The 58,477-nt window shown below is 43.6% G+C and overlaps 2 protein-coding genes across 2 annotated transcripts in view; both read left to right on the top strand.

Moving 5' to 3' along the window:
• PHLDA3 (pleckstrin homology like domain family A member 3) overlaps positions 1 to 776 on the top strand; it is a 4,277-nt gene extending 3,501 nt beyond the window's left edge. The window contains exon 2 of the mRNA XM_056845239.1: positions 535 to 776. Within this exon, the coding sequence (XP_056701217.1) occupies positions 535 to 683 (149 nt within the window). The 3' untranslated portion in view covers positions 684 to 776. The remainder of the gene's footprint in view (positions 1 to 534) is intronic.
• A 20,287-nt stretch (positions 777 to 21,063) lies between these two features.
• On the top strand, positions 21,064 to 53,735 carry TNNI1 (troponin I1, slow skeletal type). Its single transcript, XM_056844853.1, is given in 9 exon segments — positions 21,064 to 21,532; positions 36,187 to 36,339; positions 39,939 to 39,973; positions 44,133 to 44,174; positions 44,665 to 44,796; positions 45,252 to 45,341; positions 45,848 to 46,024; positions 52,939 to 53,049; positions 53,585 to 53,735. Coding segments are annotated over 8 exon segments (1,206 nt in total). The 3' UTR covers positions 53,047 to 53,049; positions 53,585 to 53,735.
• The last annotated feature ends 4,742 nt before the right edge of the window (positions 53,736 to 58,477 follow it).

Raw genomic sequence — 58,477 nt, 5'->3', positions numbered from 1 at the left:
TTCAGAAGAGCCAATCACAGATTTACCGTACAGTTCAGCCTTCAGCATTTTGCCAAGATGAAACAGGAACTTTACCAATATGCAATAGTAATTAAAACCCTCAACAGGAACCACAAAGCATGCAGATGTTCCTTAGGAGAGATTTTTTTTGCTGGCTGCATAAGTAGTCACCGCAATCATTGAGAATATGTGTGTGTTAAATTCAGTCTGTTTAAATTCCTCAGAATGAAAAAAAGAAATAGAACTATTTATAATATGTAAGTCAAGCTTTTACTTCATGGGGATTACAATAATATATTACTGTAATGATGATGATAATAGTAACAACAAGAACAGTAAGAATAATAATAGGCTTTCATTGAACAAAACCCCTTACAATAATTTATATTGCAAAACCTTGGGAGCATTGGGCAGTTTCACTCAGCTATGAATTCCTTTGGCTACCTCACCGTGGCTGTTCTGCATCTGCAAACTCCTGGTCCTTTGCTGGACTGTCTTGCAGTCTAACTGATAGGTTTCTTCTTCCTTCCCCAGCATTTCAACACGAAACAACCCCAGCTGGCCAGATTCTGGTGAACGGGCCAAAGGAGCCAGATCCACAGCTCGGTTTGGGAAGAGTGGAAGAGCTGATGGCTGTGAATTCACCTGCCAACGGACAGAAGGCAATTCCCAGCTGCCACTGACTGTAGACTGGTTAGATCTGTTCTGTGGCATCATTGCTGGGAAGTGAAGTGGTGCCTGAAGCAGCTAGTAAAACCTGGAGCACAAATATAACTAGAATGGGTTGTGCCTTTGCTAGCCTGGACCTCTTGGTAAAGCCCAGCTGCCAACTAGAATGGACTTCCCTGTGGTGGTACTCATCCATCTATGGATGTTTAGGCTACATTGGACATGGTTGCAGTGGGTGTGGGAAGAGAAAATCATTCCTCCTCAAGGTTTAGCAGGCGAGTTAAACCGAACCATGACGACTAAGGAGAAGGAACTCAGGTTATGGAAGCTGAGCCTTCCAGATACTAACTGATGCCTCCGTAGGCAAAAAGAGGACATCCCTTCTCAATACACCACGTGGCTGACCTGTGAGAAGCCACTATGAACCTGCCACTTTGGTCTGAGAGTTAACCAGAAAGATGTCTGCCACCTAGAAGTGGAGCATGAATATAACTGTAAGCACCTTAAGAAGAAGCCCATGTGAGATGTTTGGGTTCTGAGACTCCATAAATGACTTGCCTCTCTAGGCATCTTGGAACTTTCTGCTCACAACAAAAGAAGAGGGACATTGTTGGCCAAGCCGATGTCCTGATCTGACAACTCACAGCTCCAGCTCAGTGAATCATACTGATGTCCTATACCATGCAATGTTGAACCCATGTTGATCCATTATTTTAGAAAGTATCACATGTCCATTATGTATAATCTTTTATTAATAATGTTTCAGGACAGTAAACAATGCACACATTTGTGTGTTTTTAGAGACGTGTCATTTATCATTTGGACTCATCACTCTCATGTCTTACTTGACGTTTTGTATGTACCTGACTTTTGTGGAGAACATGGGAGTAAGGGCTGTAAAAACTATTGATGATGATGATGTATGAGATCGTACTTGCAGCAGACAGATTAGCTAAGAATCAGTATGAGGCTGGTGGGATGTGTATTGGTTGAAATGAATCATGCTGTGATGCTCTGGGTGTTACTGCATCACAGTAACAAGTGCCTGGTACATCCATCCAATCTACTTTGCATTGCTGGAGTAATCCATTGGAAGGAAGGAGAAGAGTGGTCGAGCGAAGGCCTTATGTTCTTGTTCTGTAGTACCGTGTTGTAGTGTGGTCTAGGGGTAGGCGACTATCGACATGCTGGCCAAACTATGGTCACTTTTCTTGGTATGCAAGGTTGGTTCTCTGGCCAAAGAACCAAGGAGAGCTTATGAGGTGCTGGCAGTCCTTCTGGGGCCAGCAGCATAGGAGAAGATGATAGGCATCATTAGCACCTTCTAGACCTCTGCAGTTGCCAGTTGGGTCCAAGATCTGAGCCACTGCCAGTGTTTCTGGGGTTTGGTTTGCTCCTAGTGACGTCACCCCTTGGGTCAGGAATGACCCAGTGCTTGCACAGGGGACCACCTTTACCTTCAGTGTGTATGGCCAAGTTTGGTCCCCCCAGCATCCTTTTGTTTGCTGGTATACTGACATTTTTATAGGCAGATACTGCATTTTTTCATTATTTGGGTCCCAAAGCAGCCTATTCCTAGTCTAGTTCCTTCTTAAAAGTGTAATGTAGACAACGAGAGCCAGAGTGGTGTAGTGGTTAAGAGGGGCAGACTCTAATCTGGAGAACCGGGTTCGATTCCCCCCACTCCTCCACATGAAGCCTGCTGGGTGACCTTGGGCCAGTGACAGTTCTCTTGGAACTCTCTCAGCCCACACAGAGGCAGGCAATGTCCAGAACCACCTCTGAATGTCTCTTGCTTTGAAAACCCTACAGGGTCGTCATAAATCAGCTGTGACTTGACGGCACTTTGTACACACACAGAGAGACAACTTGGACTCAGGTTCTTGGTCATTGTGTGATACTGAAGATGTTAGAGAAGTAGAGGGAGTGTAATGAAAAGCACACTTGAATATTGAAAGAATGGGGCCATGTGGAAAGTTGTGCAACTTCAATGGCCTAAACATTTTTCAGCAGGTAGTCTACAAGCTCATGCTTTCATAATAAGATAAGTCAGTCTTTAAGGTTCTTCAAATATTGTATTTTATTTTTAAATAAACAACCAAGATTAACACAGTTCCATACTTGTATTTTATAAATGGCCTACGCTTATGGTCTCTTATTTTCTACCTTCAAGGGACTTTTCTAGGTTTCCAAGGAGTCTCTGAGTACTACAAAGCCCCCGTGCATTGCAGAAGATTCTGGGGGTATGTTTTCACATGAAACTGCCTAATATTGAATCAGACCATTGGTCTATTAAGGTCAGTATTGTCTACTCACACTGGCAGCAGCTTTCCAGGGTCTCAGACAGAGGTCTTTCATATCACCTGGACCTTTTTTTAAACTGGAGGTTCTGGGAATTGAACCTGGGATCCTCTGCATGCAAAGCAGGTGCTCTACTGCTGAGCCACGGCCACTCCCTTGTTCTAAGTTGCACAGTTTCCAATTAGCGTTGGGCTGGTCTTTTGGCTGCATAGCTGTCTCATGTGAACTGAGAGTGTGTTCTAGAACACACCCAACATTCACCTGGGGCTACACATTACAGCAGAAGCTCATTAGTGGTGGATAAGCTGCCTTTCTGGAAAGCTTGGTCATCACAACGGCTCTTCTCATTGAAGATCCACTGATAAACCTGCAAGTAATCCAGGGTTCCCAGAAACTAGCTCAGCCTTCTGTCTCAAGATAAAAGATAACCAATAGCAGAATTCAGAAGATAAGGACACCATGCAGATGCTCATAAGAAGACAATGGCTGGTGTTTATACAGGTCCAAACGCTTCTGCTTTGTAAGCATTGGTGCATAATCATCTGGAAGTGGCTCTCTGCATAGGCATTTCCCCCCCAGGATAATACTATGCTTGGACAGAAGGCATTCTGCATGAAGTTACACAAATATGGTCAGATATGCAAATATGTGTTGGATTTTGTTTATTTGCATAGAAGGACCCAACTGCAATATGTGGATTGCACAGAATGCAAACTATGTTGATGAAGATTGGTGTGGAAAAGAGCAAGAAAGAAGAGACAGAATGAAACTGGTGTGGGGTGGAGTAAGGAGGAGGGATTGAGGATCTGGAGCTTCAGACTATGCAGCCAAGAAACAAAGGGCTGCATAGGGAGCAGGGTACCTAGCATTAGCAACCCTCTTTATGTTTCAACTGCATATTCGAAGAACATGTTGGAATTCGTTAGCCGGGCAGCCATCTCTGCGTTTGGAGCTGTTGGCTCTAGAGCTGCCAAATGCCCCTCGCTCTCCGCCTACACCCTGTTATTTCAGACAGAAACATTACACGCTTTGCTCTTTCAGTGTTCTTCATTCTCAGGGCTGCTCCCCAGATTAATTTAAGATACGAGGAAATGTAACATGGTAAGGTTAGCACATGCATCAGCTTCTGGGAGCTCAGGAGCTGCCTTTGAAGTTCAGCCCTTTGTAAGTCTTCCTTTGCAAGCAGAAGCATATATTATCTTTCTCGCATTACATTTTTCCTCAGCATCTTAAGTCAAGATTGTGCTGTCCTGAGGGCCTTTAGACAGGGGCATGCCTGAGTTTTCACACTTCCAGCTATTTCTGCGTAAGATTCCTGTTCTGAGCAGCTACCACCTTAATTCCCCCCAACCTGAAGCCACCCCTAACTGGAAACTGCATAGATTAATCCAAACACCTGGAGATATTGTAGTATTATGATCAGAACAAACATCTAAAGGTATTATATGTAACCAAGCCTCCAAGCTTATTTCTTTCTGGTTGGGTCTTATCCAGGGCGTGTGTGTATGTGTGTGTGTTAACCTCACCAACATTTTGTATAAACTGAAAGACTGGGTGGTGGAGGTGGTATCAATTTTCTCCCTCCCTTCAGGGATGAGTTTAAAATAAAGTGTCAAAGGGCAAAGTCATTGAGTCTTTCAGTAAAGGAAATAAAGAGGAGATGGGTGTGGTCTGCCACCACATGAACACAAACTGAATTTAGCTTTGCCTCGACATGTTCCTGGGGTCCTGTGCTCACAAATGGATGGGGGCCTCAGTGGGATCCACTGTGTGTATATGTAAACACCCACACTCCCAATAGAAGATCGTTTCTCCACTAACAAAATCCAAAAGCAAGCTTAGGTACAGAGATAAAAATGACAGAGCAGGAATCCAGTGGCCCCTTAATGACTAACAATTTATTCCACTTAAGCTTTTGGGAGCCAGAGCTCACTTCCTCAGATGCCCGGAGTGTACATCCACAGCAGTTATTGATGCTTAGGGTAACAAGCAACAGAAGGGTGGGAAATAAAAAGAGATGATGTTGCCTTCTATAGGGCCCGTTCTGAGTTGAAGAACGTGTAGGCTTTTGATGGCAGATATTTTCATCATACAGAAAAGACTCTGATGATGATGAAATGTATGGAACTCATGGGCTAGCAAACTCCATTATTTACAAATATTGATAACAAAAAAATTTCAGTGCATAACAGGGCACGGGTGTCTGTATAAGATCATTTCTAGATGAGTTGGATAGTCCCTTCCTTTTCCTTGTTTATCAATTTATTACTCCCAGTTCTTGATGTCCCCATAGCAAGGCCAGCCTGGTGTTACAGTTAGGCCATTTATGCTTGGTAATTAGCAGCGCTTTCCAGGCTGAAGTGCCCCGCAGCTTTTTTTTTTTTTTTTTAGTTTTTAACGCTGAACCGTCATTCAGGAAGTGACTGTGAAGCCGGCGCATACCTGCTTCGCATTTCTTAAGAGCCCCTTTAACGCGACCTTTTGTGTTTGCTCCGCTCGCTGCAAAGAATCCCCTCAAGGAACCATTCAAAATTAACAGCCACACGTTAGCTATGCAAACGGAGGTTGCTAATGGAAGGAGCAGGTGAGTTGGGGGTGGGGTGGAATTTCTCCTTTTGTGGCGGACCGTAAATAAGCATTTTAAAGGTCGCATTAAAAAAAAAACAGCTTTGAGTGAGCATCAAAATTGACCCAGCATAAATGGCCACTGAGTATTCAGCTAGGATCTGGGAGATCCAGGTTCAAATCCCTACTCTGCCATGGAAGCTTTCTGGGTGACCTTGGGCAATCATTGTCTTTCAGCCTAATCTACTTTACAGGGTTATTGTTGTGAGAATAAATGGGGTAGGAGAGAATGATGGGCTCCCTGTGGAGCCCATTTAGGGCTCCACAGGGAGGGAAATCAGGGTATGAACATATATAAATAAAGCCCCCCACCATTAAACTGCAATTTTTAGTGATTTTCTAAGAACACTTTCCTGGGATTAAGCACCCTTGAATAGACTTGAGTAGAATTTGGTGTGAGCCTGCTGAGAATGGCTGTCAGATGTCTTTTAATATTTATTGTGGAATATGATTCCATACACTGAACCTACTTTGCCAGATATACCCAATGAGGCAGGCTCTAGTACACCCAAGCCTGAATTTGTTAGTCTTTCCAGTGGCACAAGGAGATTATTTGCTGTCATGTATGAAGCTGACCTGAATGAGTAGTAATCTACTGAGCTGAAATGAGGCCACAGCCTCAATCCTGGAATTGGAGGAATAAAAGTATACAGTATACAGAACATTTTTATTGAATTTGTTTTGGGTTCCTTTTGTTGTTAAGAATGATTGGTGGGGAGTGATTACCTGTATTCATTTTCATTATTTGATATTTGCATTTCAACTGGAAACATTTGACTGGCTGTAATTTTTTTGGTCCTTGTCCAAAGGGAATGCACTGGACTGTACCTTTTCTTTATGGGATCCTGTCTGCCAAGCTTTAACCAGACAAGACACATCATCTTTATTTCATGAGCTATTAAACTTTTCATTTGCAGAGCAGGCATATGGAAGCATTTGATGGCCACAGAAGACATGCAGAAAGGCAGAGCAGGTAGAGGACGCTGTTTTGCACCCCAAGAAAGGCAGGCAGCATTGTAGAGTGAGTACAAAGGCTTTCGTTATTCAGACAGGGCAAATGCAAATATTACAAAGTCTAGGTGGCAGGCATGGACCAAGATGTGTGCTGGGAGTTCCATGCAGGAATTTAATTCCTAGTTGTGTGGGGCCCAATTTGGATTGGTACCACAGTGTGCAGGTAAAAGAGATTAAGCCTCCCCCCTCCCCCCTCCACACACACACACACACACACACACACACAATTCCCCCCAACTTAAAGCAGCCCCTGGGGACTGCTACCTATTTGCCTTGTTGGGTAAACTGACATGCACTGATGGCTATGTGTAACGTTCCTCAATGGGGCAAAGTGTGGCTCACTGGGGCCATTTTAGGTCAGGCAATTGGTGCAGGAAGGGAGGTTTAAGCCCATCTTCCCATGTGCTACAGGTCCAGTCTGAAATAAGCCCACTATGTGTCTGGGAAATAAGTCCCCAGCATGTACTTCCAAATGGCATCTGTTCATGGTCCATAGGTCCAGCCAGTGGACTTCGTAATGTGTGAATTGGCCCTCAGTGTGAGTGCTTGGTGGAAAACAAACACTGGGAAAATGGTCTTTGGTGGAAATCAATTTAAGTGAGTTTGCATTGTGGTAGAGACCTACAAATACCCACAGAAAACAGACTGTGGAAATGTCTTCACTTTGTGTCAGCAAAATACAAGATCTCTGTGCACTGCAAACACAGTTGACACTATCAGCCAACACACAGTGATTCTAACTAACACAAACGAAGCACACTAAGGTTATAAACAGAATAGGAGGGGAAACATATGTGGTATATCTAAACAGCAACATATTCATGGCCCAGAAAATCACACACAGTTTAGCAATTGCAAAGTACTAGTGAAGAAAGTGAGAACAAATTATTGAAAATGCAGTCTCTTAGGGCATAAATGGACAAGATGAAGAGACTTAATCTCCATTCATCTTTAAAAGGTAAAGAACAGGTACACACATCCCCAGTCTGGGTTGAGCCCGGTGGGGGGGATTTAACCTTTCACCCCTACATGGTTTTGCTGATCAAACCCAGCTTTTACCCCGTCATGACTAGAGCTTTCAAGGGAAAAAAAAGATTGGCCCTTTAAACACCCATCTCATGCCTGTTTACTCCCCAAATCTTTAAAAAGGAGATTTATGATCATCATATCTATTTTGACCTTCATATCTATTTTGACCTTCAGGAAAAATACTCAGCATGGGCAAGAAGATGGTGCCACTGCTACAGAATTAGAAAATCCTACCCCTGCCCAGTGAGAGAGTGTGATTTTGATGATGGAAACACTGTGCCCAGAAACAATCCTCTTTTGGTGATGAAATTGTGGTATACACTTCGCTGGTTGGACAACGAGCCTGTCACATTATCTGTTTACTAACTCTTTCCTCCCACTCCTGCTCACTGAGTTGAGACAGTGTCTGCAAGAAGAATAATCAGAATTAACAACCTTTTCCAAGCATTTCCAGAGGTTACTAATTGTTTAAATTTGGATTTGTGATTATAACGGTCTTCAAGAATGGAGTATGTTAAGTTTGGGTTTTGATTAGTTAATGCCTGTCTGCACTTCTCTAAGAAGCATTATTTATTAATCTTACTCAATATGTTTGCTGTAGGGCTTTTGGGATTGTGCCCAAGGAAAACAAGGATAAACTTTTGCCTTCCTAAAGGAATCTTTCCCTCCACAACACACACATAGACCCCCTCTTCTCCTTCCTTCTGGCTGGAGGAATAGGCTCCTGACTCAGCTGTTAGTCTGTAAATCTCCCACCCACGCAGACAGATGCACCAAATCTCTTGCTGCCAAGCCTTCCACTTTGTTCCAAGTGCTGTTCCAGAAGCAAAAATTGAATAGACCCTTCCTCCCTCTAACGGAATGGGATTTCTTTCTCACTGGATGTAACAGAATGGCCTTGTGCTAATTGGGGGGTGGGGAGAGGATATGCACACTGGAGCCCCTCCAGTTCCTGGATTTGAGCTGCTGCTGCCTTTTTGAAATGAGGAATTGGTGTTGTTGGGTCAGGAATGTTCAATATCATGTTTAGGTGCATGTGTGTAGTCCAAGGGCAACAAAATGTTGCTGTACCATTTGATCTGTCCTGGAGTCACAGCTGTCAAAATGGCAAGGTGTTTGGGAAAGAAAGACTCCTCTGTATTGGAAGGGGAGGATTCAGTGGCATTTCATTTTATTATTTTGAAAGCTAAATCCTTCTCAGTAACTGTTCAAACTGTTGTGCCTGCTAGCTGCCTAAAACTGTTCAAACAGAGATTGGGTAAAATCCATCACAGTGGTACACCAATCATTTGACTAACTAGAGGAAATGATTTAGCTAGGGCGACATATTGGAAAACTGTACTGATGTACATTAAAAAGAAGTTGGAAGTACTCTTAAAGCTGAAAAGATATACTTTTAGAGTATGAAAAGTAAGAATCACTTGCTCTCCAGTGAGGTCTCCCACATTTTATAGAAAGGTTTTCCATTCTGAGCATGCCTGCTGACTTGGAGAAGGTAAACCTGAAGAAGTGATTTTATGCAGAACGGCACTGAGCAACCTCCACTGAGGACAACTCATTCTGCTGCACAAGTACTGGAAAGAAATGCTCCAAGAACATCTGGCACAGAAACACAGAAAGATTACCTATTCCCGCTGACTAGGGTTGCCAGCTCCAGGTTGGGAAATACCTGGGGATTTGGGGGTGGAGCCTGACGAGGACGAGGTTTGGGGAGGGACTTCAGAGTTGAATAATACCATGTTCACTTTCCAAAGGGGCCATTTTCTCCAGGAAAACTGATCTCTGCAGCCCGAAGATCAGTTGTAATCCCAGGCGATCTCAGACACCACCTGGAGGTTGGCAACCTAACTGCTGACAGAAGCCTCCTTGAGCCAGACCATGGTTGGGAAAAGGCAAGGTATAAGTCAAATAAATAAATAAATAAATAAATGCAAAGCCAGGGCAGTTATTCATGCAAAAGTACAGTGGGCAGCATCCTCGAGACTGGGTGCTCAATCATGAATCATTAATTATTTAATACATTTCTCATAGTGCTCTTACAGCCCACTTATGTGCCCTGGTGGATAGTTCAGGAATTATTGGTGTCCAGGGAGGTTTCCTGTAGCTCCTTTGCATACACTTGTCATAGAAGGACTCTTAAAAGTGTGAACAATGTGGCACATGACTATCCCGTCATTCCTTCCATTGTATACACTATGTCATCTGCAATAACCATTGGATGCAGTGCAGATGAGTGGAGAAGCAACCCAGGGGTGCTCTGAGCTTATGGGCAACCAGGGCAGCTACCCTTGGTCCCATGCTGAGTGGGGGGCCCTAATGAGCCACAGCTAGTGTCTGGAGATTGGCAACCCTACTTGTGAGGGGCTTGGGCAGCTGGCTTCTGGTGGTGGTGGCTCCTGCCAGGACCCTACTTGTGAGGGGCTTGGGCAGCTGGCTTCTGGTAGTGGTAGCACCAGGCCAGGATCACCCCTTTCTTGGCTCCAGTGGGGAAGGATGGTGGGGGCAGTGATCCTAGGGCTCCATTCTGGGCATTTCCCTGGGGCCCCAGAATCACTGAGTCTACCCCTGAAGCAGCCAGTAGATTATGAAAATGTAAGTGAACTTCTGGACTCACCAGGACATACAATGTGTGTCTGTCCCCTTTAAAAACAGCCCAATGAGATTAGCCGTCAAAATACATTTGTACTGAAAACTACAAAGAAAAATTGTCTCACTTGATTAGAGTGTGGAGGACCTCTTGCTTAAGAATATAAAAAGAACCAATTTTTATGTAATTGGGTATTCTGTTTTGAGCTGTGATCACCCAGATGCCTCTGGGAAGCCCACAAGATTGGTACAAAGGCAAGACCATTCCACTATTGCCTATCCAAACATCTGGTCAAACTTGGGGTTGCCAGCTCCGGGTTGGGAAATACATTTTGGGGGTGCAGCCTGAGGAGAGTGTGGTCTGGGGGAGGAGAGGGACCTCAGCAGGGTATAATGTCATAGAGTCTACCTTCCAAAGCAGCCATTTTCTCCAGGTGAACTGATCTCTGTCACCTAGGGTTGCCAACTGCCAGGTAGTAGCAGGAGATCTCCTGCTAATTCATCTGATCTCCAGCCGATAGAGATCAGTTCACCTGGAGAAAAATGGCCACTTTGGCAATTAAACTCTATGGCATTGAAGTCCCTCCCCAAACCCCACCCTCTTCAGGATCTGCCCCCAAAATCTCCCGCTGGTTGAGAAGAGGGACCTGGCAACCCTACTGTCACCTGGAGATCAGTTGTAATAGCAGGAGATCACAAGCTACCACTTGGAGGTTGGCAACCCTAATCAAACTAGATGCTAGGAGACCTGTGACTGGATCTTCCCAGCGTTAAAAAGGTAATTTGCAGTCCTCAGTTTCAATAGGGGTCATGCAGGAAGGCAAGAGGGGACTTAATCTTTCCAAATTACTTTTGAAAAGGAAACAAAAAGGACAGGTGCTTGTGTTTTTCCCCCTTCCAAAGCTAATTACAATGTGGTGTGTATTTTAGTTTTGTTAAGTGAAGCCATGTGGGGGTGGAAGGATTAAATCCTCTCTCTCTCTTCCCCATATGGCCTTACTCCAAATCAGGGCGGTGCATGGTTGCAATTTACTTTTTTTAAACTAGTGGGTACAATCATAGATCCAATCACAGATTTTCTAGAATCTTGTCTAGTTTGAACTTCTGATATATCTGTCTCAGAACAAGGAACATGGGGTTCATTTAGGTACCATGGCTAATAGCTAGGATTGCCAACCTCCAGGAAGTGTGGAGAAAACAAAGGCTCAGTGCTGTAGAAGTATTGGAGAACTAAAACAGCACAGAAACAATATGTGCAATGCTTAATTTTATAAGTGAATAAAGTGCAAAAGTGACAATTGGACTTACATCTGAATGGACTTGAGATGTTTCCAAGTCCTGGATATGCTGGATTGAGATATATTACTTACCTGTATCTTGTTGTATTATATTGTATATTTATTGTATATAGTTATTGTCACTTTTGCACTTTATTCACTTATAAAATTAAGCATTGCATATATTGTTTCTGTGCTGTTTTGGTTCTCCAATACTTCTACAGCACTGAGCCTTTGTTTTCTCCACGGTTTACCGATATGGCTCACAAACTTGAGATGTTTACGTTTAGTAACACTGAGAAAAAAAATATTTTGAAAACTATGCCCTCATTATGTAATTTGACTTCTTATACCCATGATACTGATTTTTCGGCTCTCTGGAATCTTTCTAAGAAAAAAACAAGACTAGACCTACATGCTGCCTCCTTAGCAGATTACTGTAAAGCAGAAATTATTCCAAGAGGTCTGAGAATCCAAAAAGCGCCAGCTTTATTTCTTGACAGCCCTGCTTTTAAAGAACGATGGGCTGCTATTTTAAACAGATGCTCTATGGACCTAATGTTATTAATTATCCAACAAGCTTCTGTAGACTCTAGTATTGTGGAGGACGAAATTAAAAAAACAAGAGACGACTTACGTTCAAAAACTTCCCTAGAAGAGTATAAAAAAATCTAGAAAATCTGGAGAAGGATCTCCTGGAGTATACAAACAATATTAAATCTTTAAAAATGAAGAAATTCTCCAGAGATAGAAATGATTATACTCAAAAGAAAATATATCATTGGGAATATAAACAAACTAGTCCCTCGCGCTCTTTTCCTAGAGGAAGACCTTTCCAGCAACCTCCATCTAATTCAGAACGGGATTTTGATTCATATAGCTCATCCAGTGCGGGCTCAAACTTTTCCAATTCTTCTTACAATAGGAAGCCTTATTTTTTGCGGACCGATGGCCGTCCAAAAAATTACAGACCTCCAGGCTCCCGCCAACGAGGCGGGAGGAATCAAGACGGGAGAACCTAGTACTCAACCTATCAGATAGGATTTTGTCTGAGGCTGACCTTGAAGTACTCAATCTAGGTCTAGGCTTTGCCCCCACGCCGAAATATTCAGCTTTTCATACACGGGTTGACTTATTCAAACTTTTTCGGCAGATAAAATTAAAAGAATTCTTTCAGGGCTCCTCCTATGTTAGATCACCATTCCCGCTAACCCTACTCATCTGATTCAAACATTCCAACATCTAGTTCTGAGAGATGTTGCCATTATGGAAAAGAAACATATTCCTGCTCATGCTAATTTTACTGCAGAGCAACAATCAATATTAGATCAACTGAACAAGGACAGATCTATTATTATAAAAGAGGCGGACAAAGGCGGATCCATAGTGATTTTGAATTACACCGACTATGATAATGAGAACTTACGCCAACTTTCTGACTCTAACTTTTACCGTCCGCTTTCAACCAATCCCACTAAAGCAATTGATCTAATAATTAAGACATCTGTTTATGAGGCTCTCTCAGCTGGATATATTAATCAGCATACTGCAGAATTTTTGATTAATAAGTATCCCAGAACTCCCATTTTTTATACCCTCCCCAAAGTGCATAAACCTACCCGCCCCGCCCCCCATTGGACGTCCTATTATTTCAGGTTTGGGGTCTTTGCTTGAACCCATAGCACAATACTTAGATCATTACTTAAAACCATTTGCTTCAGTTACTCCCTCTTTCATTTTAGATTCGAGGGATTTTGTTTCTCAGGTAGAAGGCACTATAATTCCATCTAACAGCGTTTTTGCCACATTAGACGTGACCTCACTATACACTAATATACCTTTGAATGAGGCTCGTCACATTATCCAGGACTTACTAGATACCAGGACAGATCTTTTTCCCCCCACAGATTTTTTGTTACAGCTTTTGGATATTTTATTTGAGCACAACTTTTTTAGGTACAAAAATCAATTCTACTTACAAATAAATGGCGTTTCTATGGGGGTTGCCTGCGCCCCATCAATAGCTAATATATTTATGATTCACTTTGAAAATAATTTTTTTATTTCATAATAATCCTTTTTCTCAAGAAATCTTAATTTACAGGCGTTTTATGGATGATTTATTTTTTAATTTTAAAACTTTAAGCAATTCTATGAATGGATCAATACCCTCCATCCTCATCTTTCTTTTACAGGCAACTGTGGCGAAATCTCCATTCCATTTCTTGATTTGGAGGTTTTTGTTTCAATACATTCTACTTTAGCAGTAAGAGCTTATGCTAAACCTTTAACTAAACATGCAGGATTGGATTTTTCTTCCTTTCTCCCTCCCCATTTGATTAAGAATCTACCTTACAGCCATTTTTTGAGAGTTAAACGTAATTCAACCTTGCATTCTGACTATTCATATACTGCTTCCCAACTGAGTAGTGCTCTGGCTAATAAAGGATATCCATCCCAGGTTTTACAGGCAGCCAAACTCAGGGCTGATCATGCAGACAGACGAGATCTTCTCGTCTCAAAAAGTTCAACTCGATCCTTGAATTCTGTAACCTGGTCATTACAATACAGTCCCAAATCAAATATGATTAACAATATAGTAAAAAAACACTGGCACTTACTACAATCTATTGCGGGATGTCAAACTCCCCCGCTGTGCGGCTTACGCCGCCTCAGAGCTATCCGGGATCATTTAACACACACAGACATATTGACACCAACTGCTTCTACTTCTTCTTCTTCCGTTGCCTTACCTTCACCTGTTGGCCATTATAGATGTGGCTCATGTTCGGTTTGTAATTTATGCTTGCCAGTAAAAGAAATTACATCCACGACTACTGGATTTAAATATTCTTTGAGACATTTCTCAACATGTGCCTCTAAACAGGTTGTATACTGCGTCCTGTGTAAATGTCGTCTGATGTATATTGGTTCCACAATTAGATCAGTACGTACGAGAATTTCTGAACATAGGTCCAGAATACGTGCGAAGAATTTAGAAGCCCCACTCACTGCACACTTTTTGGAGAAGGGACATAGCGGCAGTGATATGTCCTTCTGTGTTCTATGGCAATACCGGGGGCGTCCTTTTGATATTCAAAACATTCAAAAACTCCTACACCAAATGGAAACCAGACTTATTTTTCTTCTGAGAACCCTGTCCCCAGATGGTCTGAATAATGAAATTGATTACTCCTGTTTCTTATGATTTGTTATCTTGTGTTTCAATAATTCAGTACTTTCCCTTTAAGAATCCTGTTTGACTAGACAGTGATCTGTTCAGCTGCAGCTAATTAAGGGTCTTTACAATCCTTTTAGTTACGTTCTAGCCTTATTCAACTTTATTCTGTCCTAATGGAGACCTGAGTAGACATTGCTGCTGGTCCCTAATGAGATGCTACCTACTAAGGTGTTTTGAAGTTATACTTTTGGGTAAGATATATTTATTTAATAAAATATTTATATATTTATATAACCTTTTAGGCTTTTTACAGTATGAATTTTATAAACAATGGATAATTGAGGGCTTAGCTTTTTATTTGAACGATTGTACTAAAAATATTGTAATAAATATGTTATTATATGGATTTTATTGTACACAGATACATGTAGCTGACGAAGCCATATGCGAAACGTGATTGATTATGATCTAGACAACACGTCCTGTCATCCTTTATTGTGGCTGTTGCTTGACTTCCAGCATACTGAAATATCTGTCATCCTTCATTGTGGCTGTTGCTTGACTTTTAACATACTGAAATATAGTCTGAAAAGACATACAACTGATTCCCGCAAAGGAAATATTCTTCCTATATAACTACTGGACATATTGGACTTACATCTGAATGGACTTGAGAGGTGTCCAGGTCCTGGATATGCTGGATTGAGATATATTACTTACCTGTATCTTGTTGTATTATATTGTATATATTTATTGTCACTTTTGCACTTTATTCACTTATAAAACCTCCAGGAAGTAGCTGGAGATCTCTTGCTATTACAACTGATCTCCAGCCAATACAGATCAGTTCACCTGGAGAAAACGGCCGGCTTGGCAATTGGACTCTATGACACTGAAGTCCCTCCCTTCCCCATATCCCGCCTTCCTCAGGCTCCGCCACCAAAATCTCCAGGTATTTCCTAACCCACAGCTGTCAACCTTACTAATATCCATAGACAAAGCTCCATGAATTTGGCTATAATTTTAAAGCCATCTAAAATCAAAGGCCAGTCCAAGATGTTGCAGTAATGCATTCCACAAGTTGATGGTGCATTGTGCGAAAAAGTAATTCTTTTTGTCTGACCTGAAATGACTGCTAGATTGTCAATTGACTCCATGGAGTGATCCCAAATTCCAGATCTGCCAGAGAGAAGGGAAAAGCTTTGTCTTGTCTCGTTATTGTCAACTATCAGGGCTCAAACCAGCAGGTGAACTTTTAAACTTGAAAGTCTCCAAGTAAAGCCCCAAGCAAAAAGGCACTGGGGAAATGTTAAAACTTGCCTGTGATTATGCAACCATCAATAAATCCACTAAAGGTTTCCTCTTAATAACATTTGGGGCCAGGAAAAACCTTCAGAACAAAGGATGTTAATGTTATTTTGAAACATCAAAGAGAGAGAGAGAGAGCCATTTGCAATAGTTGGCGGTGACTTCTGCTTTTTAAATCATAACAGATAAGGGTGGAGGAAGCAGTCAATGCCAAGCTGTGAGAGAAGGAAGCTGGCTTTGCTTCTGGAATGGTGTGTCGTTTTAAGAACAGTCACCATCAAGGAGCCTACTGAGTTGTAAAAAACACTCCTTATAAATGGTAGAGCAGGGGTATCAAACATACGGCCCAAGGGCCAGATCCAGCCTCTTGAGAGCTCATCCGGCCTGCGAGCCAGCTGAGGCAGCCCCATTCCCAATCTGGGCTGGCAAGTAGGGTTGCCAGGTCCCTCTTTACCATCGGCAGGAGATTTTTGGGGTGGAGTCTGAAGAGGGCAGGTTTGGGGGAAGGGAGGGACTAGAATGCCATAGAGTCCAGTTGCCAAAGCAGCCATTTTCTCCAGGTGAACTGCTGGGGATCAATTGAAATAGCAGGAGATCTCCAGCTAGTACCTGGAGGTTGGCAACCCTACTGGCGAGGCATGGCCCAGCTCAACCTGACCAAGTTACATTTATGTCATATCCGGCCCTCATAACAACAGACTTTGACACCCCTAAGGTAGAGGCTTGATGAAAGCATTCAGCAGCCTCTGCTGTGATTCATTTGGGAACATCTTTTGCTGGTAGACCAACAAAAACAGCCAGATTAGGTTACATCCAGCTGTAAATTGTGCAAGGCCAAGGTCTTTCACCTCCTGAAACAGCTTGGGCCCATCATGGTGAAGACTGTTCTTCCCTGATGTGCTGTCATGATAGCAACATTTTCCCTGGCTTTGAGCTACATAGCCCCAAAGAAGATTTCAGCAATTTAACAAAGCACATACCAACAGGCCAATAGTTGACAAGCAAAGGCAAAGAGAATCCACATTACACTTCCTTTCGTGGTGTTTTGCCGGTGCATTATCCACATGTGGGTCTCTCTTATTTCCCTATTTTCAGTGAATAGAACTAGTGCGGTTGACTTTTTTTTGTTGGCCATCAAATCACATCTGACTTATAGCAACCCCTGATAGGGTTTTCAAGGCAAGAGACATCCAGAGGTGGTTTGCCATTGCCTGCCTCCGCAGCAGGACTTGCCTGTGATTATGAAACTGGTATTCCTTGGAGGTATTCCCTGGTATTCCTTGGAGGTCTCCCATCCAAATACTAAGCAGGGTAGACCCTTCTTAGCTTCCAAGATCTGATGAGATCAGGCTAGCCTGGGCTACCCACGTTTGGGCTAATGCAGTTGACTATCTCAGGGTTGCTAGGTCCCTTTTTGCCACCGGTGGGAGGTTTTTGGGGCAGAGCCTGAGGAGGATGTGGTTTGGGGAGGGGAGGGACTTCAATGCCATAGAGTCCAATTGCCAAAGCGGCCATTTTCTCCAGGTGAACTGATCTCTATTGGCTGGAGATCACTTGTAATAGCAGGAGATCTGCAGCTAGTACCTGGAGGTGGCAACTCTAATCTCAGTGCCAGTGTATTCTTTGATGCTTTGTCAGATACTCATTGGGAGAATCATGTGATTGATCTCACACACACACAGTAAGATGTGATACATTTTTACAGCTTCCTGTAAAAATTCCTTGGGGCACTTCCTGATCCTCCTTAACCAAACAGAGCAGCATGCACATTGTCTCACCCATTGCAGTAAATCCTGAAAAATAGTGGAAAGAGGGAAAAAGTAGGAAGAGAAGCCAGACACAATGTAGTGATGTGCCCACAAAGCAGCATCCCCACCTGTCAGGTATCCTGTAAACCCCCTCTGAGGCTTTTTATTTGTGCTGGCTTTGGGGAGTCAGATTGGCTAGAATTTTTTTTAAAGCATTTGCCAAGAATAGATGCCTGTTTTTATTTGTTTGCTTCCATTTGTTTCCTGTGCTTGGCCTTTGAAACAGGGCATCGTACACTTTTGAAACACGGAATAATAAATCGGCGTAGGGTGCTGGCTGCTGAAACAGGTGAAGAAGGTTAGCAGAACACCCTCGCTTGGTTCCCTGCATCTGGGAGCAATTTCAGAAAAGGAGGCTGCAAGGGCAAAAAAGTAGTGGAAAAGGCAGGTGTTTGGCACAAGTTTTGGGGGAAAGGAGTGTGGCTTGAGAAGCCACTTGGCTAGAAGAACCAGTTCTGTTCTGATTACTGAAACTTTCTTAAGCAAGAACGGGCCTGGGGCACCATTCTCAGGAAAGCTGGAGTTTTCCTGTAATGGAGTAAACTTCTTGGTCCCATTCCTCCTGGGGTGGGGATGTTTGGCTCAGTGGTAGAACATCTGCTTGACATGCAGAGGGTCCCAGGTTCAATCCCTGGCATCTCCAGTTAAAGGGACTAGGCAAGTAGGTGATGTGAAAGACCTCTGACTGAGACCCTGGAGAACTGCTGCCGGTCGGAGTAGACAATACTGACTTTGATGGATCAAGGGTCTGATTCAGTATGAGGCAGCTTCATGTGTTCCTTTGTTCTGAACAGCATGTGGTGGGCAATTGCAGCCAATGGGCATCTTTCTTCCTTGTTTGGGAGCTGGGCTTGGAAAACAGACTTGACTATAATTACATGCATATGAATCCTTATCTTTCAGGAACAAAGTTTGCTAGATTTCAAAATGCCTGTTTGTGTTATTGTTAGTTTGCTAAGTGACATGGATTCTCTAAAAAACATTATCTATTTCACAGCGTTGCTGTGGCATTGATTTAAGCCTTGTATACCTGCCCATGCTCAAATGCTCTGTTGCAGTGAGCAAACAGCACATTGAGAGCCACTGTGTAACATTTAGAGTTTTAGACTAGAACTGGGGAGACGGGCTTAAATCCCCACTCTGTCATGAAACTCACTGGCAGCACAATTCGAAGAACACTTTCCTGGGAGTGAACCTCATTGAGTAGACCTGCTTAGGATAGCATTGTGAGTGACTCTGGGCCAATCTCTCTCTCTCTCTCTCTCTCTCTCTCTCTCTCTCTCTCTCTCTCTCAACCTAACCTGCCTCACAAGGTTGTTGTGCAGATCATTGGGAAGGAGAACCCTGTACATTGCCTTCAGCTTCCTGGAGGAAGGTCAGGATAAAACTGTAATAGATAGATAGATAGATGCCTGAGTTTTGTATAATAATAGAGGCACCACCAAGTACTTCAATAAAATATTATTATTATAATAAAAAAATATGAATTGTGCCCATTTGGAATTGTAGCAAGTAGTTAGTATTTATTTGGTCATCTTTTAAAAATGTTTTAGGGGAAGTTGTTGCAGCAATAAGCCAAGGAGACAAGGGGATAATACCCCTGCTTGGCTAGATACTATGAGAGTACAGATAGACACAACCTAACTACACAACCTCTGAAGAAGTGAGCTGTGATTCATGAAAGCTTATACCCTGCAGGATTTTTGTTAGTCTTTAAGGTGCTACTGGACTCCTGCTCTTTTCTACAACCCGTGTTGCATAGCCCAACATAACATGTGAAAATCAAATGTTCTACAGATGGTACATAATGCCTAGTGACATCCAAAATATGAATAAATTATCGTCAGGGTTATGTTGGAAATGTCAGCAATCCAGAGGCACCTTTTACCACTGCTGGTGGTCATGTGAAAAGGTTCAAAAATTTTGGGGAAAATTCATAAAAACATCAAAAAAATCCTGCAGCAACATATAGATTATGATCCCAAACTATTTCTTCTAAATAAAGTCTCGGATAATGTGATTAAGGATCAACAAGATATGATAAAGTATCTGATAACTGCAGCAAGGATGACATTGGCTATATGGACAACAAAAAACGTACCAGATATTCAAATATGGATTGGAAAATCTTTGGAATATATAACGATGGCTCAACTAACAGAATATCTGAAGGATAAAACACAAGAGTATCACCAAGAGAAATGGAAGCCCTTTTATGTTTATTAACAGAAGCTGAATTACAAGACAGGTCGTGTTACATATATATATAATTACAAATACAAAACAAATAGAATAATTTGGAATATTGTATTAATGTACTAAATACAAACAGATTTAGACAGTAATAAATAAATATTTTATTTTAGGAATAATGTAAGTTCAACTAAGATTAAAAAGTAATATCTCATAACTGATAGAGGGGGTAGAAATGTATTAGAACGATATTGTCATACATAATTTTCTTTTTATTATTTCCCTTTCCTTTTTCTTTCTGTACCCTTATATATGAAATATAATAAAAATTATTATGAAAAAGAAAAGAAAATCAACCACAAAATTAAATGTGTTCTGTACAAGCCCCACTGCAGTGATTGGGAAGAGTACAGTAGATTCTGTTGATTGCATTCCGTATGGTTGACAGGTTGTATGGGAAGAGATATTTTTGGTCATAAGAGCGTAAGCCCTGCAGGATCAGACCAGTGATCCATCTAGCCAGGCATCCTATATCTCACACAGTGGCCATCAACAGGGCACAGAGGCTGAGGCCTTCCCCTGATGTTGCTTCCTGGCACTTCCACATTCAGAGACTGACTGCCTCTGAATGTGGAAGTTCCCTTTAGTCACCATTGCTAGTAGCCACTGATAGATGTTCTCCCTGAATCTGTCTAATCCCCTTTTAAAGCCATCGATGCCTGAGATAGGGTTGCCAACCTCCAGGAACTTAAATCATGTAATAAAATTAAATTTAACACAAATTGGTTACTTCACCAACAAAACTCTTTTCTGGTGTTCATAGAAGTCCAAAGCCAATCAGGTGAGTGGCATACGGTTCCAACGAAAATACAAAACTGTAATCCAGTATATAATTGTGGTCCAAGTCCAAAGACTTTCCTCACTGCCAAGTCCAGAGACTTTCCAATAAGTTAGACAAGTCAGATCTATCCTGGTTTGAAACCCCGAATACCGGGGTGTAGGAACATAACCCAGGCCCAGATTCAATACCCGGGTTTCTTCCGGCGTAAAGGACCGGGAGGAAAGATTAACTATGAAACTGGTGGTTTCTGGGGCCTCTGCCGAGGAGCCCGTTGAGCTCTCGGGGCATACGGAAAATCCCGTCTGCCAGAACGGAGATAATAAGACGACCCATCTACGGCTTAACCTTCCTTTCAGCCAATTTCTCAGATTAAAACGCAATTCCACCCATGATCGAGATTTCGTTAGCAGCAGGTTTTACACCAGAGGATTTCACCCCCTGGTGATCCAGAACGCTCTGACCCGAGCAGCCACTACCCCCAGGGATAAACTGCTGCAACCATTGACACGCAGTCGGTCTAGTAAGACTAGAATTTTTGCTTCCTTGGAATACAACCATCTCTCCTATGACATCCAGAAGATCGTGCGCAAACATTGGCACGTATTATATAATGTGCCTGGATGTGGTGAATTTCCTTTGTTTGGGCTGAGAAAGACCAAGTCCTTGCGTAATTATTTGGTTAAAACGGACCGTTTAGACAGTAAGGAAGAATCGAAACCGAAAGGTCACTTTAAATGCGGCTCTTGTGCCATGTGCGCGTATTGCTTGCCGGTTAAGGAAGTAAGTTCCTCTAATACTAATTTTACATTCACACTTAATCAATTTACTAATTGTAGTTCTTCCAACGTGGTGTACGGAATTTTTTGTCCATGTTTTTTATTATACATCGGTTCGACCACGAGACAATTAAAAATCCGTATTGGTGAGCATCGGGCAAGGATATGCTCCCACACACGTGAGGCTCCGTTAACCAATCATTATTTAAAGAAAGGCCACACAGACAAGGATCTTTTATTTTTTGCCTTATGGCAATACAAACCTCGCCCTTACAACCAAGAAGATGTTGCTAAGTTACTACACAGACATGAAATGAGATTTATCCATCTTTTAAAATCTATGACACCATTAGGTCTGAACAATGAATTTGAATTGTCTTGCTATCTTTAAATGAAGGCATCCAACCACGCCCACAGGTGTAGGCTATCTGGGAATAGGGATTTATTCTGTGCGGGTTTTGCACTCGGTACCAGCCAAGGCAAAGCCTGTGGAACCGTGAGAGACGGCTGGTCCGATGCTGGTAAGCTGAAACTCATGATCTTGTACTTTTTGAACATTTGGGATGGTTTTTTATAGGCATGTTATAGCTCACTGTATGATGTTGTTTTTCAGAGGCCTTTGTGCCCTATAAATAAGCTTTTCGTTATCTATAAGGATTAAGGATTAAAAGTATCAAGGCAATATTAATCAACTGAAGAAGCAATTTCATATTGTGAAACGATCACCTATCCGGAGGTGCCGTTTTGGATTGGACCTGTTTGGATTGGACTTGTCTAACTTATTGGAAAGTCTCTGGACTTGGCAGTGAGGAAAGTCTTTGGACTTGGACCACAATTATATACTGGATTACAGTTTTGTATTTTCGTTGGAACCGTATGCCACTCACCTGATTGGCTTTGGACTTCTATGAACACCAGAAAAGAGTTTTGTTGGTGAAGTAACCAATTTGTGTTAAATTTAATTTTATTACATGATTTATGTTTGTACTGTGAAGGTAAATCATTCTTTACTACATATCCTTGAGCTGGTGCTGTTATTCTTTTAAACTTCGTTGTATCAGCACACGTCTCTTTTCATTAGTTAACCTCCAGGAACTAGCTGGAGATCTCCTGCTATTACAACTGATATCCAACCGATAGAGAACAGTTCACCTGGAGAAAATGGCCGCTTTGGCTATTGGACTCTATGGTATTGAAGTCCCTCCCCTTCCCAAACCCTGTCCTCCTCAGGCTCCACCCCCAAAACCTCCCACAGGTAGCAAAGAGGGATCTGGCAACCCTAGGTCCCACAGGGCCCTGGTCTCACTAGAGAGGCTATTCTACCAGGCAGGGGGCAGGGCGGAAAAATCCCAGGTCGAGGCCAGCCAGACACTTCTCAGGCTGGGGACCACCAAAAGGTTGGTATTAGCTGAACGGAGAGTCCTCCGGGGAACATACCAGGAGAGGTAAAGGAGATTAGTGATAAAGGAGATTAGTATTGCCTCAAGTGGAGAAACAACTAATGAACGATCCCTAGTTCGATGATCACAGCTGCCTCACAGGCACATATATACCATTCAGTAGTGGATTCGTGTACTCTGTTTTTATAAAGCTGGAACCAGGATTCTTGAAGGACCATCTCTTCCCATACCAACCTTTCCAAGCGGATTCCTTCATCAAACCACTGCAGTGGGACATTAGTGAAAGCAGTTATATTTCACATGTTTCAAAATGTTTCTAGGGAATTCAGAAAAGTTATTCTGTTGGATTATCTTCTTTGTCACAATACATTGGAATTCTTTTTCAGTATTGTTAACAGGCTTCCAGATCTTTGGGATGAACACCAATGGTGACCTCTTGTGGTCAGTCTCAAAGCTACATTCAGTAAAAAAAGATGATTTAAGATTATTACTGCTGTGACCCTGCTTGCTCAGGATACGCTGCATATTGACCAGTTAGGGTGGAAATAAATTTATTTGCATCAAACTCCCTTATATTGGTCTACTGTAGTTAGTATTGTCTGCTCTGACTGATAGAAGCTCTCTAGGTACCAGATAGAGGTTCACATCACTTAGTACCTAAGTAAAAACAAAAACAAACGGTTAATTTCAGGTTCTGGTTTATTGGGCCAGATTTCTTTTTGGTAAACCTGGAAGAGGTTAATACCCATACTGATGAATGTGTATTTCGGCTTTATTTCCGGGTTTACCGAAAAATTCCGATCCATTATATTCTATGGGGATTTTTTCTGAAGCTCCTATGGGGGCATTTTTGGAGGTAGAGTTCCCAAATTTTCAGGGTAGCTTCACGATACTCTCCTTGCATGAACCCCAAGGTTTGGTAAAGATTGGGTCAGGGGGTCCGATTTTATGGGGTCCAGAAGGGGTCGCCCCCTCCTCCATAGAGAAGTATGGTAAAGTTTACAATGACAGCAATGCATTAACTGCCATAGTGTCCCAGCTTGGATCTACCTCGAAAAATGCCCCCCTCGGGATAATTTGAAAAAGACTTACTTTTCACAGTTTGTAATGGCTGCTTCCTCTCCAACGAGTCCTGGGAAAACTCATAACTCATTTCCCATGAATGCTTGCAATGAGTCACAGTGGTGATTGAGGGAGTGGTGGGAAGGCCTTGTCCACTGATGCTGCCCTGCAGAGGGGTGATGCTGCCCTGCAGAGACCTCAGCAACCAGTGGGTTTATCTACCTCTCTTTTAGCTGGTAAGCAAACATGTGCTTCCCAGGATACCATTTGCCACCAGTCAATGATGGGGGCCTCATGACACGATTCCAACATGGACAAATATACATATTCTTACTGTCCCTGATTTTTCATGAAACCAGTCTAGACAAGATGCTGTTAATTCCATGTCTGGAGGTCCCAAGCATTTCTTCTTTGTAAATAGCAGCCACATTATAGCCAAATTTGACTCAGAACCATGACATGGGTGTTCATCATTTTGCCTTCACAGTGTTTTTCTGGCATGAAATGCCCCCATAGAGCTGCTCTTTGCTGCATTGGGGGCAGATATAAGGCAATCTGTATATTACCTATGTTTTTTGATCTAACAGGTACAAATAGCAGTTGTGTGTGTGTGTGTGTGTGTGTGTAAAGTGCTGTCAAGTCGCAGCCGACTTATGGCGACCCCTTTTGGGGTTTTCATGGCAAGAGACTAACAAAGGTGGTTTGCCAGTGCCTTCCTCTGCATAGCAACCCTGGTATTCCTTGGTGGTCTCCCATCCAAATACTAACCAGGGCTGACCCTACTTAGCTTCTGAGATCTGACGAGATCAGGCTAGCTTGGGCCATCCAGGTCAGTTACAAGGAACCATTTCAAGTTGGGAAAATTGTGTGTCTGTGTGCATGGGCGGGGTGGGGGGAGGATTAACCTCTTTTACCTTGTAACATGATCCAAGCTGGAACACTATGGCCATTAATGCATTGCTGTCTTCACCTTTGTTTCTTTTCTAACTCACTTTTTTTGATCCCGCAATGCGAATCTTGAATGCATGGTGCGATGGCACGATGGAGTGCCTGTAGCAGCTGCCACTGCTCTGCGCTCCTCCACCCTGCTGTTCCCCAGGTGGAGGGGAGGCCGGCGTTGGGTGGAGGTGGCAATGACTGGAAAGAACCGCCTCTGCCAGGAGGAGGAGGGAGAGGGGAAGGGCGTCCTGCTGCTGCTGCTGCCATCAGGCTGGCTAGGCTTCTTCCGGTGGGGGAGTCGTGCTGGGGAGGTGCCGGTTTTTCATGGGCCGGCATTGGCACCAACAGCCCCAATGCTTTTTGACATGGTGGCCATGAGCAGATCATTAATTGAGGCCTCCAAGCTGATGTGCAAGACCCCAGACAGTTGTTCCTGGGTCCCAATGCGCCTTCTGTCCCCTCCAGCGAAAAACCAGCACTTCTCTGCACATACAGCTTCGGATAATACCAACCCTTTGCAGCCCGCTGCTCCAAGGTGCTCAGACATATGACAGAGAGGGGTGCGGAGTCTGGGGAATGCTGCTGCTGCTGCTGCCATTGGGCCAGCTAGGCTTCTTCCGGTGGGGAAGTCAACCCGGATGCTAAAATCCACTGGGAAGCTCGTGCGGTTGCGGCAGAAATAAAATTAAAGTTGAGATAAACCAGCACTTCGAAGAACTGGGGAAGTTATGGAATTAGGTGAGTTGATCACGCAGGCTGGAGATGGCCATGCATGTTGACTTAGGCGATTCACAACATGCCAGGGAGATTAGGTGGAGAAAACGGCTGCTTTGGCAATTGGACTCTATGGCATCGAAGTTCTTCCCTTCTCCAAACCATGACCTCCTCAGGCTCTGCCCCAAAAACCTTCCGCCGGTGGTGAAGAGGGACCGGGCAACTCTAGACCCAGGCCCTATAGGACTTGGCTTAGTTCCGCAGTGGCTGCAGGACTGATACATGCCGCCAGGCCTGTGGTTGAGAACAGCGATGGTTTCACACTAGTTGGCCTCCCTGCCCTGCCCTTTCCCTTTCCCAGTATTCCCTCCCTTTCCCATTCCTTTTCTCTCCCTCCTCTTGCTTGTTGTTGTTCTCCCATTACTAGCAGGGGTGCCACTTGAATTTTTTAATGTACCATTGGAAATTATTTTGAATTTTGATTTTATGCTGTTAATGTATTTATTAAATTGTATTTATTGGTTGTTATTGCCTGACCTTGACTGGGAAAGGCAGGCTAGAAGTCTAAATAATAACAATAATAATATCTCTATGGAAGTTAAGCTTAGAAATCAAGGTAACTGACACTATTGGGACTTTGCTTCCAAAAATGGTACTAGGCAGAAAACCTGTTACTATAACCTCTTTGCAAGACCACCCTTAGTTATTTTGCTGCTAGTGGTGGAAAAACTCAATCACTGACCCATAACTGACTTTCCCTCTCAGCCCCTCTCCAATCATGGGAGCACAGGAAGTGCCTCTAAGATGGTAGAGACCACACCTCCAAGTCTTCCAGGGGTAACGTCTCTAGGAAATCTGTGTACATCGAGCATGCTTTGTGCTGCATGGAAGGTCCCAGTTTGGGGATCTGCTGGGAGCTTGATCCTTAAACTGAGACATTTTGAGCAAAAAAATTGTCCAGAATTGTGCTTCTCCCGCCACATATGCCACAGTTGGTGGCTCCTTCTGTTCACTACATGATTAGACCAACTGAGCAAGCTTGTGTGTTAAAACATTATTTAGACTAGAACATAAAAACATGGCATTTATTCAATGGCCAGATGTTTTGTACTGCCTGTGCTGTATTTGTGTACAAGTATACTCAAAAGCCAGTGTGAGAGCCAGCGTGGTGTAATGGTTAAGAGCGGTGGTTTGGAGCGGTGGACTCTGATCTGGAGAACTGGGTTTGATTCCCCACTCCTCCACATGAGCGGCTGAGGCTAATCTGGTGAACTGGATTTGTTTCCCCACTCCTACACATGAAGCCAGCTGGGTGGCAATGGGCAAGTCACTCTCTCAGCCCCTCCTACCTCACAGGGTATCTGTTGTGGGGAGGGAAAGGGAAGGTGATTGTAAGCCGGTTTGAGTCTCCCTTAAGTGGTAGAGAAAGGCGGCATATAAAAACCAACTCTTCTTCTACTACTACTACTCAAAAGCCAAATGTTTGATTGCACTTTTTCTGACAAGTTGTCCTGCATAGCTGTTGATATCCTCTCTAGCTAAGCCCCACATATACCAGCCATGGCTGCCAGGAAAAAGGAGCGATAACCTAGCCAAAAAATAACACCACACCAATTAACATCTCAGGGGGTGGGATTTCCCGTCGTCTGCAAGGTGCTCAAGCTTCCAGGACTATCCCTTGTGGGAATGGATGAAGCTGGAGAGAGCTGTGACATGAGAAAACAAAGCCTGTTCCCTCTACGTGGCTAGCAGCCAAGAACACTGCAGCTGTCTCTATGCTTCTTGGATCAGAACACGATGTGCCCAGCTGAGGGACGTTGGCTGGGCAATGTCCCAAGCGGTTCATTGTCTGGATGCTTCATTAGCTGCTCTGCAGTGTCCTCTAGAGGCAGCCTGGCGCGTTCCTTTCGTTTCACTAATGTTCAGTACAATGGTAAGCAGCCCTGTGTATTCCTCTCTGATTCTCCAGTTAGGAGCGTGGCGCACCAGCAGCAGTTCACTGGCCTTGGACCTTAGACTGCTAGGTGGGTGAAACTGAGAGGATTCATACTTCTCGCTAGTTAGTGGTAGAAGAAATTCAATGCAGTAAGGGAGAGCTCCAAGGAAGGTTCGGCAGAGGAAGGCGATGGCAAACCACCTCTACTTCTCACTTGCCCTGCAAGCCCCCTTGCTGGAGTCACCATAAACCAGCTGCAACTTGATGGGACTTTACACACATACATTAAATCTGCTCCTGCACACAAGCCTCTATACTGAGTCCCCCTACCCATGATTTACATCTTAAAATTTACCCCCAGACCTACAGTTCACTAGTCAGTTCTTATCAGGGGCCTCTGGGCAGTGCTCCTTGTACAAATTACAGCAACAGCCCCCAGTCATGGGAAAGTTCTGGAGAAACCGGATGGGGAGAGGAGGGACTGGCAAATCTATGGTTCAATCCTAAAAACACTTTTCTGGGAGTAAGCCCCATTGAATAAACCTTAATAGCATTCTGTGTAGAGCTGTTTAGGATTACTCACAAAGTTCTCAATTAGAAGATACATTTTTGCATGTACTTGTCATTGTTACTCATGCTTTGATAACATCCAAGATGGATGAATGTGGGGATGCCTTTGAAAAGCACCCATCACTTTCAAATGGTTCAGAATATGACCTTCAGCTTGTTAACTTGAACCCACTATATTGAAGAAGAAGAAGAAGAGTTGGTTTTTATATGCTGATTTCTTCTAACTTTTAAGGAGAATCAAACTGGCTTACAATCGCCTTCCCTTCCTTTCCCCACAACAGACACCGTGTGAGGTAGGTGGGGCTGAGAGAGTTCAAAGAGAACTGTGACTAGCCCAAGGTCACCCAGCTGGCTTCATGTGTAGGAGTGGGGAAACCAACCTGGCTCACCAGATTAAAGTCTGCTGCTCTTAACCACTACACCATGCTGGCTCTCTTGTGCTGGTGCTTAAAGTTCTTCGCTGGTTTCCATTATTTTTGGATGTAGTTCAATGTTTTGACTTGCAGAGCCTTAAATGGCCTCCAGCCAGGATATCCAAAGGGCTTTCTTTCATTGTGCACTCCATGGTCATTTTAGGTACTCCATCTTCAGCAGCTAAATGGCAGGCCATTGTAAACAGGCTTTCCAATAGTGGTGCCTCCATTCTGAAATAACCTACCCAATGATACTCATGGGGGTATATATCATCCTAGTGCCAAATTAAAACCGTTTTCTCTTCTCCAGATCCTGTGAAATGATAACACATTTTGTTGCTGTTTCATTCCCAAGTTATTTTGCTGCCGCTCTTTCTGATGCTGGCGTGTGTGAGTTGTGTTGTTTTAACTGATGTGGATTTTATCTGACCTTATTTTATTTTTGGCTTGTAAGCCACATTGAAGAAGAGTATGCACTGGGAGAGACAGGGTAGAACTGTTTCAAAGAAACAAAGAAACAAGACCACTTCTGGACAAGTAAAATGACATCTGCTTAAGATAAAGGCTGGCAATATCCTCTCTTTGTTCAGAAGCTTACCTAGGAAATTTGTCTTCCTCCAGCACAAGAGAGTTTTCTGGCAGCTGCTGCGGTTGTCTGAGAGGAATTCCAGCCTCTCTTGACATTTGGGAGCTGGCTGGGTAAATAACGGCAGCAGCAGCAGCCTATGGTAGGGGAAATCGAGAGACAGAGTAGGATGGACATACTTGTGGACTTATCTCCAGAAAGCTATCTTTAAAAGCAACAAAAGCCCAGCTGTTGTTTCTAAAGCTGTCCTACGCAGTACTGGCTTTGGAAGCTATTACCTTTGTAAAGGTCAGTGGGGTTGGCTAAACAATCCCTCCTTTTGTTCCCAGAAGGAATGAAGGGGCTGCTTTTGACATTGCTTTTTAAAGGCATCTTAAGATCAGTGTGATGCAATGGCAGAATGACACCCATGTCTAAGGACTAAACGAAATGTGATGCTGGAGATCCACAACATGAATTCCAGATGTGCAATTTCACCCAGAAAAGTAGCTGCAAAGGAGAGGAATATGGATCAGGGCTCTTGTACTGGGTTTAACTCTTGCTCCTGAGCCATCCCCCCCCCCCAATCAAAATGTCACCACTCCAATAGAGGGAAAAGACTGTTGCCCGTATCATGACTATTTTTTTCTATGGAGGCAATTTCAATCAGGAAATGGTGCAGTGGGGAAGAATTATTCTCCCCTGAATCATGCCCATCATGTAAATGACTGCATTTGGAAGCTCAGTTTTGCGTAGTTTGACTCTACTTCACAGAAAAGGCATTTAAAAAGGTAAAGGTAGTCCCCTGTGCAAGCACCGGGTCATTACTGACCAATGAGATGATGTCACATCATGATGTTTACTAGACAGACTAGTTTGCCATTGACTTCCCCAGTTATCTACAAGCTGGGTATTCATTTTACTGACCTCAGAAAGATGGAAGACTGAGTCAACCTTGAGCCAGTTACTTGAACCCGACTTCCGTCAGGATCGAACTCAGGTCATGAGCAGATCTTCGACTGCAGTACTGCAGCTTACCACTCTGTGCCACGGGGCTCTTAGCAAAGGCATACTGATCAAGAAAATGTACATCTTCAGTGTGAAAATGTGTCTTCATCCTCATCTTTGCAAACATATTTTGAAAGACATATATCAAAAACTAATATCAGAAAAATACTTCTCATATTTCATGTTTTCACACGGTGTCTGAAGCAACTCAATGGCCTTAAGACAGAATATACAGCATCTTTATAGTTACTCAACCAAAAGTCCTGGTATGTCTGGGATTTTATAGCCTTTTAATTTTATTTATTCAGACTGTATTCTGACTGAGGATTCAAGGCAACTTGAAAAAAACACAAATATTTAGATAGTTTCAATTATATGTTTTTTTTTAAAAAAACACAACCTTGTGGCACTTGCCAATGATTTATAAAATCATGAATAGTGTGACAAGTGTGTATTGGGAAAAAATAGTCACTTTCTCTCAAGCAAGAACTCAGAATTATCCAGTGAAATTGATGGCAGCAGGTTTAAGAGAAATAACCACATAAAAAAGTGAAATCAGTGCATCAGTTACTTATACCTTACATTAGGGTGAATCTAATGATAGAATGAGGCAGCCATCTCTGCTGAAAACAGAACATTGGTGAACTGTTGGTCTGACATAAGTTTTATAGCCTTAAGCACCAAGAGTCTGAAACATTTCACTAAAAAGGAAGCACGTATTAAGCCACACTCTTCAGAAAAACCAACCTCAGCATTGTTTAGACAGCATATTCAGTGTGACTTCTATTGACTTCTGGGCCATAATGAAAAGATAGTCTGACAAAATATAACGTGCATTTTAGTCTTTTCCCCCTGCTTCTATTCAGTATTGTAGAATAGCATCTAGTTGAGTTCAATGAAATGCATATTTGCACACACACACCCATCCCAAACAGATGCAGTTCTCTGGTATCGCTTTTGAATTGTGGAAGATATAAGCCCTGTATTCATGACATATACTGAGACAAGCCAATGTGCACGGAGGGTAAGCAGTAGTGTTTTAACTGTGGTTATTTTGTGAAACTAAGAGTAGAGTCTACATCAGTAAATCTGTCAGGTGATCATAGGGGATGAAGAAGCTGTGTTTATGAATTAAGGCTGTTTTAATGATCTCCTATTATTTGAATCAATTTCCATGACTACATGAACACACCACACCAAGTTCCTTGTGAAAAGCGGATTCCCATGTCAGAGAGAAAAAGTTAATAATTGATCAGCTAATATTTTTATGCATGTTTCAATTAGTGCTTTTTTAAAAAAATGCAGATGAGAATTCAAACACACACCTCAGGCTTGTTCCAGAATATTCTCATTGAATGGAGTTTTCTATGATCCCTTTTTGACAAAGCACATTCCCTTCCTTCCATGACGTAAAGTAACACCTCCAAGCCACTCTTAATTTAGCTGATATAACCATAGAAAAGGAAGGAAGGTGGTCAACTTCCTGAACTCAGCCCTAAAAGCTTCCCGTCAGTCCCTTTGGGCACCCTTTTATTTCATTTTAATGTTCAGCCTGAATCTGTTTTCTTGAGTTTTGGGACCAAAAACTGTGTCCTTGGCTCCTGTCTCAGAATATCTAAGCTGCCTTGGGGCAGAAGGGACTGGAAACTTTAGCAGGTTTGTTCCCATAAGTTAGTGCCCCAGAGCTGGTTCAAGCAGTTCTGTTGGAATGTTACCAAGCAGAATCCCAAACAGCTACACAAAAACACACAACACACAACAGCAATAGCTTTTCCCAGCACTGAACTGCAGCACCAGAAAAGCCACACCTTTTGAATTTCTACCCACCACACCACAGTTAGAAGCCTGTCAGACAAAAGGTGGCAGCCTGACCTCAGTCACTTCACTGGTAGGTTTCAGGGTTCACACACACAAATAGGAGGAGTTCTTTTCTAAAGCCCTTTCCACTAGGTTTCCAACCTCCAGGTGGTGGCTGGAGATCTCCTGCTATTACAACTGATCTCCAGCCGATCGAGATCAGTTCACCTGGCGAAAATGGCCGCTTTGGCAAATGGACTCTATGGCATTGAAGCACCTCCCTTCCCCAAACCCCGCCCTCCTCAGGCTCCAGCCCAAAAATCTCCAGGTATTTCCCAAGCCGGAGCTGGCAACCCTACTTTCTATTCTAGTCCCTCTTCCACCTCCACACCTCCCCCCACTTAGTCTCAGTCCCCAGGTCATTTCATGCAGCAGACAGTCTGACACTGGGCTCAAAAGGAAGTTCAGAAACCCACCTTCTTCTCCACATTCAAAAGTATGAGAAACTTGGCTCTAATGCTGTTCCTTTCCCCCTCAATGTCCTTCCCTCATTCCTCCCCCTGGCACTTGGATGCTCAACAAAAGAAGAAATCTAACACTAGAACATGGCACACCAATGGGATGAGGCGGCCTTTTGTCTGCCTGGCCCTGTCCCCCCCCACTCTAGTGACATAGTGGCTTGACAAAGAGCAAGAAGAGCTGCCTGTGTGTGCGCTACCTCTGGCACCCACCTCTGGGCAGGCTTCAGTCCCTGTCACCTGGCCAAATTCTGTATGCACAGCTCACTCTCGCCTTATAAAGATTTCAGCCGAGCTCATGAAAGTTTAATGGCCCAACTGGGCCAGGGATGAAGCGACGGAATGAATTCTACTTGCCCTGGCATGTTAATAAGGGGCGTTTGGTATTTTTTTAAGGGCAACTATAAAGCTAGAAATACTTTGTTAGCACTTGAACAAATTGGTTGTTGGTTTTTACGGAATTAGGTACGTGTACAACACACGCACATACATAAGCCCTTTACGGGTGTTATGTTTCTGGCACTCCTCTCTCATGCACCAGTACAGCATGTTAGGCAATCCTCTCGGTATGCACAGCCGCCATTTTATATGAGAAGGGCTGAGCAGCTTCAGTACATATGAATGCATACTCTCAAAAATATAGGATTCAGATGGCAAATACTGTGGCTGGAAAACGCATTCAGGATGGCAGTTGCTTGTACCGACAGGATCCCATGTAGGGTGCTCTCCTGGTATATGATGTAAGAGTGTTCGAAATATAATGGCTGAAAGTTGCTACACCCCCCTTGTAACCATTTTAATGAAAGAATGGCTATTAATGCATCCTGCCAGTATTACATTTGTTCTCTTCCATAGCTGGTGCCACTTTCTTTTCTGGCTCTGCTCCTCCTGTGCCTTTCACAGCAGGAGAAATACAGCAGGTAAAGCTTTCTTGGGCACTGAGAGGAAGTGATAAGGAAAGCTTATACCTTCCTCAGTTTTCGGGCATTGGGCAGCTGTTAAAGTCGGTAGAGAAAGATGCTCATCCCAGGTGGGGAGAGAATTGCAAAAAGATGCATTTTGGTGGTAAAACTAGATACTTGACATGCCAAGCTGTGTGAATTCACCCACAGATTTCTTGCAAAGGCAGCCCAGGAGGTTGTCATTTTATATCTTGTTTGAATAACACATTATCCATCTTCTCATTAAAGAACTTGGGTTCTGAATCTGTATTTCCACCAGTCTGGTTTCCATAAGTAAGAAACAGAAGGATGAAGGGTCATTTTCTCACATGGAACCTCGTAGGAATACACCACAGTGACCCAGAAGAAGAGTTTGAGGTGGGTGGAAGGAAGAAGCTTTGACAAATCGTGCTCCCCACTGCCATAGGAAAGTATTTCCAAGTATTAAGAAGAGAGAGTTCTAGAAGAATATGGCACTGGTGGTGAGGACTGCCTACGAAGCTACATAATGAGTAGTGGTTGAGTCCACTATCCATCTTCAGGCATCTACATCTAGCATAGGATCAGGCTGGTAACATTCCTGGATGTTGGTCAGAAGATGAAAAAAACAGTTCACCGTGCCCAGCACTCTAGTTGCTGCCACTGAATCTTCTCCCTGTATACTCTGTCTGCACCATAATAGCAGCAGGGATTAAAATGCCAGGCATTGTCTTCGTTGGACTATCGTCTGTGAATTGTGTGCTCATAAGATCTGCTCTAAAAATACACGCAAGGAAACAGGTGTTCACTGGGCCTCCCCAAGGGGCCCCATTATCACTTATTTCAAAGAGTGCAGCCCCATAGAAGGGGCTGAGGCTATGCTTAACCAAGATTGCCTCAATCAATCAATACTGGTGTCATTCATTTTTGTATGGATTGACAATGAAGAAAGTTGTGTGAACCATCCACTTCTGAGCTCCTCTCTCCCCAGACTCTGAATTCCAGGTTCCAGCCATGGATATCTAGCCTGTGGCTTCACCCACAGCCATCCTGGATGTGATCTTGACCCACCAGATCTTTCACACAACTAGCCAGTTTCTGCCTCAGCTCTCCTTGTCCTGGCTCTGCCCTCTGGCTCCACCCAGGGAGCGGCTGTGGCTCAGTGGGGGAGCCTTCGCTTTGCATGCAGAAAGTCCCAGGTTCAATCCCTGGCATCTCCAGTTAAAAGGACTAGGCAGTCGGTGATGTGAAAGATCTCTGTCTGAAACCTTGGAAAGCTTCTGAAGTCTAAGAAGACATACTGACCCCGATGGACCAATGGTCTGATTCACTATAAGGCAGCTACTTGTGTTCATGTCTGTTCAAGGGTCCCATATTTCTATAATCAGAATTTGGCAGCTTGAGATGAGGTCAGATAATTAGGATCCCCAGGGAGTTTGCAGGGGAGCAAATGGAAGCAGGATAAGTGTGCATACATGCACAGGCTGTTACTGTAGAGGTTGTGTTGGCAAGCAAATAAACGAATGCCTCACAGTTTTCCACAGTGCCCTAACCTGCAACAATCAATACGATTGCTGCCCCAGATAACTGAGCCTAATAGTTTGAGTCTCAGCAAGAAAAACGGGTTACAGCTAAAGTAAAGTATATAACATATCACTCTGGAGATGCTTAAAGTTTGGCACCAGGAGCTCATCGCAACATAAGATCATAGCTTTTTGCCAGTTGTGGATCTTGTACAACCCCCTCAACACCTTGCTAGTGCACACATTGTTACTTCTCCTGGGCTAATCACTGTCCCTTGTACTGGAAGAGCCCCCAGCCCCAAGAAGTGCCAGTGCCCCCTTGTTTGCCATCCTGTGAGTATTTTTGCTTTGTAGAAATCAGGTTGCTTTTTTACAGTGAAAGTCTGTGGGCTGGGCTATGTGTCTTCTAATTATTATTGTATGTACTTTGTGACTTCTAGGTGCTTTGAGAGCCAGAGTGGTCTCATGGTTAAGAACGGTGGTTTGGAGCGATGGACTCTGACCTGGAGAACAGGGTTTGATTCCCCACTCCTCCACATGAGCGGTGGAGGCTAATCTGGTGAACTGGATTTGTTTCCCCACTCCTACACACAAAGCCAGCTGGGTGACCTTGGGCTAGTCACACTCTCTCAGCCTCACCTACCTCACAGGGTGTCTGTTGTGGGGAGGGGAAGGGAAGGTGATTGTAAGCCAGTTTGCTTCTTCCTTAATTGGTAGAGAAAGTCGGCATATAAAAACCAACTCTTCTCCTTCTCCTTCTTCTTCTTCTTTCTAAATAACACATGCTTGAGATGACTGTACAAACACACAGTGGCAAAATGCAGAAGTAACTGAAAGGGTTAATAGTTTCCAGGTGAGATGCTGGATCACTTTTATTTGCAGCAACAGAAGCCATAAATTTTCTGCTGCATCTAAAGCTGATCCATATGCTCCAGTCCATCCAGAAAACACAACGAACGGTTTGACTGTGTGTATATAGAGGATACATAGGAGCCAGCAACTTTAATATTGTGTAATCCGCCTTGAGTCTCAGTGAGAAAGGGCAGAGTTGAAATAATGTAAATAAATATATGTCTTGTGGTTTAATATGTGTGTGATGAATGAGGCTGGAGCATACAGGCAATGGAAAGTGAGAACGTTTCATGTGTACCAAGTGTGCAAAGTGTGGGTGTGCGGTATGGATGGGGACATAATTCCTTTTCACTGTGAATAGGGCCGCACCAGAGGGGTATCTGTGTCTGTTCTATTTTTATCAACCAGTTGCAGTCTGGCTTCAGCTTAAGACTCCCATCCTTTCCCTATCCCCTCGCAGTCTGGAAGCCTCCATCCTCCAGCCACCAACTTCCTTCTGCCAAGACTGCACTAGGTAAGGTACTTTGTCAATGGGTTAGCTTCAGAGAACTCATGAGCGAAAGGAAATCAGTGGGATAGCTCCAGAGAGATCATGTACCTATTGATTTATAAGTTGGAGCAGGGAGGAGAGAATTGTCACTTTATTCTGTTCAAGGTAGTTGAGAAGATTGGCTGGTAGAGCAGGCATTTGTGGTGGAAACAGCCTGGGCAACTGCCACTCAGACTAATTATATTTGTAATATCAATGCCGTATGACCTAATGCAGGAATAGGCACCCCCCCCATTCTGAGCATCTTAGCACCATTGTTCCAGATAGACGAGAGAGGTGCTTAAGGACAAGTTTCAGCTGTAAATTTAATAACTCATTAGGTCTGTAGAAAAACGAACAAGAAAATTCCCTGGAGCAGATGGTATTAATCGAAGCCGTAGTGAAAAGGAAAATGCATGAGAGGGCTGAGCACATAACAAGATGAAATAACCTCCTGGGGGAAAGCATCCTTAGGAAACAAATTGGTTTCTTCCATCAGCACAGAGCAGCTCCCATTTAGCTGAGAGAGGCTGAAATTTATTTTTGTGCCTCTGTTTCATGTGAGCACATCTCCGTAGAACTGTGTATTCTGTGGTAAACCAGCAGTCTCTGTGTCTTTGTGAATGGTGACATTTTGTTAACTTTGCAAAGTGGTGAAGCCAAATAAATCATCTCTCCCCCATTTACTCAAGGGTAATTCACCTTCCAGAAACAGAATTGCAGGGATTCTTTCTGAATGCTTGTCAGTGAACATCAAGATAATTCAATGGGAAGAGTAAAGGACCCAGCCCAGAATTTTTCTAGGACAGATCCTGTATCTACTCTAGAGATTGTTATGTTATTTGTAAAAAAACAAGGTTAACACTTCAGCACAATTGCTAATACAGTTCCAGTGGAGGACATAAAAGTCTAACAGTGTAATCTTAAATCAACTGATTTAGAACGATGCTACTTAGCTTGGATTTGCACTGTTAAGTACTGAACAAAAATAATCCATTACACTAAACCCCAAGTAGAGGAGTTCAGTTATTAGGAAGTTGGGAGGAATTCAAGAATTATGGATGCCAGCTCACAGCGTCACAGTTCTTACAGCTATGCTGGATACATCAGAATATTTGAACTTACTTGAAATCCCTGCTTCTACCTGTCATGGAAATGCAAGAGAATCATGGCTTGCAATGAAACAACAGCTAACTTTTCCAAGACCAATATAAGCCCATGGCTGAGCTAAGACTTGAACCCAGGTCTCCTGGGAAAAAGTCTGTTATGCTACCTATAAAGATTTTCAACTTGTTTGTGTGCAGAGGAAATCTTCAAAGCATGGCTTGAGTGTAAAAAAAGAGATAAAGGATTGCAAGTACAAAGGAAAACATGCAAACAAAAAACCTAAGTTTGTTACATGTTTTAATTACTTTTAATTACTTCTATGCAAATGTAATGTTTGAAATTTCATACTGTAAAATGGAATCCCACCAAGTCAGTTACATGTTTTAATCATTCTTAATTACTTCTGCACAAATTTAATGTTACAGATTATAAATTGTTAAACTGAGCAGCTGTAGGGATTTGTAGACAAACTGTATTTGGGAAGAGCAGCCAAGCCTCTGAACCACCTGATAAGGATGGAATTGTTCACCCAGCTGTCCACATTCTGTTCCGTTTCTTGCTTCCTTGATATAAGCTGGATTTCTGTACATCACAGCCTTGCTAGTGCCCCTCTATGGAAGCAGCAGTTCACAAATGCTGACAGTGTGCTGCTGATTGCCTATTAGAGACATGCCAGGATCCATCTGGAGCTGAAGTCTGTCATTCACCCAGATGCTCGATTGCCCTGTGCCTATTTGCTTCTCCCTGTTTCCTATGGATTTGGAAAATTCAGCTGATCAGTCAAGGTGCGAAAAATCCATCATGGCTACCCAGGATATTGTATTTCACATGGGCACCAAGAATCTTATGGGTTTTTACTCATCAGTACAGATCATGCGACTAAGTCAAGAGTTCATGGAATCAGGCCTTCCATGCAGGACATGGTGCTCCATGGATTCAAATTGTTCAGGGTTGGCTGTTTAAAAGGTAAAAGCAAATAGATGCAATTAGTCCGTATCATATGTGCCAGAAAACTCTGCAAAACCACAGCTCCCAAATCTAATAGCGAGAGGCAGATCAAACTAGACCGATCTAAAGATGAAAGTTACATAAGCAGAGCAGGACACTTAGAGGATACTTTTGATTGCTGGTATCAGCTACTTGGAGAAGCTGTAGAGTCATGAACATGAGGACTGTTCACAACATACAGCAGGAGGATGGATGACAATGGTTTACTCACATAATTTTAACTTGTTAACAATCTCCTTTTGGCTGTTGGAGAGTCACATTTAGAACACTCACTGTTACAATAATCATCAGAAACTCGAGAACAGCATCTTCAGTGGCATTTTTACAATAGCAGGACTGACTATTTTGGTTTCCAAAAATTCTGGCATGTTCAGAATTTCTCTCCCATAGGAAAAATGAAAAAATATTTACAAAGTGTTTTTGGGCAGAGTACCTGAGTGCTCCTTCACCTTTAGAGACTCCTGCCTGGTATCTTTTTATTTCTTCTTCACATTTGTACCCTCCTTCTAAGAAACGTCTAAGCATAGATAAGGGTTACTGTATTTAACCTCACCAATATCCAGGCCCAAGATCATAAAACAAGCGTGAGAAGTGGAGATTCAAACCTTTGCCTCCACCACTGCACCAGACTATGCTGTACTGGCTTTCTGTGAGCTGCAGGGCCCTCTATTCTTCCACTTGCCTTCCTAGTAGGGTTGCAAACCTCCAGCTGGTGCTTGGAGACCGCCCGCTATTACAACAGAAATCAGTTCCCCTGGAGAAAATGGCCACTTTGGCAATTGGACTCTATGGCATTGAAGTCCCTCCCCTCTCCAAACCCCACCCTCCTCAGGATCCACCCCCAAAATCTCCAGGCATTTCCCAACCCAGAGCTGGCATCCCTGCTTCCTAGAGTTATGGTGGCCTGAGAGGTGCTGATAGGTGTTGAGAGGTGGCCTAGGACAAAGTGGCAATCAGTCACTTGATTGAGGGAGACAAAGTCAGGCTTCTGGGCCAGGACTGTGCAGAGGAATGAACTTATCAGGAATTGAACCCATCCTTGCATATAGTTTATATAACTAATCTAAACATATCAATTTCTGGGATCACATCTGAATGCTGTTTTAGCACCTCACTGTCCAGTTGCAGTTTCCTAGGCAGTGGGAGGGGCAATATGAGGAAAGAGTGACAAAAACATCATCCAGCTAGACCATCATCTCCAATGGGTTTCCATGCACCACTTGCCATTCAGCCACTGTCTCAGTGGCTTTGGGAAGGCGTTCTGATGCTATATGGAGATAGGTTTGTGTGTATGAGCCTGTTGTGGGGCTCCCCACCCCAGCAATATCCAGCATTCCTACTCTGTGAGAGCTGGCAGAGGCAAATGTTTGCTTGCACTGGTAGGCAAGGTTGTTCAGACTAGAGGGGGAGATTGAGGCAGAGACTTTGGCCCCTTTCTTTGTGCTGATTATTTTTCTTTTGACTTATAGGCACCCACATTGTTTCCACAATGCCCGAACCGTAAGTAGGAAAGTCATATCCCCTTTTTCTTTTGCTGAGTTGTCCTCCATTCATATCTTGTTCTGCTCATATATCTTAAATTCAGCTTCTGATTTTGGTTCAAAATCTCAGATTGGAAATAGGCTGATTTAGACAGGACTTTTATTATGACCCTGATGCTGGAAACTGAAGCTTCCCTCTTGAATTTCCCTTCCTCATGGCATCATCAAGGTATGCATTTTTTTCATCCTTGCTTGATGTCATTGGATTCTTCTGGAAGGGTGGGAAAATACAGGGAAATAACCCGCATAAGTTTGAGTAAATGGTAACAGTCAGAAAGGACAAACTGAACCCAGGGCTACCATTTTCAGTGGCAGCTCCATGCAGAACATCATGTCTAATTTTATCCTAAGTGACTTTCCAAAAATTCAAGGACAAACTATATGTGGTAAAGCTGAAATAAATACTCACAAATATTCAACATTTATGAATTTTCCAATCTTATCATTTACATTTTTAATGTGAACTCCCCTCCCCTCAGATTTTGAAAGCTGAATGTTTTAGTCTACATGAAGTGATCCATTGAGTGTTTTGACTTTGGCAGGTTTCAATTCTCAGAAGCTACTGCCTAACACTAATTATCATTATATGTTATGGATTATCTCTTTAATGAAAAGACCAGAATGAGGAACAGTTTAAGAAAACTCTTCTATGAACAGTGACTAATACATCTTGCACAGCAGTCTGTAAGCCCGGGCTTTCCCTAAGATTACACCACCTCCATTTGTTGTTGACCAGAAAATTAAAGGCCATGTAATCTTCAAAGTCCAGAAATTACCAAACCTTAACACTATAAAAATATATGGCAGTATCTCTAAATTGTAAATTTTATAACCCCAATAGTACTCGAGCTTCCCTAAAAGACAGCTTGGCCACTACAAGTGGTCTTCCTCACCAAGGATCAGCCAATAGGAATGCTGCACAAGTTCTAAGAAACCTCTCAATTGGTGATGGAGAATGGTGAGGGCGCAAAGTGGCCAGTGTAAACTGAACATTCCTCAAAACCCTCTTTCACATTCAGGGGTATTGTTGCAGGCAAAGCAAAAGTGAATATGAATCAATATTCACAATACAGAGATTTGAGGAGAATTTTTCTTCTTCTTTTTTTCTTCTTTTTCTCCCCCCCCCCCCATCAGATCTTTTACAGAGGGCCCAAGGCTGGTTCTTGGACCTGTGTGCACCGATTGTGTCTTAAATTTTGCAATTAGTAATTTTCCTGTATATTTATTGTATATATTGTTTTGTTTGATGTGAACTGCTCTGAGCCTGGCCTTGGCTGGGGATGGAGGGTGGGCTACAAATCAATCAATCAATCAATCAATCAATCAATCAATCAATCAATCAAACATTAGTTTCAGTTGTCAACGGTGATAGTGTAGTTCTAAACACATTTGCATCCTTCTAAGCCTATTGAGGGGTGGTACTCAGGGGTGTCAAACATCAGGCCCGAGGGCCGGATCCAGCTTCTTGAGAGTTCTTATCTGGCCCGCGAGCCAGCTGAGGCAGCTACACACACCCCCTCTCAACCTGGGCTGGTGAGGCATGACCTGGCCTGAAGTGGCATTTATGCCATATCTGGCCCTCGTAACAATTGAGTTTGACTCCCCTGGTGTAACTGTTTTGGGTTGCACTGTAAGCTCCTATTCCACTTCTACAAAACAGTCACTAGAGGGCAGAGAAGCACCTACACTTTCTGAGCGTGGAGAGGCATGGGTCTCCACATTTATCTTGGGGTGGCTGGCTTTTGCTGAAAATCATATGTTTTTGCTGCTTCCACATGTGGGGATAGGAAGTCCTTTTCACCCTTTTGTTTACACGGATGCCATAAGCCAGTGCAGGCAGACTCATTCACAGACTATTCACCCTACATCCCACTCACATATGTGCTTAGATACTGGGAACGAGCTGGACTGAGAACGGCTGTAAAAATCCACATCAAAATTCACACTTGGTTTTTACTATATAGATATTCTTGTTTTATGGCAAGTCCTATGAGAATGTATGAGGTTTTAGATCAGAGAGCAACAGAGTTGTGCAAAAAGCCCAGAACATTTCAAATCACATTTTAATTATTTCTAAATGTAAGCAAGTATCTACATTCCCATGTTTGTGGGCAGTTTTGGCATGAATAGAGAGTTTCAGTTGCATCCTTGAAAAATGTTTTCTATTTTAAATCCTTAGCAATTTGGCACCTGTCCGCTCTTGTTCACTGCCCTCTGCAACTTTGGTAGAGTCCAGGAACTAGCTGGAGATCTCCTGCTATTACAACTGACCTCCAGCTGATAGAGATCAGTTCCCCTGGAGAAAATGGCTGCTTTGGCAGTTGGACTCTATGGCATTGAAGTCCCTCCCCTCCCCAAACCCCACCCTCCTCAGGCTCTGCCCCAAAAACCTCCCACGGGTGGAGAAGAGGGACCTGGCAACCCTAAACTTTGGTGAGGGTTCTTCTGGTTGCCTAGGTGACCCAGCTGATCAGGGACCACAATGATGCCATTACCTCAGATAACCAATCCTATTTGTATATGTCAGTGGTCCCCAACCTTTTTGAGACTGAGAGTACCTTTGAAATTCTGATACAGGGGGGTGGGTGCAACCACAAAATGGCTGCCGCAGGAGGTAAGCCAGCTAAAAAATGTCAAGGAGTGAAGCAGGGCTACCAGCTCCAGGTTGGGAAATCCCTGGAGATTTGAGGGGAGGGACCTCAGCTGGGTATAATGCCATATAATGCCATAGAGTTAACTCTCCATAGCAGCCATTTTCTCCTGAAGAACTGGTCTCTGTAGTCTGGAGGTCAATTGTAATTCTGGGCGATCTCCAGGTCCCACCTTGAGGTTGGCAACCCTAGAGTGAGGTTATACGTAACTCTAAAGCAACTCTTCAACATTTCAGGCAGAAACTGTTTAGCAGGACGTTTTTTAAAATGAGCATATTTTTAAAAAAATCTTGCATACATACTGTTTACCTGAATTCCTTGTGCTGTGATGGCAGCTTCTGCCAAAGCAACTTTTACAAAATCGGCATAGCCAATCAGAAATCTTGCTGGGCGAAAGCCCCACCTGGCCCTACCCACTTTCTAATAACACTTTGGGCCCCACATTGGGGAGCCTTGGTGTATGTGTTGATACAAAGTCAGAACAGAGTAATGTCAATGGTCGCTTCCTTCAGGGACCACATAGACAACATGATGGCATCACAAAGTTCTACATAGCCAATCAGGTTTGGCCAGATGGACTTGTCTCAAACCTAAATCAGAAATAATTCAATTTTTACTGTTGGTGGATAAACATTTTGCTCCTGTTTCACAAGTCCTTCAAGCTAGTACTGGGAGGTTGGCAACCCTAATGCTATAAGTAGGGTTCCCAACTTCCAGGTACTAGCTGGAGATCTCCTGCTATTACAACTGATCTCCAGCTGATAGAGATCAGTTCCTCTGGAGAAAATGGCCACATTGGCAATTGGACTCTATGGCAGTGAAGTCCCTCCCCTCTCCAAACCCCACCCTCCTCAGGCTCCACCCCAAAAACCTCCCGCTGGTGGCAAAGAGGGACCTGGCAACCCTAGCCATAAATCCTGGGCCAGGTGTGAGACGTGTGGTAAGCAGTAGTAATCCACCAAGACTAAGGGTTCATTGAGAACTAAAAGAAGAAGGGATCCAGAGATTCATTCCTCCCTTTTGGAATGCAGGAAGAAGGGGATGGAGTAGGTTCACTGGGGCCCACCCAGCACATGGCCAAATAGGAGGCTGAGTACGGGGTGCTATATCAAGAAGTCTTACAGTGCAATCCTAAACTGAGCTTTCAGAATCAACAGTGTAACTTTACTTAGGACTGCATTTTGAGGATGAGTGTGGAGAAGTGGGAGTGTGGAGAAGTGGTGGTGTGGATTGTGGCCACTGTTTTGTGAAGTGTCAGTTAATTCCATGTTAACAATTGGGTGGAATTTCTCTTCATATTCATTCTGTTCCTTTTTTTCTCCCATCTGTTCCTTTTTCTTCTCTCAAATGAACTCCTGAAGGGAGGTAAGAGCTGCTTCTGGGATACCTTTTCTAAGAATTTTCAACATGGCTATGTATTTAATTAGAGGTGTGTTTGTAAAATGACTGTCTGCTTATTTTTGCTCCTTAGAGAAAATCCAAGATTTCAGCCTCGCGCAAACTCCTTTTGAAGGTGAGTCATGATACAACTCCACCTTTTCTTAGACATGTCTAAACAGAGGAAATGAATCAGTTATCCTGTTATAGCCATCATGAATGTTTTCTGCACTCACACACACTTCCACACAGACTATGGGGATTATGTATGATTTTTGCATCATGTTTTAAGGAGAGGCCCGAGTTCCTTCCATGAAACTCTGGCTAGGGTTGCCAACTCTGGGTTGGGAAATTCCTGGAGATTTGGAGATGGAGCTTAGGGAGGGTGGGGTTTGGGAAGGAGAGTAACCTCAGTGGGATATAATGCTATAGAGGCTACCCTCCAACACAACCATTTTCTCCAGGGGAACTGATCTCTGGAGTAATGGTGATCAGTTGTAATTTTGAGAGATTTCCAGGCCCCACTGAGAGGCTGGCAACTCTTCTTCTGAAAACGCACAACAAATATTACAGAAACGGGTGGCTAAATTCCATTCCTTTAAAACACTTTGGTTTCTTTGTTTCAGAGTTTGATGCTGGCTAAGGCCAAGGAACAGTGGGAACAAGAACAAGTGGACAAACAAGGAGAGAAGGAGAGATATTTGTCAGAGAGGGTTGCACCTCTGCGGACCAGTGGACTTTCCTCAAGCCAACTTCAGGTAGAAGGAAAGAGGAAATAGTGTGGGGAGGAGGATACAGTGGAAAGTGAGGTGCCCCCCACTAGTCCTTGAGGGTTCCCTACCATGCAAGTAGGTCTCACCCAGTGGCTAACACCACACAACTGAGCCATAGTTTTCCTAGGTAGAGGATGCTGGAGGAGGGGAGAGGGAAACATGAAGGCAAAAGGGCAGATAAAGGTAGGTTGGCTGTTAGGTGGAAAGGGGAGAAGGAAACAGGAAAAAGGGAGAGGCTGTGGGGGCTTTCAGGGAAGGGAGAGAGGAAATAGTGGGGGAGGGGAAATGAGATGCCTCCTTGTGGGTTCCCACTTGTTTTCTTCTGTTTTCCACGGGAAAAGGTATAGAAATGGCATTTTTTTTATTAGTGTTAATCTAGCAAAGCAGTGCACAATGTTTGAGAAAACATCCTCTGACCACTTTTCCTTTAAACTATACAGGATCTGTGCAGGGAGCTCCATGAGAAAATAGATGTTGTGGATGAGGAACGCTATGACATTGAAGCAAAATGTAACCATAACACACGGGAGGTATGAAGGCAAAATGATCCTGCTGAAATTGTTCTGAGAAATACAGTTGGGTTTGGGACCAGGTATTTATGGCAGTCAGCTCAGAGGTAACTGGAGGGGACCTACCTCTTGAATGGGAATTTGATGAGAAGATTTTTGGAACAATATTTTAAAAGGTAGTTTTCAGACTGCTCTTCCATTCCATTTGTGAGTTCTTCAGCATTAAGAAGACAATTCTTTACTATTCTTTCTGAACTTTGATGTGTATGTGGATTTTCCTGCTGTATTCCCAGGCACCACTTATTTTGCTGCTAGTGGTACAAGTAAAGTGTGTATGTGAAAAAGAGATTACTTGTAAAAGTGCTGCTTGGGATTCCTCTCCTTACCCAGAATATCAAGGCAGATATTACTTCCTGTGGTGGAGGAAGACAGTCAGATTCATTCTAACTGCTTCCTGTCTAGGAATGAATCTTATGTATGGATTATAACCGTGTGTGGCTTCCTACCGACCTTCTCTTCCTCTGCAGATTAAAGACCTAAAATTGAAAGTGCTTGACCTTCGGGGAAAATTCAAACGACCTCCACTGCGGCGTGTCCGGGTTTCTGCTGATGCCATGTTGAGGGCTCTGCTTGGGTCTAAACACAAAGTCTCCATGGACCTGAGAGCCAATCTCAAGTCTGTCAAGAAGGAGGACACTGAGAAGGTTGGTGGCCGGAAATACTACGGAGGGCTTCTTCTCTCAGAGCTACTTGAAATGTTGCTTTTGGAAGGTTAAGCCATGTGCCTATTTTCTTTAGATTGAATAATTGGTCCCATGGATATTCCCTAGCATAGCTTGATCATATAAACCTAGCAGTTGCTGTAAACAACACTTAAAAACAGATAGAGGGATGTCTGCATCAGGTGTTACCCTTTCTAATCAATCTAACATCATCTCTCCAGGTTTATCATATTGATGGCAGTCATTTCTCAGATGTTAAGAGTGGCTGCCAAAAAGGAGAGCTTCTATTCAACTAAGGTTTCAGCAGTGTTCTTCAGAGGGGCTGCCATGAAGTTTGCTGGGTGACTTTGGACCAGTCGCACTATCAGCCTAACTTCCCAGATTGAGTTGAAAATGGGGGATGGGACTCTTGAGGAAAGGGTGGGATAATAAACAAATAAATGGGTTGGATTGAGCCAGGTTTTTCATTCAGTCTCACCCAATTCATTCAATCTCACCCAATTCCCTCACTTCTACAGCTACAATCCCACATGGCTTTTGTATATGCAGGTAGGGCTGTCAAAAAAAAAAAATTCGGTACAGTTCGGATTCGGCCGAATTTGACCCTTGTGGGTTCGGTACGTGCCGAAGTCCGAACTCCCCCGCTTCGGATCCCCGGTAATTCGGGGGGATCCGGAGTTCGGGGGAAAATTCGGCCCCAGCGCGCCTTCAGAGGGATTCCCTGAAGGCGCGCGGGGGCCCTTTAAACTGATCTGAGCCTCCCAGCTGGGAGGCGCAGATGAGTTTAAATGACAGCCCGCGCCTCTCCAGCGGAGCCCGCAGAAGGGGGGCGGGCTGTCATTTAAACTCATCTGCGCCTCCCAGCTGGGAGGCGCAGATGAGTTTAAATGACAGCCCGCGCCTCTCCAGCGGAGCCTCCAGATGAGTTTAAATGACAGCCCGCCCCCCTTCAGCGGGCTCCGCTGGAGAGGCGTGGGCTGTCATTTAAACTCATCTGCGCCTCCCAACTGGGAGGCTCAGATGAGTTTAAAGGGCAGCCCGCCCCCCTTCAGCGGGCTCCGCTGGAGAGGCTCGGGCTGCCCTTTAAACTGATCTGAGCCTCCCAGCTGGGAGGCGCAGGTCAGTTTAAAGGACAGCCCGCGCCTCTCCAGCAGAGCCCGCTGAAGGGGGGCAGGCTGCCCTTTAACCTGACCTGCGCCTCCCAGCTGGGAGGCTCAGATCAGTTTAAAGGGCAGCCCGCGCCTTTCAGCGGGCTCCCCTGAAGGGGGGGCCGAATTTGCCGAATTTATTCGCGAACTCCCGAACTCGCTGAATTCGGCCCCCCCGGTTGCCCGCCAGTTTTGAGTTCGGATCCGTCCGAACTGAAAATCACCGAATCAGGGGAAATTCGGTTGATTTTCAGTTCGGACGGAACCGAATTGACAGCCCTATATGCAGGTCCCATGATCTCCAATATAGCATTTGTTGGTGGTCATAGAGACTCCTCTTTTCTGTATGGTAAAACCATAGAGTTTCTAGCGGTTGTAGAGCAACCTGACTTCACTTCCAGGTTTCCCCCAGAAGTGACGTCATGGTGCACATGATGTCGCCTTTTGAAAATCTTCCTGCCACTGTTGCTTGGAGGGGTGGCAGGCAATGCAGGTTATGGGTGGGAGGCTTCTCGCCACAGTGGAAGACCTGGCAACCCTAAAAGGTCAGTAAATATAGGCATGGTAGTATACATAGGAGGAGGGAAGGCAGCATGGTATAGCCTGATCTCTTCAGATCTCAGAAACTAAGCAGGGTCAGCCCTGGTTAGTATTTGAATGGGAGTCAACCAAGGAATTCCAAGGTTGCTATGCAGAGGAAGGTACTGGCAAATCACCTCTGTTAGTCTCCTGTGTTGAAAACTCCATAAGGGGTTGCCATAAGTCGGCTGCAACTTGACGGCACTTCACACCCACAGTATACATAGGAGACACTTAAGTTAGAAGACGTTTCCTTAGGCTGGAGGAAATCTTCAAACTTGCTGAGTGGAATGGTAAGATAACGGCCACTATGTGTGTTTCTGCAGCTAAAAATTAAAAAAGAATGAACGCATAATGAAATGAAAGGTACTGTTGCGGGAAAACGGAGGTTCGTGGAGGAGAGAGACCCGAGACCGTTAGTCAAGAAAACAGTTTTACTGTAGCTGCGGCTCAGCCCACATTGACAAGCAGAAAGACTGAGCCCCGATTGTACTTGGGAATGAACTTTTATCCTAGTTCCATGCTAAGACGTCAACATTTGGTGCTTATCTGGTAGTTTCACAGAGTCAGGAGCACAGGAGCACAGCGGTTCCATCCAGTCCCCTTCATCACTCACCATGACTTTCCCCGCACTGACTCAACACACAGAGCTGTCTTGTACTGCAGCAGACTTTTTTCCCCTTGCTGTCTCAGTACCATAGATGAATTGAATCATTTGAACAACATTCAGTCACAAGGCATCATGAAACATATTGTTCAATTGTGGGCTGGGAGCATGGAGACTCATAATGTGATAGGGGCGAGACATGTTGAGAATTCTTACAAGGATCACCAGAGGGATTGGGGGTGCTCAAAAATGCTAAAATAGTGTAGTTATGGAAAGCCTAGCATAATTTATTCACCCTGAGCCTGGCTTGGAATTGATGGCGGGCTATAAATTTGATTAAATAAATAAATTCTCCTGATTTGTACTGGATTTTCCTAGGCAGAAAAGTCAAGCATTGGAGGCGTCTATGGGGATCTGCCCTCTGCTTTGCATATCAGCCTTCCCATCTTTGGAGGCCAATAAAGACTATGTCATAATAAGAAAAGGAACTCATGATGCATATGAACAATTATGCTGTGCTGAATGTGGAGGAGGCATTAGGTTTAATGTGCTTGCTGCTTCTCTTTATTGCTCATAAAATCACTCAGATCTGAAAAAGTCTGCATGGAAGATAAGGTCTGGAAGATGCCCAGGACTTGACACTCTAAGGTTGTTTATGCATGGGAGTTTTACCTGAGGTTCATTGCTCGCTGGACCCACACTTTCCTGTTGAGAATCTATGCACCAGCAGTCTCCAAGCTTAAATCAACTCCCTGCTCCTTTAAATGCTGCTTTGTAATTGGCTTACTTTGAAGAGGAAATTCTGTAAGAGAAAATCCTCCCCCAAATCCAATTGCTGCATAAAAAAGCATTTTAAGAACAAAAAATGGAGCAATCTGAAAGGGGGGAGAAATCCCCGCCTAGGTTTTAAAAAGCCTTTCTTCTGCTCAGAAAGAGCTCCAAGGAAGCAGGAAGCATTTGAATCCCTGCCTCTTTACATACTGCTTTGTAATTGACTGTGAGAGAAACCGTGCTTTGCCTTATGCACGGGGATTTCACCTGGACTGAGCTCAGGGGAGAGGGAAGAATCAGGTTAACAGAGGAACAGGAAGTCCTGAGATTTGTGAGGACTGGCAGCAAGGTCATCTCTAATGGAGGGAAAACTCATGCATAACTCCAATGAACAATCGAGACAGACCAGGGGCAAATGTGAGTGAAAGCACCCATGCATAAACTGCCTAAGTGTGACATTGTTATTAGAGTGTGCTGAGCTAAGTGAGGGTCTTTCCCCCCCTCAGTCATCTGAGTGTTGGGAAGCAGCTTAACGAACCTCTGTGTGTTCACAATGTTTCTTGGGCAAGCCTGCCATAAATTTGTCAAATCTTTAGGGTTGCCAGGTCCCTCTTCGCCACCGGTGGGAGGTTTTAGGGGCAAAGCCTGAGGAGAGTCCAATTGCCAAGGTGGCCATTTTCTCAAGATAAACTGACCTCTATCAGCTGGAGATTAGTTGTAATAGCAGGAGATCTCCAGCTATTACCTGGAGATTGTAAAAAATAAACAGCACTATGGCCTTAACCTAGTAATTGAAGGTCCTAATTAATCTCAATGTATATTCTGTAGTGAGGTTACAGTATATAAATCATCATTTCAATTTCCAACGTACCACAAAATGTTAAACAGATTATACATTACTTACAAAAATCCTAATCCTATCTAACTATGAACCACAAGTACATTAGAACAATCGTGCCAAGAGGTTTTTGACGCCTGACTGTATAGCCATGTTTTGCTCCTGGCTCCCCTAGCCACGGTTTTTATGGATTTAAAGGGACAGTCCACGTTCCAAGTTTTAAACCAAGGTGCAGCTTGTTAAACGATACGATCCATCGACCAGTGGGTTTGTCAAAATGTTATTAATGTGAGATAGGACCCGGTTAATCCTATTTAAAAATGATCTTCTATTGCATTCAAGAAATTAACTAGTAAGGATTGCTGCTATGCTGTTGCAGGAAATAGGTCAATTGACATCTGTGCTCCCAGTCATAAGATACATTTCTGCAGACTTGTGTTTCTAATAATATAAAATATTATTAAACCCTAACACAAAAATAATACTCATACAATACATAATTCAATTATTAAATAATACTGTTACATAATTTAAATACATTAAAATATACTGACCTCTGTGAATCTTCGGAGGTGCACGTTAGCAAACTTCCGTGTTGGGCAAAAGAGCTCACCAGCCCTGTTCTTCCAGTAGGACTACTAAATTCCAGTTCTAATTGATCACAGGTGTACTCAATGTCTAAATCTTAAAGTTACCTCTTACAGAAAGCAAGATAAATCAGTAGAAGAATTAAATCCTTTAGGTGTCATAGTGTCAAACATAAAGATAAACTTGGCTTCCTGTTGGAGCAATTATTTTTCTCCACATTCTGTCTACTGTAAGGTCTCTTATGGTATCACCATATCACGAAGAATTGCAGATCGTTCTCTGAATGTTTGCACTCCCTGCAGTGTTGTACTAATGGGGCCTCTAATACTCCATTGCAAATTCTGGATCTGTGCTCACCAATCCTGTATTTTACCGCTCTGGTGGTGATGCCCACATATGACATATCATATGAGCACCTAATAATAAATACTACATTTCTAGTATTGCAGTTAGAAAAGGAGCGTATCTCAAACTTGAAACCTGTGTTCATGTTCTCAAATTCTTTGACCGGTAAGGCATATTGACAGACTGTACAGCTACCACATCTATGATATCCTAGTGCTGTTACCTTGCTGTCATCCCTCTGCATGTCTGTGTGAACCAGTATATCATGTAGTGCTGCTATTTTTCTCAGTCCGAATCTAGGTGGCCTGTCACATCCCAGAATAGATCTAACTAGATGCCAATGTTTGGCAATCATTTTCTTTATGTCCCCAGATAAATGAGTGTATTGTAAGGAGGCAGTGAGTGTTTTTGTCACTATATTCTGTTTCCCTTTGGGTGACCTGAGGCTAGTCATTCTCTCTCTACCTAGCCTGCCTCACATTGTAGTTGTAAGAATAAAACAAAGGAGGAGAAAATCATGTACACTGATGTCAGCTCCTCTGAGGAAGGGTGGGATAAAATGTAATAAATACATATATAAAGGTTGCTAAGGTTGGGCCAGCTTGATAGTGCTGGCTTCCATTTTAAAAGCTGAGAACTAGAAAAGCTTGTAAAAAGCTGACGTGTCTACCAGATATGTGTGCCTGTTTCATTTCTTTGGTTGAATCCTGTTTGCCACCACAGTGAATGGTTTGCATGCCTTTTCCCTGACTAGGCCCGCCCAAGAAGCAAGGTGTATTCTGTCCAGTCGTTCTGTTCTGTTCGGGGTTCTCAGTTTAAAGGATTTCTTACCTGGCAGAGATGTAGCTACCCATTCCTTTGCATGATGTCATTCATGACTTACTTGGATCTGATTGGGCCAGAGCCCTGGAGGCATGAAAGCATAATTTTTGTTGGATTCTGTTTTCTTCATGCTCTGGCAAATGCTGGGGAAAATGTGTGCTGAAAACTGATGAGGTGTAGCTAGTTGGCTTACAGAGGGCAGGAAGCTAGCATATACAGGCTTTTCAGCCAGCTGCCACCCACACAAATGGTTGTGTGAATTGGCTGGACTGGCTCCTTTCCAAACAAAAGATTGTGTACTGACCTTAAAGAAGCATTGGAATGTTTTGAAGGCCTCAAGATTGTGCTGTAGCATTTTTTTTACAGCAATGATGATGCAAATTTCAGGGATGAAAACAAGGTACAATTTTTGCCCCTACCCTTTCTTTGTTCCTGAACAGCATATGAGTTCCTGGAACATAATTTCCTTTTTTTAAATTTATCGTTAACAACATTTATCAGCATTAATGTACATATGTTCAGAAACAACCCTTAACCAGCACCAGATTGTTCCAAAGAAAGACAAAACGTCTCTTTGCTTGACAGCCGCTCCTTATGGTAAAAAAGCACCCCGGGAACAGTCTTTTCTCCAGAAAGCTAGAAATGAACCTTCAGGCATACTTTTGCACTGTGCATGGTCTTGGCATAAATATATCCATCCTGTGACCGTAGAGGAGTCCTCCAGAGCTGACCAAACCAGCAGTTATTGAAGGAGGAGTGAGCCAATAGGGCTGTTTCCTGCTGCAGACCAAAGCAGTAGTAGATGGATAACAGGGGGAAGGAATGGTAAACTGACTGGGAAAGGGTGTTCAGCCAGTCATGCAGGGATCTGGATCACTCTCAGCTGCCAGTGGTGTAGCAGGCAACCACCAGTGAAGCCCCTGCAACAACAGCCTGTAGACCACTCAGTCTTCCTGCCCCTCCAGGGTAGGAGGTTTAACCAGGCTTAGCCCACATATCCTGTCTTTCTAGCCATAAAGGCAAGGGACTTTGATATGAAATTAAAATTCCCAGGATGCTGAATTCTTTGACATATGCTGTATTCCTGTATGGCAGTAACAAAATATGTACTGTTCTAGGTTTGACAGTGTGAATGGCTTCTCAGTGTGTTCTCGTTTTGGTACAAATGCAAGGGTTAACTTCCTGGTTTCATTCACAGGAGCGTCCCGTAGAAGTTGGAGACTGGCGTAAGAATGTGGAGGCCATGTCAGGGATGGAGGGCAGGAAGAAGATGTTTGATGCTGCCAAGTCTCCAACAGGACAGTGAACGGTACTGGTCTTAACTTCTTCCTATCTTTTTTGGTCTACTTTCCATATCAGTTGATCCCAACACTACTGAAGTGTCTTGCTCCCAGTGCAGCTCTCTGTGATGCTTAGGGTTGCCAGGTCCCTCTTTGCTATCGGCTGGAGATTTTTGGGGCGAAGCCTGAGGAGGGTGGGGTTTGGTGAGGGGAGGGACTTAAATGCCATAGAATTCAATTGCCAAAGCAGCCATTTTCCTCCAGGTGAACTGTTCTCTATCGGCTGGAGATCAGTTGTAATAGGAGGAGATCTTTTGCTGTTACCTGGAGGTTGCCAACCCTAGTGATGCTTCCAGTATGACCCTGAAAGTGGGCACCACTTAAATACCAGGCATATGGGAAGGTGTGGGGGAGATGGGAGGGAGGGTGTTGAGCCCCACTTTCTCCCATAGAGACTGAGAGTCAACAGTGGCTTTTGGTTCAGCACAGGCTGTGTCTTTTCCCTCCACACCCAGTCCTGCTTAACGAAACTGTTCCTTTGCGTTCTCTTGTTGTCTCTTTCAGGTCCTTTACAGAAGGATGAAGAATCTTTCCCACAAGTGCCTGCATCTCTTTGCCCTTCTTTTGCCCTTATCTTGCCTCATCTTCTTGCATTAGCTTTAGAGTCACAACAGTTCTGGATGTTATTAAAAGATTGCCATGACTTTGCACTTCATGCACTCTCAGCTCTTCCTGAAGCAGCAGAGCTATCAAAGGAAATGCACGTCTTCTGGCTTTCCAAGCCCACAGGATGACTGTTGAGCTTCTCCTGCACTGCAACATTCCCTCTGAAGCTGGAAAGGCGGTGGTATGCCAGCTTTGAGAAGATGAATGTATAAAAGTGCAGAGGGATAGAGGGTAATTAATCCTAGCCGGCCATCCTGTGCAAGTCCTTTGCCATACAGAAGAGCTTACTGATAGCATGAGCTAGTTGGCCTCCCTAGTTCTTATGGTGAGGGGATGTTCCTAGGAACTTTGGCCTCTTCTTCCCATCCAGAAAGACTGGCGATCAACTCAGTGGTACTTCTGCCCTCTCCATGACAGTTCAGATATGTACAGCTAGGGAGATGCAACCATTGTTTCTCTCCATTCATTAAAAAAAAAGCAGTAGCAAGGACAAAAACACAGAGCCTGAGTTTCTTTGCAGTTTTCCTGAGTGCTGTGATTGATGTGTGAGGGAGAGTAGGTCATACCATTGCCTCTTTTAAAGGTTTACATTAATGGCCATATCTGCCCCCCGTCACCATTTTCATACCACCCATTCCATTTGACACCAGCTTGCTTTGGTTTGAGCCTTAACCCCGTCTCTCCAATAAGAAGAGTTCATGCCCAAGGTGCTATTTACTTGGGATGTAGAAGAAGCTGTGTCAGACCACTGGCTCATCTCTTGGCTTTCCAAGGTCTTACCCAATTTTTCTAACTGGAAACATTAATTGGACTTGAATCTGGAGCCTTATGGATGCAAAGTGAGTTCTCTACCACAGAGCTATGGTAGATTAAGGGTACTATTCAAGAGAATTTTGGAGGAGCATAGCAGTGGAAGCACCTTCTAAGGTGCTCCTGAATACATTCTCAAGAAATGCTCCTCATGCAGTCCCTGTGAATCTTCTCTAGACAGCTGGGTCAGCCTTAGGTGGTAAAAGCAAAGTGACTTGGCAGAGAAGGAACCACTGTCATGCTCTGTCGCTGGAAGGCAAAAGCAAAACAGGAATCTGGAAGTGTCCCGGGAGTGATGCTATTCAAAAAGGGTATGCACTTTTATGCCTTTAAGAACTCTGAGGTTCCACAGGTGCAGTCTCCTCCACCTCATATTCCTTCTGAAAATATGGTCATCCCAAGGGGAGCTCCTCCCTGTTTCCCCTTAGCGGCTTTCTCCCGGGCATTGCCTGGAAGATCCCCCACCAAATTGTGGGTGAGAAAGTGAATTTAGGTCTGTATCTATAAGGAGGGAGAGGAAGGAATGAGTGAGACAAAACATACCTGATTCTTAGAAGCAAAGTCACATTGTGCAAGGTTGCTGTTTTTTGAATGGCCAAAACAAATAGTGGAGAAACATTAAGGGAAAAAACACCCCTCACTATTGATTTATAACACTCGTGAATTTTACTTCAAGAAAATTCCAAATTATGTAACAAGGTGGTGGGGAATCCAATTCTCAAATTGTGGAATAGAAACCACAGAGTAAGTCCTGATTCTCTCTAAGGTGGTAAATCAGTGTGTATGTTGTTGTACCATTTCAGGGTGCAGGTGGGGACCCACATGATACAAATTTTTTTCATACAAAGAAAAAATTCCCTATGGAAGTATTCATTCTTCCATCTAGGTGTCTAGAGGGAATTTTTCTGAATATAAAATTATCTGAGGTTCTTACCTGCAGTCTCGGACATAGGTGTACCACCTCAGCAAGACATAATTTATATAATTCTGGCTATCTTTTTGTGTATGCTATGGCCCAAGGGATCTCCCTTTAGAAAGGACTGCCTATCACCCCCTCCTGGTCATTTGACTCACCTCTAGGACATTTGACTCATGTCTACATCATTTGACTCATCTCTAGGACAATCATTCGGATTCTGGCATGTCTGTATATTTTGCTGTTCAAAAAAGAATCACTTGGATGGAATTCTATTGACAAAATGGGGAGATTGTAATTCAAACCATTACCAGTAGATGGCAACCTTTCTATACGGAGTATTATACTCCCACAACAAGGGGAGCAATGTGGTCCCACAACATCACTCCTGTAATGAGTCATTCTCCTTAACATCAGCACTGCCCCAAATGAAGACTTCACCTGCTTTCAAAAATACTTTTGGCATTAATGGACAGAAGCTAGGAGATGTTAACTTTCAGGGTTACCAGATTACGATTTTGTCCTAAAGCTCATGATTAGGGTTGCCAACTTCCAGGTACTAGCTGGATATCTCCTGCTATTACAACTGATCTCCAGCTGATAGAGATCAGATCTCCTGGAGAAAATGGCCGCTTTGGCAATTGGACTCTATGGCATTGAAGTCCCTCCCCTCCCCAAACCCCTCCCTCCCCAGGCTCCGCCCCAAAAACCTCCCACCGGTGGCAAAGAGGGACCTGGTAACCCTACTCATGATGTTGGGTGCTTGTAGACAACAATTGCCACACATATAATACACAACAAAATATTTATGTCATTTGTGCCCGAGCACTTGCCAGTTGCTCACTGGGGCACCTGCAGATGTCCTTTTCATGGGATTCATTTCCCAGTAATGCTTTTCAGGTTGTAGCAGGGGATACAGGGAGAGAACCTGGAACAGGCATAGAAAGTCCGCCCGTATCTGTTTGGATCCTGCACAGTATTGGGTGCACCACTGTACTTTGCTTAAAACGCTCCAAGCCACTTGCAGCTGAAGAAAGCCTATCCCTTGCCAAGAAGAATAGCCTATAGATAAGAAGAAGAGCATGCTGTCAAGTCTCAACCAACTCCTGGCAACTCCTTCCGCAGGGCGTTCCAGGCATGAAAGGATAAGAGGTGATTGCCTTCCTACAGCGTGATGTAGTGGTTAAGAGCGATGGTTTGGAGTGGTGGAGTCTGATCTGGAGAACCAGGTTTGATTCCCCACTCCTCCACACGAGCGGCGGAGGCTAATCTGGTGAACTGGATTTGTTTCCCCACTCCTCCACACGAAGCCAGCTGGGTGACCTTGGGCAAGTTACAGCTCTGTTAGAGCTCTCTCAGCCCCATCTACTCACAGGGTGTCTGTGGTGGGGAAGGGAAGGTGATTGTAAGCCGGTTTGAGTCTCCCTTAAGTGGTAGAGAAAGCATATAAAAACCAACTCTTCTTCTTTTTCTTCTTCCTCTTCCTCTTCTCTTCCTCTGTGTAGCAATCCCCGTCTTCCTTGGTGGTCTCCCATACAAGTTCTGACCGTGGTCGACCCTGCTTAGCTCCCTAGATCAGACAAGCCCAGGCTATTCAGGCTGCTCTCCTGGACCTAACAGCAAGAAAAATGGGGAGGAGTGCTGTGGCATCTGGAGGCAAGCCCCTTTAACTGTGACACGAAATATGGGCATATTGTTTCATGTGAGCCTTTGAAATCTATCCAGGCACAAGAGAGGGGCCAGTCTTTAAAACACCACAGCAGGTTCTGTCTTCTCATATCACCCCCCTTTTAAAACCTTTGATTCATTGTTTTTGCCGCTGTCAGATTCTCTCCAATGGGCTCAGGACCTTCCTGCTTTCTTCTTATCAGTTCCAAAGAACAAAAAAAGCATGTCTTGGATCAATTTTGGTTGGTCCAAAAAACCCTTCTTTGCAACTGATCAGTTCTTTTCCTCAGTTGGGCCAGGAACCTTTTGGTTCCTTTAAGCTGTTGGTGCCTCAACTGGGCACATTATTATCTAGCTGGGCACCTTGCCACAAACCACAACAGATCAGCACATTGCCTCAGCTCCAGTTTACCAGTAACTAAGTTCAGTGGGTTCTTTGTGCATCACAGAAAAAATATTTTCTACCTCATACAGCAGGAATGTGGTTATTAGATATGCCAGGAGCCAGTGTTACTCATCCATTCAGGGCTACAGGGACAGGTAACTTCTTAAAAAGGCTTGTGGAGTTGGTATTTCTGGCCTAAGGTTATCTGGAAGAACGAGATGAGAGTAAGTAAAGAAGCTGCCTGCTGGCATCGGCTAGAGTGTGGCGAGGTAAATAGTTTGCAAAGGATTCACTTTTTAAGCTACGATAATTATCAGCGTAGTTCAGATTGGGTGGGGAGAAGAAGCTCTTTCACTGGTCTTATTTGCTGTGTGCAAACTGGCCATCTCAAAGTCTTGCCATCACTGCTACTGACATTCTCACAAGTACAAAAATAGTGAACCAGTTTGGTTAAAAAAGAGAGATGAACTTAAAAGAGAGGGTTGACTCAGGGAGATTCAGGCCTATCTGAGTCTGTGTTCCTAAGCATGCACAGGAAAGTAACTCCCATTCTATAGTACATACAGCATGGTGATTCACATACACTATTCCTCCTTAGAATGTGACAGGCCATGGTATATGTACTATATCAGGGCTTCTTAAACTTTTTCCACTCGTGACCCCTTTTCACACGAGAAATATTTATGCGACAACTGGTACATAGGTATATAAAATAGGTATACAAATCAAACATTTACTGATAATAAATCATAAAGAAATATATTTTAAAATAATTCTTGGTGTACATATAATTTTACCATTTACTGTTGCCAAATTTTTCGCGACCCCCACATTCAGTTACTCAACCCCATACGGGATCATGACCCACAGTTTAAGAAGCTTTGTACTACATAATAGCAACATTAGCTCAGCGTTTAGGGTTCCTTGGTTTCAAGAGGATTGATATATGCCTAATGATAATGACTACTTGTGTCCTTCTACTCTGCTCATCAAAGTTTGAAGCCTTCCTCTA

Source organism: Euleptes europaea, chromosome 2 (genome assembly GCF_029931775.1).
Source record: "Euleptes europaea isolate rEulEur1 chromosome 2, rEulEur1.hap1, whole genome shotgun sequence".
Lineage (NCBI taxonomy): Eukaryota > Metazoa > Chordata > Lepidosauria > Squamata > Sphaerodactylidae > Euleptes > Euleptes europaea.
Note: the sequence above shows the minus strand (reverse complement) of the source record. Positions and strands in the feature narration are given on the sequence as shown.